Below are 72,089 nucleotides of genomic sequence, written 5' to 3' on the forward strand. Positions count from 1 at the left end.
GCCAACAGAATAAAAGGAAGGATCGAGCTAGGCTACCCCCAAGCTAGCGGCGAGACCCTACTCCAAGGGGGTCATGATTATCGCTACGAGAGGCTTGGACCGGCTCCGTAGGCGAAAGGTCTGTCAATAGGGATAGTCTCAGGCAGTAGGAATTGTAGGTGCCAGAGGGGGCTCTGGCTGTAAATCCTGCATTGTTCCAAGAATCTGACGAGCCCCTTCGTGACCCAGGATAGGATCCTAGAACCCTAAATACTAGTTATGAGGGTGAAATCTTGGTGGACAGAATGTCCTTATGGAATTCTGTGTATCTTCCGCTGGGACGGAATGATGGAAATTGTAATAAGACTTCCAATATAATAAAGAAGTTTGCTTTACTATTCGAATTGTATGCGTGTTAGTGAGATAAATTATGTGAAGGAACGTGTGACTAAACTGACTAATTAAGGAAGCTGATTGTATATGTTCCAATAAATGTGTTGTAGGTAATTAAAAAACTAAAGATGACCCATCATCAGAGGAAAGCGGGTGGGCGTAACCCCCGACGGGTCCGTCCAATGGTAGGGTGGTCCCGGTTAGCTGGGAGCTTTTCTACATCGGATATAGAAATAGGAAGATGATAAATTGACCGAGTAGTCATTAGGTAGAACCGACTTGCATTGTTTTAGGGGGCCGAAATGGGATTTTGCCTTATGGGCAGGAGGGTTGACGTACCGCACTCCCCTCCGTCTCCCATTCTCTTTGAACCAAGTGTAATGGCAAGTCCGCTTCAGATCGAGTAATCCTCTAAAAAGTGAAACTCGAAATTACTGACGCTAGCTGGCTGCTAGGAGACCCATCCGATTTTAGGAACCCAAGTCTTCAGGTCGATCTTAGTGGGTTCGGCTAGAACTCTCCCGTTGCGAAGTAGACTCGGTAGGGCCTAAGTGACAATCCCGTGATGTTCCAAGGGAGCACCGGGCGGCATCATTTATGGAAAAACCTACTAATGGACTACTAAAAGGTGTGCCGTGGATTGGGACTAGCGGACACCTCACAGTTGGTATCAGAGTGCACGTTAGTATAGATTACGACATAAGCTTAAGAAAAATATTATTTTTTCTAAGCATAGCCTAGGACATGTTTTCTTTTCTTTATTAACGTATGTTTTTTGAATTATGGCAAAGTAATGAATCTTGGAAGCGATTCTTGATCTTTCAAGTAATGTTTATGTCAGCTATGCATTCATCCAGTTTTTCCTGAAGAATTCAGATGATGCGAGTACTAGATCAGTTGTACAACCCGTCGCCTCTATATCGTGAAAGACGGTGGATGATTAGTGGAGGATATTGCTATATTGATGCAAGCCGTCTAGGTTATCTTCAAAATAATCTGAAAAGGGTAAAATGGATGGAAGATCTTAAAGTTGTTAAGATCTATCTATTTCATGAGGCCACTGTAAACTCAAACCTGTATACTAGAGGCAACAAGATCAAACTAAACCAATATATCTATGGGGAAGTTACGAAGATCCTTCCGGCTGACAGAATAAAAGTCATAGGTCGCTCTAGCCGTCGCAACTACAAAAAAGAGGGATTTCCTGAACTCCCTCAAAAATATAGATTCCTAGATATTTACTCTTCGAATCCAAGTTACTTCATAAAGGATGTATCAGAGTGTCATACTTAGATTGTAGTAGGGAATCCTTTCCTGAGAGAAAATAAGATGAGCCTGCGAGCCATCTGAATAATGTATTTCCTTCCATCTGATTACCTTGTACATCCATTGTAATAAAAGATTGATTGATACTTTATCAATCAAAGAAATAATGCAATCCTATTTTATTATTTTTGTCTTGAAACCTCTGAAATTGCAATTTAATTTTATGGGAAGAAAGTTGATTTGAGAGTTGTTTCAGTAAACTAAGCGAGAGATATTTTGAGTGCTGAACTCTATTATTCACGCTACATAGAGTTGTAAAATTTAACTTACGAATTGCTAAAAATTTCCCAGAATCTCGCACCCACAACAATTCCCAACGAAGCTCAAGAGAAAAGGAATCTTTTGAAGCAAGTCAAACCTCCGGAGTTTAATGGGAAAGGCGAAAATGTGGAAGCTGATGCAGAAATTTGGATCGAATCGATGGAAGATTATTTTACTGCTGCTGGAACTATCCCAGCCAACCAAGCCATGATAGCTAAGCTAAAATTAATTGGCGAAGCTCGACTTTGGTGGAAGCAGTGGTGCCGAGATCAAGGTGTCCCTGAAAATACCATTACTTGGGACTTGCTGAAAGAAGCTGTAAGAGGAAGGTATTTACCTCCAGCTTATCGCACCCAAAAGATGAACGAGTTCTTCAATTTGAAGCAAATGGGACTGACCTTGGAAGCATACTACTCCAAGTTTGTTTCTCTTCTTAAATATGCACCCCCCATGGATACTGTTCAACAAGTGTCCAAGTTTTGCAATGGGCTAACTTATCCTCTGAACACTCGTTTAGAATCAATGCGCCCCATAGACCTCCAGGATGCTTTGATTCGAGCTGCTCCTACTGTGCGGGAAGTACAATCAAAGCCTAATAACAATAAGTTCTGGAGCTACAATAACCAGAACAAAGGAGGATTCAAAGGTCAAGCAAAAAGAACCCAAGGACAATTTTTCCAAGGACAAAAGAAGAAGGCAAAATCCAATGCAATTGGAAATTTTATTCCTACCCAAGGAAACAGGGATGGTCTTAGGTGCTTCCACTGTAATGAGACAGGACATTTCAGGAGAGATTGTCCAAAGCTTGGTAGAAACCATCACCAAGGCCAATTTCGAGGTCAAGGCAGAGCTGCCCAAGGTCGTGGTTATGTAGCTATGGCAAGAGGAAGAACGCCAAATATTACCCTAAAAGAGACTAATAAGGAGGAAGACCCTACTATGGAAGAAGATATTGAAAGAGCAACTGTTCATGCTGTATTCCAAAGGAAAGGACCAAATCGTCAATATTCGGTAATACAGACACCGGCTAGTCACCAAGGTAAATCATTTAAAGTTTTGATTGACTGTGGAAGTACACACTCATTTATTTCACCCAAGTGTGCTAAGAAGATAGGTATAGATACTGTAAATGCATCAAAGCTGCTTGTGGAATTAGCAAATGGAAAGGAAGTACTTTCTACACAGCAAACTGCCAAGGTAGAGTTTAACCAAGGGGAAAACCTTTCAAGTATGAGGTTCAGGGTAATGAACCTAGGAGCCTATGAATGTTTACTAGGAATGGATTGGCTGATTCCCAATGATGCTCATATCCATTGTGGAAAAGGTCAAGTCACATTTCAGGATTTGAATGGTGAAATAGCAACTACACAAGGTGAAACAGGGAAACCTAAAGTTCAATTGGCAAAAGCTTCTCGAATTGTGAAAGGCTTGAAGAAAGGATTACCTGTTTACTTGATCAAGCTTAACAAGACAAATCAAGATGGTCATGCAGAAGAAGAACCATCCTGGTTAAAAGAGTACGCTGACATATTTCCTGAAGAGCTAATTGAGTTACCTCCGGAAAGAGAAGTTGATCATGAGATCAAACTTGTTCCAGGAGCCGCTCCAGTGGCAAAAAGACCTTACAAAATGTCGATTCCTGAAGCCATCGAACTAAAAGAGCAACTCAAGCAACTACTAGAACAAGGGTATATCCGGCCAAGTAATTCACCATGGGGAGCCCCAGTATTATTCCAAAAGAAGAAAGATGGAACTCTCCGTCTTTGTATCGACTACCGAGGGCTAAACCAGGTGACAGTAAAGAATAAGTACCCAATCCCAAGGATTGATGAGCTTCTTGATCGTCTACAAGGAGCAAAGATCTTTTCTAAGATTGATCTTCGGTTAGGATATTACCAGATTAGAGTCAAGAATGAAGATATTCCAAAGACCGCCTTCAACACAAGATACGGCCATTTCGAATTCATTGTGATGTCATTTGGATTGACAAATGCTCCAGCTACCTTCAACAGGTTAATGCAGGACATTTTTAGACCCCATCTTGATGACTTTGTCCTTGTATTCTTTGATGACATCCTAACTTATTCTAAGGAGGAAGAGGATCATGAACCACATCTTCGCATTGTCCTAGAGACAATGAGAACACACAAGTTGTATGCCAAGAAGAAGAAGTGTGCATTCTTCAAAAGAAAGATTGAATACTTGGGATTCATAGTGTCTATTGAGGGTATATCAGTAGATCCTGCCAAGGTCAAGGATGTTCAAGATTGGCCACCCCCAACCACTATCAAGGAAGTGAGAAGTTTTCTAGGTCTAACAGGATGGTATAGGGTATTCATCAGAAACTATGCTCAAATTGCAGCACCTCTTACAAATTTACTTAAGAAGCAAGTTGCCATTAATTGGAAGCCAATCGAACAGTCTAGCTTTGAGCAACTAAAGCATAGTCTGGTAATTGCTCCTATCTTAAGGCTACCTGACTTAAACAAGGAATTTGAAGTTGTCACAGATGCCAGCTCTCTTGCATTGGGATGTGTACTAATGCAGGAAGGACATCCTATAGCTTACTCTTCAAGAAAATTGAAAATCCATGAGCAGAAATATGCTACTCATGACCTAGAGTTATTAGCTGTGATTCATGCTCTCAAATTATGGAGACATTACTTGCTTGGAAATAAGTTTTCTTTAGTCACAGATCATAAAAGTCTTAAGTGGATTTTTACTCAGCCTGATCTTAATATGAGGCAACGACGTTGGATCGAGGTTCTACAAGAATATGACTTTGAAATTAAGTTTAGACCCGGTAAAGAAAATGTAGTAGCAGATGCCCTTAGCCGTAAAGCCTTCCTTAATGCTCTTATCACTGAAGAACCATCTAGGTTAGAAACTCTGGCTACAATGGTATCGATGCCGACTTATCCTATCATCGAGTTGACCAAGGATGAAGCAAATAAGGACCCAGACTATCAACAATTGTTTTGGGAAGTTCAGAATAAGGAACAAGATCCCAAATTCAAGACCAAGTATCAGGAATTCTCTATAGATGAAGATGAAGGACTTGTTTATTTCAGAATGAGACTATGCATTCCTTCAAGTCAGACTCTCAAGAGAAGGATACTTTGGGAAGCACATGATTCTCCTTTTTCAGGACACCCAGGATATGCAAAAACTCTTAATGCTGTCAGGAAAAGTTATTACTGGCAAAAACTCAAGGGTGATGTACTTAAGTATGTCACTGAATGTCTAAATTGCCAAAGGGTAAAATCTGAACGTGTCAAGTTACCAGGAAAACTCCAGCCACTTGACATTCCCCAGATGAAATGGGAATTTATTAGCATGGACTTTGTAGTTGGGTTACCTTCTGTACAAGGAGGATATAACTCAATAATGGTAATAGTAGACATGCTAACAAAGGTTGCTCATCTTCTCCCAACAAAAACCAATTACAAGGCTTCATATATTGCTAGAATTTTTGTAAAAGAGATTTTTAGGTTACATGGGTTACCTAAAAGGATCATCAATGATCGTGATTCTCTTTTCACATCACACTTCTGGAAGAGTTTATTTGAAGCCATTGGAACCCAACTTTGTTTCAGTACTGCTTATCATCCACAAACTGATGGGCAGACAGAACGAGTTAATCAAGTAATTGAGGATATTCTGCGCGCATATTGTAGCAAGGAACCTAAAAGGTGGATTCAGTATCTATCCTTAGTGGAATTTGCCTATAATGCCTCCTATTATCGAAGTATTCAGATGACTCCATTTCAGGCACTATATGGTCAAGATTGTCGTATGCCACTTAATTTTTCCGATCCTACTCTAAGGATAGAAGCCTCGAGAAAAATGTTAGAAGAAATGGATGATCAAATCAAGATCATCAGACAGGATATTCAAGCTGCCAAGGATCGACAAAAGGCGTATGCTGATCTAAAAAGGCAAGAATGAATCTTCAAAGAGGGAGACATGGTCTTCATCAGTGTCCATCCAAAGAAGAGTTATTTGTCTTTAGGTGAGTTTAAGAAGCTAAGTCCAAGATATTGTGGACCCTATAAGATTCTCAAGTGCCTAGGACCAAGCGCTTACAAGATACAACTCCCTGAGAATATAAAAATCCACAATGTATTTCATGTTAGCTTATTGAAAGCATACGTAGCTAACCCTAACCATATCCTTGATGATGAACAAGTTGTAATACCTAGCCAAGGAGTCCTTGAGCTACAACCTGACAGAGTAATTGATGTAAGGGAGAGAAAATTGAGGAGTAGAACCCTTAGAGAATACCTTGTCCAATGGAAGGATTACCCTGAAGAAGATGCTTCATGGATAGATGAGGATGCTCTTCATCAACAATACCCACAGTTTCTCTCGAGATGAGGACATCTCGATTTCTCTAAGGGGAGAAGGATGTAATATTTCCACACAATAAAAGTTAGTTGGTTAGTTCAAAAGTTAGTTAGTTAATTAATAAGTTAGTAAGATTACTAACTAAAGATTAACTAAGGTAAAAACTAACTAACATTAATTATTAATAAATTTTATTTAATTTAAAATATTTTATTTAGAAAAATCAAGAGTCGTAAATTTGATATTTTTTTAGAATTGGCAAGGACCGTGGCCATCCTTCACGTAAATTACAATGTGAACGAAACTTATGAGTTATATTAATCACTAAGATAATGTGTATAGTTTGGATGGTCTAAAAATATTAGACTTTTGGACAAGACTAGAATATTTTAGATATTTTAGAGATTATCTTAATTTTTTTAAAAAAAATAGATATGGAGATTTCTAGAACTAGATGTCATTTAAAAGAAAAAAACAAGTGATGTGTTAGTTTGGAGATTTTATAAAAAGAAAAATAAAGAAAAGTGACTGGCAAAATCGCGCGCGCCGCGATCGCAGTTTATAGGCAGTAGACAGCACTTCAAACAGAGAAAAGAAGAAGGAGTGAATTGAGAGCTTTCTAACCAAGTGTCTTGGGGTTCTACCCCCCTTTCGGAGCCAATGGAACCATCAGATTTATGATCTAAGCATCAGATCACTGATCTTTCCAAGATCCCCCTCCACAAAGAGCTCGACTTCTCAACCACAAACCCTCTTCCCCAATTCACTATAAAAATGAGGCATGGGAGAGGCATAAGTGACATAAGGAGACCCCGAGAGGCTGCGAGAGAGAAGAAGAGAGAAGGAAGAATACTCCTTCAAGAGGCTGCGAGAAGCTAGAGAGAGAGAGAGAGAGAGAGAGAGAGAGAGAGAGAGAGAGAGAGAGAGAGAAAGAGGAAGAGAGTTAGCTCAAATCCCTTGTCTCGATCTTTAACTAAGCCATATTCTCTACCCTCTCTCATCTAAAATCTATCCCACCTTCCCTATCTCTCAAACTCCTCGTGGACGATGGCTCCAAAGCGACGAAGTGGAAAAACCATGGAAATCAACGCAACCGGTCAAGCAATGGGTATTGCCAATGATACGGGAGTGCCCGAGGTTGCGGGAATTGCCACCACAATTGGAACATCGGGTGTGGCTAATGCGAGCGCGAGTAAAGATGAAGTTCCGAATGTCGTCATGCCGCCAAACCAGGTTATTCATTACTAGATTATCAATTTTACAATATAAGATAAATTACATAGGATATTAGCTTTCATATTCTTCGTTTACACATTAAACTGATAACTCATCCAGAAAGACATATTAGTTCAAGCATAAAACGATTAATCACTATGATTTCTAGCTAGAATAGTTGGGATACTAAGGCATTGAATCATGATAGAATTAATTGCCAAAGGTTATTGTACATATGTCTTTATGCGTATTCAATATAGTTATGATCAAATGCGACAAGGTTAAGAACTGATTAGTGAAGGTTATAGAAACTGGTTATCTATTTAGGAATCCTAAAGATCATCTCGTTGAGTTTATTGACACAATATATTTCCTTAAGGGATTTTGCTTATGTTAGATAAGTGAATCCAAATGAAAAACTCATGCCCTGCTTAACATGTTTTAAGAGGTGTACTCAACACTTCTTTATGGGGAGAAGAATCCTCATTAGAATGAAAGGTTACCTTAGGATAAGGTCTACCTTGGCTATGTGAAACTGTGATTTACATGTTGGGATGATTGTCATTGCACTATTTGATACATATTTGAAAGGACTGTTTGTGTTTGCTAGAATCTAGAACTTTGATTGAAATTATTGCCAACAGAATAAAAGGAAGGATCGCGTTAGGCTACCCCCAAGCTAGCGGCGAGACCCTACTCCAAGGGGGTCATGATTATCGCTACGAGAGGCTTGGACCGGCTCCGTAGGCGAAAGGTCTGTCAGTAGGGATAGTCTCGGGCAGTAGGAATTGTAGGTGCCAGAGGGGGCTCTGGCTGTAAATCCTGCATTGTTCCAAGAATCTGACGAGCCCCTTCATGACCCAGGATAGGATCCTGGAACCCTAAATACTAGTTATGAGGGTGAAATCTTGGTGGATAGAATGTCCTTATGGAATTCTGTGTATCTTCCGCTGGGACGGAATGATGGAAATTGTAATAAGACTTCCAATATAATAAAGAAGTTTGCTTTACTATTCGAATTGTATGCGTGTTAGTGAGATAAATTATGTGAAGGAACGTGTGACTAAAAGGACTAATTAAGGAAGCTGACTGTATATGTTCCAATAAATGTGTTGTAGGTAATTAAAAAACTAAAGATGACCCATCATCAGAGGAAAGCGGGTGGGCGTAACCCCCGACGGGTCTATCCAATGGTAGGGTGGTCCCGGTTAGCTGGGAGCTTTTCTACATCGGATATAGAAATAGGAAGACGATAAATTGACCAAGTAGTCATTAGGTAGAACCGACTTGCATTGTTTTAGGGGGCTGGAATGGGATTTTGCCTTATGGGCAGGAGGGTTGACATACCGCACTCCCCTCCATCTCCCATTCTCTTTGAACCAAGTGCAATGGCAAGTCCGCTTCAGATTGAGTAATCCTCTAAAAAGTGAAACTCAAAATTACTGACGCTAGCTGGCTGCTAGGAGACCCATCCAATTTTAGGAACCCAAGTCTTCAGGTCGATCCTAGTGGGTTCGGCCAGAACTCTCCCGTTGCGAAGTAGACTCGGTAGGGCCTAAGTGACAATCCCGTGATGTTCCAAGGGAGCACCGGGCGGCATCATTTATGGAAAAACCTACTGATGGACTACTAAAAGGTGTGCCATGGATTGGGACTAGCGGACACCTCACAAATAGGTATAACTATCATGCATATAATAGGTCTCGAAGATAATGGAAGAGAACTGTCAAATACATAGCTGATTGAGTAAGTGTAACAAAAGCTCAATACATAGCCAAATAGGATGAATACATCACTGACAACACACTAACAGAGATAGATGTCGATTCAAAGCATGAGTCAAATCAGCCCACTAGGCATCAATTACAAGAGCATAGATATAACTCAATGGAGTCCCATGGTCTCACTAAAGTACGTTCAAGCTCAACTAAGAACATCCAAAGGTCTATGTAACATCCAAATGCCATGAAAACTCCCATTAGAACAAAGAGTAAAAGCCAGATGAGCAAAAGAAGCTCAATACATCATGTGTATAACATCCAGACATCCAAGATACATGTGGCATACATCAGGGAGTATAAGACCCAATATCTTCTTCAAGCTCTTACTATAGCATCCAAAGCAATAGCAAATAGCATAAATCACAGCTAATGTTAGTGTAAGCAAGCCAAATCATAAGTCAAGAGCTCTCAATAAGCATAATGAAGCATGTAGTATCCATGTTAGACATCAATGTATGCAATAAAGTGCTCGAATAGTATCTGCAAACAAGAGGCATACGGGTGCACTAATAAAATGGTATATTGCCTTTTTAGTACATCACTCAAATGACAATGAAAACTAAGGTATTTCGAGCTCAAATCAATCCCAAAAGCATTCCAAGACATCAACATAACAACCCCCAATGATCCAACATCAATATGCTGGCATACAAGTATCAGTAGATTTGTAGACAATGGAGTGTATGATGTCCCTATATGCAGTACATCATGCTGTCCTATTTAGACAGTAAATAGCTAAAGCATAGAGGCTCAAAATTAGTGCTCCAAGTTGATTGCCAATGATGGAGAGGGAGGACCACCAATCCCAATGATTAATGATTTGTCCCAACAAGAAATGAGTTGCCATGTGTGCTGTCCAAGTAGCTTGAAGATCATGTACACAGATTACAAGTTGTCATATTTCTGCTGTTAATGCTAAGTGCAATGAGGCTCTAAAGACACTATAAGGTTCTCAAACAAGTTTAAGGAAACCTTGACTTAGGTGCAATAAGACCAGAAGAAGAGGAGCATCAATGGTTACCTCTTCAAGTTGAAGCCATGGTTGCCAATGTGTGAAGTGTTGAAGCTTTCAAATCTAGATCGAGACAATGTTAGGTGAAGCTCCTCAATCTCGGGTTCTTTTTTTTGAATGGTTTTTCTCAGCATGCCATGTAGGCTTGGGCGTCATTTTGTGCTTCAAAGATCACCTTTAGTGTACTTTCCTAAAAATATGTAAAAGATGCATGCCTTAGGAGAAGGGGTGCCTAACTTTGCCAATCTCAAATTTGGAACTTTTAAATGTGCTTGATCAATCAAAGTTGTGATAAGCATAATCTATTTGGTGCCCATTTGAGAAAATTGAAAATAGGAGAGATTTGAATGTTAAAACAAAGATTTGAAGGCATTAAACAAGTTCCCATTAGGTATAAAAAGGAAGTGAAGGAGCATGTAAGGACTACAAATATTTCTTTCTATGGGTTTTAACTGATCACAATATCCTTTTGGAGCACTTATGTGAATTTTACACTCACACCATTAGCTTATGGTGAAACTATGATGCAAAGCTTGGTATGAATAGAATACAAAACAATATTCATTTGTTAAATGCACATCTTCAAGAGAAAGCGGAAAATCTCTAGTGGATCTTTGTTCATCAAACCCACCAAAGTGAAACCCAAAAGATAGGAATTGGAAAGTTGATTACATTTTATGGTGGAGTCACAAACAAAGCAAGAATTTGTGGGGCTTCTTGTTGTCAATAACGTGGAACCCTTAAAATGGTTGTGGTGCAACCATAAGGTGTTGTTGCCATTGTGCAACCAAGCCACACATTGCATGCTAGCTTATGCCCCAAATTGCGGCTTTTAGATTGGGTAGTGGGATTAGGATGTGCAACTTTAGAGCAATGAATCATTTCTTAGATGTGGATTGCCTTTTTTTCGTTAATGAGGAGGTTTGAATCGTGAAGCTCAATCTACCACCAAGCCAACGGCTTGCTCTCTTTCTACCCATCTATTTGCCAAAACCATATGGAATAGGGCGGGTAGCAGGTGGTTGCATGATCTATAACCACCCTTGAGAGTGGATTGCACTAGCATGTGCAAGGGTAGCGGGATATATGTGAAGGTTGATTTGCATTTCAATTGCACTAGGATATACCTAGGAAAAGGATAAGAAAAGCATTTGAAGTCTCTTGTGTCAATGTGTGAAAGGCTTGTGCTTGATTGGATGATCACATCCTTGCTTGTTAGACTAGTTAGATAATGGATCTTCACAAATCAAAGTCCTTACACTTGCTAAAGCGATATTTTGAAAGGGGTACTTGTAAGGGTTCAAGGGCTTTATGGTAACCCTACTCACCCCCACCCCTTGCTGCATGATGACCTATTTGCAAGGCCTTGCTAACCCAACTACAGCTAGGCCCTAAGAGTAGCACAATCGAAGGGGTCTTGTAACGGCTATTCCCACGAATGGTGGGTCTGGCCTAGCTGGTCGGCCAGGCCAATGATTTGTTGACTACCTTTGTATCTCCCTTTTGTTTTGCGGAGGCAAAAAAGTACGAATTTTGGAGGCGGAAAAAAAAACATATTTCCAGCTGGCTCCATGAATTTGGAATCCTCTCTTGTTGCGGGTGGGAACGATACTTTGTCGGGGCCACGCTGCAGTTTGTGTACATGGGGAGCGCAAGCAAACAGAAGGGCCAGAAGCGTCTGCACTCTCTCGCCTCCCCTTCCAAGCCCCTCCTCGCACTGCCACACGATCACACGGGACGGCCCCTCCCTCAGGCGGGAGCAGATGCAGGCCTCAGCTGTAGTGATGCCGATGCTCGCCTTCGCGATGACGGCGGCGGCTCCGACAATGATGCGGACTCGTGCACCTTGGCTCTGGATGGTGCTGCCGAAGATGAAATCCTCAAGAGTGCAGATGCGCTCACTGAGGAGGAAGTCGTACGACGCAGGGCACGCCGAATAAAACAGCTCATGAGGCTGTACAGAATGCAGTATTGGGGTCTCTTGGAAGAGCTGAGGTCTAAGTACCGGGTCTTTTACCTTAAGCATGGGAGGGGCGGATGGAGAGACGACGTGGAGGCAGAGAAGGATAGGGCTTATGCCATGGAGTGCACAGACACGGCTGGAAACCATAATAGCGTACGGATCAAGCCTCAAGAAGGTGCGATGAAGGAGCCTCATCCTCCAGACCGGTCTGCTAGTGACATCATCAGGTGTGCTATTCAAGGTTGCAAGTCTAAACCCCTGGCTCTGAGCTCGTTTTGCTTCAATCACATCCTGTCAGATCCTCGGCAGCAGCTCTACAAGGCTTGCACCCATGTAACTCGGAGGTACAAATTGCAACCTCCTAAAACTTGTTACAAGAGTCTACAGTATGCTGAGGATGAAAATGGCTTATATCATTGTGCTTGTGGTCCAACAATGGACTTTTTTCCGTGAAAATAAAGGATCCTTGTGGCCTTGATTGTCAGCATTTTAGTGTGACATTGCAGGGCATGTGCCTGAAAGTTTGCAATCGCTCAATTGATGCCTTGTGTTAAATGATCACTTTCCACAATAGGTATTAGAACCATGGACTATTGGCATTTCTGGAACAAAATGCATAAAAACCTGAGTATTTCACCATAGAAGCATGAGGTTGAATTATGAATCAAAGCTGCTTTTGAAAACACAAATAACGCGAGCTTTGGCTAGTCACGCCATGGTCCTTGACTTGGCAAATGATTGCATGCATTTTTGCATTGACCATCAAAAAACCAACTATCCACATGTGATATTTAATTGCATGACATAATTGTTGGCTAGATATATTTAGGAACTATAAAATACACTTGGTAACATATTGCACATTCTTCTTAACTCTTTGCTGTTCGAATCGATAAGCTCAAGTATCTTTGTCTTTCTAGTCAGGAAACTTATCAAGGTTAGGCTGAATGACACAATTACATCACTGTGCACTACTTCCTCAAGATAAGGGATCATGATTGTGTTGTCACTATTAGCAGTCATGTGTGGTCATCTCTTGCCAGTGAGCCTCAATTTGAGTTAGACAAGGACCTTAGGAGCTCTGACATTGTATTTGTATGCCATTTTATGCGTTTTAGACACTTTAGATGGAGGGCACATTAGTGCATTTCTTTTTGGGCACTTTTGGTCATTTTAGGGGTTTTGACCCTATTTAGGGTTTTACCATTTTTTGCCTATATATAGGTGGCTTGCCCTCCCACTCTCATTATCCATGATTGATCCTTTGTGATCAACTAGTCCTCCTTATTTTCTTATCCCCTTGCTATCGTTTGGCACCCACATTGACTCATAGAGTTGCATGTTGGGGCTGATTGTTGTAGCCTTGTACCTTTAGCCATTGCGGTCACATTGTTCCTTCTCTCTTGTGCCTTCTCTCTTTGTCTCCTTCTCTTTGTGTTCACTTTCCTCTTTCTGTTGTACACTCTCACATGGTATCAGAGCCACGTGTGGGAGTCAGAGTCTATAAAAAGGAGTATCTTGTCCGAGTCTTTAGCCATCTTGGAATTGCTACAGATCTATGTTTTAGTCTTGAGTGGCTTGTTTCCTTCTCTACACCTTGCATTTCAGCCTAAGGCCTTCTCCCCTTGTTGTGGTTGGTGTTACCATTGCTTGGCGGCTGCTGTTTTTTGCAGGACGACTTGCTTACTGCTTGCATTTGGGTGTAGGCAGGTGTTGGTGTGAGCAGGCCTTTATTCCACCAGGGCAACAGTTTCTATAGGTTGGACAACCTTAATCAAGATTGGGTGGCCATTATTTAGGACTAGCAGCCACTATTCAGTGTTGGACAGCCTATTTTTTGGTCTCTTCCATTTGTGGTTAGTAGGATGGCTTTGTGTTTCAGAGCAAACAATCCATACAGATCTGCGTTTTTATTGCAAGGCTATCTCCAGTGCTGGGTGGCCTCTTCCAGACCTAGGCGATAGCATTTATTGTACCTAGGATACCTTAGTGAGGCTGGCAACACCTTTCTGTGTTGGGTGGCTTGTTTTTACAGGTGGACAGATCTTCTTTTGCTGCATTTTCTATTGGACATTCACTTTCTTTGCCAAGCGAGCCCTTTTTGGGTTGGGCGATAGGTTTTCAAATTAGCCCCTCTTTGCTTGGCATCAAGTTGTCTCTCTCACCTTGGCTTCTCCTTGTCTACATTGCTTTTTGCTCCACATATTGATGGACTGTGCATAGGTGGAGAATGTCTTCTTTGTTTTCTTGCTGGTACTTATTGAAGGACATGTATGGCCAATGTGTATGCTATGGGGGATCATGTGGTTCAAGATCATCGAGATCGACCACTGTCCTATCACTCTTTCCCATTATCTTCTTCTGGGACAAGTTGGATGGGATGTACTACCCTTTATGCTCAAGTTGCATGGAGTGTCTCCTTGACAACTTTGATCTTTGGGATTTTGTTACTGTCCCAATACCCTGACCTATTGTGGATCCCTATGATGGAGTGACCTTGGATTCAACAACTTTATGGGATTGGTTGAATGCTAGATTGCTCTTTTTTACTTTTGTGTTGTATAGATTTTGTGCTCCATTGTTCGTGCATGTTAGGCATATTTGCACTATTGTAGAGGTTTGGAGAAGATTGGCATCTCTCTTCTGGATCCAAACATTTGGATATTGATTTTCTCTTGAGTTGAAGTTACAATAGTTTTCTATTGCAGATTCTCCTACGATGTGGGATGACATCCATAGGATGGAGGAGATTCTGGATGAGCTTGCATCCCTTGGCATGGATATTTCCTCGGAGGACCTAGCTGTGATACTTCTCTCACATCTTTCGTCACTAACATATGATGTGTTCTACTTCAATCTTCTCATTTCTCATAGCTGGGAGACACTCACTTGGGAGGAACTAGTCCTATTGGTGCTTGAGAAGGATGCGCGTCACAGTGAGAGATCCTTGCGGAGATTGTGTACATGGCCATGCTTATGCAGCTTCATCTCTAGGATCAGGACAACAAACCAAGTAGAAGAAAGGAAGAGGAAGAAGTTAGAGTCATCTTTTGACTCTGATATAGATTTTTTGGGAAAGCATCGAGGATATCCCATGTGTTCTCATTATGAGAAGACCTCGCACCGCAAGGAGAAGTGTTGGATGATATACTCTCACCTCCATCTTGGAGCAAAGGGTGGATCTTCATTGGAGCCTTCGTCTACCTCTTCTTCGTCACCTGCTATTGCCATCGAGTTGAGCCTTCTTTGATTGTCTTGTCTTTTGAGCAGCCTTTGCTCATTAACAATGGTGCATCAAGTCATATGACTCCATTCGGTGATTTGTTGCAGGATCTTTGTTTGCTGTTAGAGGCTCTTATCACTATTGGTGACATCTCTTCGGTGTCTATTAGTGGTGTTGGCACTCCGCCTCTATTGTCTAACCATCCATTGAGCTTTGTTTTTGAGGTCCCACATGTTCCGGACTTGGGCTTCCCTCTTCTCTTAGTTTTTGGCCTTCCTAGACTCGGGATTCGTGTTGTCTTTATCGAGCCGACCGTCTTTGTTGAGGATTCTTCTACAAGAGACACTTTTGTGTGATAGGTTGGTGGGAGAGGGGGCTATCTATGCTTCATTCTCCTTGTGTTGTGTGGGACCCTCCAAGGCAATTTTCTTTTGCCTCATCCATTTTTGATTGTGCACCATTTATCCCACAGGTTCCATCCCATCCCCCACCATCTCCTTTGGTGGTTCCCTTGTATCTTCCATCTCTTTTTAAGGGGGATGATATTGGTGATGCGGCTATGGATTTCCTGGCTCTTTTTGTTTTCGATGGGGTTTCCCAGGATCGTGAAGAGTTACTTCAAGGTTTCCAATCTACTTTGGGCCTTTCATTCATGTGTCGATCTCTTCTCTTTGTCATTGAGCCACCATCCCGTGCTACTTGGCCCTTGGTCCTTCTTGTTTCTATGCAGCTTATGGCGCCTTCAATAGTTCCTCGCTATTGTCTCATAGTTGTTAGAGGCTTGCCTTACCCATTCTCGATTGGAGTTTTCAGGAGTAATCTATTTGAGGCCTCTCCATTTTCCTTGTCCTTTGGTGGCCTTCCATTTGGTTGGATTTTTCTATGGAGAGGGGGTCTTGCTCCTTGGTTGGCTTGCCTCATCGACGGACTTCATTGGCATTGGCACTCTTCTTGCCACCCTTGGATCCACATCTCCTTTGGCCTTCTGCCACATCTAGGATTTGAGAGGGGGTGTTAGTAGTCGCGTGTCTTGTGTGGTCCTCTCTTGCTTGTGAGCCTTGGTTTGAGTGAGATGAGGACATTAGGAGCTCTAACATTGTATTTGTTCGTTATCTTATGTATTTTAAATACTTTAGATGGAGGGGACATTAGTGCACTTCTTTTTGGGCACTTTTAGTTATTTTTAGGGTTTTGCCATTTTTTGCATGTATGCAGGCGGTTTGCCTCCGACTCCCATTATCCATTATTGAACCTTCCTGATCAGCCAACCCTCCTCATTCTCTCATCCCCATGCTACCATTTGGTGTTGACACTGTCACATAGAGCTGCGTGTTGGGGTTGACTGCTGCAACCTTGTACTTTCAACCATTGCAGTCGTACTTTCAACCATTGCAGTCACATTGTTCCTTCTCTCTCTTACGTTCTCTCATAATCTCCTCTTCGTGTTCACTGTCGTCTTTGGTTGCGCACTCTCACAGTCACGACCCATCGTCTTATGCAAGTTATGTAGATGTGGCTGTAGTAGTATGCTCTTATGCCGTCTCTTGGCCATTGATCCGTGTCAATGAGTTAAGCACACTAAGGAGGATTGAGACTTTTAGTTTGTTTACTTTTGCTTTTGTTATTCTAGTCAGTTCTCGCTTGTAGTTTGCACTTAGGGTTTTTCTACACGTATACCCTAGTGCTACTGCTTTCAGCCTAAGCACCATATAGTGGATCTGTAGCACCATCTCTCCCTCAAGTCATTGCAAATTGCATGTGCTTGGGGTGGTTGGCACATATCGTGTTGTGGTATCCATGCAGTCCCATGGCTTCATTTATGTATATCTTCATTTCCTCATTCCTTCTTTTACTTGGACAAGCTTTGACATGTTATTTTGATCACTACTATTGCTGTTCTAGTTCTACCCTGGAGCTCGTTCAAAACTCTCTTTTCCCAGAGGCCTCATTTACCTATAAAGGTGGCCTAATTGGAGTTCCACTTGTGGTTGCACATTTATCTGACATAGTAACCTTTTTTGCTTTGCTTTCCCTTTTCATTGCATGACTTTACCAATGCCTGTGCCATAGCCTTCACCATTAAGCAATGTGATGTAGGTGTGCATGGCAGGAGGAGAGTGATTTATTGCATGAGGTGATTGATTCTCTTTTTGAAAGTCATACTCAAGTGGCGTTTCTCAGATATGAACTTCCGAGGGTCCAACTTTCTAGGTTTTGAGAAGTTTGCTATGCTTGTAGGGACAACCTTTTGTGGCTTCATGTTGTTAGCTTGTATTGTCAGTTCATGTGCGAGTTTGTGCATGTCCTAGGGGGCTGGGCAGAATTCTTTTCCTTCATGATGTGGTTGCTGCATTTTTGGTGCCTGTTTACGGCCGCTTGGTCACTTTATTTCTAGCCAACTTGATTCCATTTCTTGAGCATCTCTTTTCTTCCGAGTTCTCTCTCACGCTTCCATTGCTGCACCCACTTTTGACATGGTATTAGATGTCTGTGTTAGGTCTTGTGGTGCCGATTTTTTCTGCTGCAGGTCTGTGTTTTACCTCTACTGCTGCTGATTATACCTTTTTTGACCTGCTGCTGCATCTGGTGGAGATTTTCAGCCTGTAAACAGCCCCAGATTCCTGTGTTTTTACAGCAGCTCTCTGCATTTTGCTGCTCTGCTTCTTGTGCAGGCAGGATGACTGCATTTAATGCCTTCCTCACCTGCATTTTTGTCATCAACATGTGCATTTTCTGTTCTCTGCTCTTGTGCAGGGCTGGGCGGCGGTGTTTTTCAGGCTCATTTCTGCTTCTATTGGCCGCGACTGGTCTGTTCTCTCCTGATTGCTGATTGCTCTTTTTTCACTGTCTGTGCCATTGTCTTGTTTCTGATCAGCTTCTTTGTGATTCACTGCTTATCTTTAGAGAGGGTTCTTGTGTATTTGGTTGTCGTGTTTGTGTTGCCTATGTTTTGAACAGTTGTCCCACAGGAGCTTTGCACAGGATCACTCCTTATGAGGCATGGATTGGCTCCAAGCCTTCTCTCACTCATATGAGGACTTTTTAGCTCATTGGTGCCTACTCGTGTGCCTTCCTAGAAAAGGCACAAGTTGCACAATAAGGTTGTTTGTTGCATATTTATTGGATATAGGCTGAAAGCCAAGGGTATCGGCTTTATTGACCCTCCATAGGCAAGATTATTCTTAGCCAAGATATTGTCTTCGCTAAAAATGTTTCTCATCCTTTGCCGGGTTGTCAAAAACCTATTATTGATACTTTAGACATCTTTGATAGCCTACTATGACTTTTCCATAATGGTTCCATGGTTGGTCCTTCTACCCAGCCTTCATTTCCATCACCTTATAGATACATTATAGTGTTAGCAGATATGTTAGCTCATGTGTGAGTTTGAGCTGTAGAGGCTTGGGCACACATTATTTAGGCATTTTTTATTGTGTCATTTTGTGGTCATATTTGGCATTTATTGCTGGCCGACCAGCATTAAATGCTGTCCGACTTGACATATTTTATGGCATTATTTGTGCCTATTTATTCTGGGCTCCTCCTCAGTTGGTCAGTTCACCACCTAGAGGTTCTGTGGGGAGAGGAGCCGGTGCTGGTGCCCACGCAGCCAGTGACTCATTGTTGTATGTGATAGTCTCGTGTCTGATATATGGATTCTATTTCCCAAGCATACATCTGAGTTCTCATTTGTATTGTGTTCTTTCTTTCCCTTTCTCTTTTGTCTTGTGTTTCAGCAGTTTATTATAGCTTATGTTTACGTTTCCATTGCTGCACCACTTCTAACGTGGTATCAGATTTCAAGATTTGTGTTCCTGTTGTGTTTTCTTACTGATTTCAGGATTGTTTTCACCCTTGTTGATCAGGTGACTGCTGTTCCATATAGGCGACTTGTTTTACTTGCGTTTTTTGCAGATTTGCCATCGCCTGCAGTCTACAGCCCCTTTGCTGCTTGCGTTTTTAGTTTCTAGGCTGTTGCGACAATTTTCCAGCCTATTTGTGGCAGTACTCAGCCTGCATTTTGGTGTTTGTGACTCCTTCCTGGCTGGGTGACTGTAGTTTAAGGCCGTTTTTGCTGTTTTTGGCAGTTTTTGACTGATTTTTTGATTTTTTGCAATAACTTTTGTCTTCTTTTGGTCAGATTTTGGGTTATACTGTATGTGAACTCTTGGTTTTTGCAGTTTGTGCTCGTGTTTTGGCTGTGTATCCTTGCCAAATACCTTCTCTTCTCCACTTCTCTTCTAAATCCTCTACAGATGGCGGCTCCATGCACATCCACTGATGACAAGCTCCATGGACCTGATTATTACATGTGGAGTGTGGTGATGAAGATGTGGTTTATCCAGAAGCGGTTATGGTACGTGGTTGGCGGAGCTCTTGCATGCCCTCAACAACCTTCTTCTGTTCCAGTTGATTTTGATAAAGACAACCATGAGGAAGCAGTGCTTACATGGGATTCGGATGATGCCCGTGCTTATTCGGCTTTACTTCAGTATATTTCCAAAGAAGTCCTACCGGCGGTAATCTCCTGCGGGACAACTTCAGACGCATGGTCGAAGTTGCAGTTGATGTCTAAGGCTCCTTTCACCATGAGGGCCGTTACTCTCTATGGCCAGCTTCAACAATTGAAGTTTGAATCCAAAGATACGATCCAATTATTCCTACTTCGAGTTACCCAAATCCAGGACTAGCTTTGCACTATGCAGTCTGCTTTATCAAAGGCACATCTTGTTGTAAGGTACTATACAAGCTTCCTTGGGAGTTTGATGGAGTGGCAAATGCTTTACGGGATCGAACATCTATGACTCCTGTCAGTTTTCTTCATATGTCCTCGATGTTGCTTGAGCATGAGGCGACTTTGCGATTACAGGGGCGATTTCCGTCACATTATGGAGGTTTAGGTGAGGCTTTTACAGCTTCAAAGAGAGGTTCAAAGACAAGGAAGTCGAAGGCCCAGTGTTACCACTGTGTTACGAAAGGATTGCAAAGAGTTAGCAGCTTTCAGGAAGAAAAAGGAGTAGAAAACGAAGCGGGATCTGAACTCCTTTGACAAGTCATCATTTGCCTCAGATTCTGACTCAGATCCTCCGGCCAAGGTGAAGTCCAAGGTGCAGAAGGGATCCTTTTCTTCAGATTGTGGGAAGGGCTTGGTGGCCTCTTCCTCAGCTGCTTTCTAGTGGTGGTGATGAGGTCATCCTTCATGACTCCAGTGCCACAGAGGGAGTTTGAGAGGGTGGTGAGATGGGGCAACCGCGCCTCATCTATATTTCTATACATATGCACAGGATCTAGAGAGGGACGTCCTTGACGCATCGATTGAAGTCTGGTAGGTACAAATCATGGAGCTAGGATTGACATCCAGGTTTATGATGGGTTGGGTGCTTGACAGAGAGCGGGTGACTTTCTTCTGGAGCTCACGTGAGGGGACATTTGGCAGTCTGGCCAAAGAAGGGGAATCCATGGTTATTTATGCGCTGCGGCATTGGTGACAGGATGGCCACGTGTGCTACATCAGTGGCATTGTTGACAAACATTGAGAGCTACTATGATCTTCTCTATCTTCAGGAGCTGGTATGATCGACATTGACATCAAGTTTTCTCCGAGAGGCACCTTGGTGGTGGCTTGATCACCCATTGCTCATATGGATTCTATTTCTCGAGCATACATTTGAGTTCTCATTTGTATTGTGTTCTTTCTTTCCCTTTCTCTTTTGTCTTGTGTTTCAACAGTTTATTACAGCTTATGTTTACGCTTCCATTGTTGCACCACTTCTGACATATAGTAGCCTATTTAACCTAATTTACAGTCATCACAACAGTAACATGATACCTTGTTCTATGAGCACCCAACTATTCATGATCACTTGGAGTACCCAAGGGCTGAAATTCAGCTGCCTAAAAGAGTCCATTGCTAGTTGCTCGACACTCTTCGGGACAGCAAGCAACCTCTTCCTTTGGCTGACTGCACACGAGCCTCAGCTTACAAAGAACAAGGTAATGCAATGAAGAACGTTTATGCAAATGCCTTTTCAGACAATTGTTGGGTGGAAGCAATGAAGGTAGAGATTGATTCCATCCATCAGAATGTCACTTGGGAGCTATGTGACTTGTCTCTTGACAAGCGTGCAATAGGTATCAAATGGGTTTATAAAATTAAAAGAAAGTTGGTTGGTTATATTGATAGGTAGAAAGCTTGCCTAGTTGCTAAGGGCTATGTGTAGTAGCAAGGAATCAACTTTGAAGAGACCCTTTTTCCTACCTCTCGTATCACTACCATCAAAAATCTTATTGCCCTTGCTGTCCACTTTCATTGGAAGGTGCATTAGCTTATCAAGACGACATTTGAAACCAGCCTTTCTTCAATGGATGGGTGGTAATTCCTTGATTAAGCATTTATTGCAAAACTGGCCTTCATTCACTTTGAGAAGAGTGGAAATCCCCCAAATTTGATGTTTGGTTGGTCCTCCGTTTGATTTCAGTTGAAAATCACCTTCAGCCTTGAATAATTCAGGTCTTGCAGTCTTCAATGTTTGGCATGCTTCTCGAGGTAGTTGCTAAATCCTATTTTTTGCTGTAAATTAGGGTTTACAATAGAGTTTCACCCAAAATCTCCACCTCCAATGGTTGGATTGCTGTAAAACTTGGAGGAAAGGTGGGAGATGGCTAGAGAAATAGAGAGAATGCTATGGAGAGAAAATTCAGAGATTTACCATGAGAATTTAGTGAAATTGAGCTTCTGTCCCAGTTTTCCAGCCCCAAATGGATTCACCAACAGCAAAGAGTATCATATGCTATAATCTTTAGGAAAAAGTGCATCAGTTGCAATCACCAGTTACCTTGGTTAGGAATATGCAACCGTCTTCAACAAAATGGTCTCCAATGACTGAGAAATGGCCCCAAAAGCAGGCATCAACAGCCCAACTTCTCTTTTCAACAGCTCCAAAATGCAAAAATGAGATTACCTTTTTCCTTTAGCCCTAATTCAGTTTTCCTAAACTTGCATGGGTAAGTTTTGCCAAGTGGCAGTCTTCTAAACTGATTTTTCAGCATGATCCATTGCTAAGTGGCAGTCTTCTAAACTGATTTTTCAGCATTATCCACATTATTATATTAATTTAGTCTAAAATTATTGAAAATTAATATAATAATTATTTCAATGCCAATAAAAATAGTGTTACCAGCCAATAAATTAAATTGGCTAGGCCATTTCATCTCGAGTGTCCTTGTGTTATTTTTGACCATGAGATCAGTGGTAACTACCATTAAATGCCACATCTCTAGTGTTACCAAAAACTAACACTTATGGCCAAATAAATGACTTATGCCAATAACTGGCACCAAATACTAAGAATTTGTGCGACATGACAAACTTCAACTTTTACCTTTGACATCCTGTTGATTCCCTTGGGTCCCGGACTCATTTATTTGTACTAACCTCAGTTGCACCTCACATGTGCAACATTTACTTGAAACATGTGATTAAAATTAGTCCACATGTTAACCAAGGCTTGCAAAAATACATGTTCTCATGGAAGCTCTCAACCTTAAAATCCTTGCAATCCTTCCTTATTGCACTACTAGATGCATCAAAAGCAAAGCATTGCACTAGAATTTCCAAAGGCATCATACTCAACACAACATTGCGCACTGTTGTTCAATCATTCTATATGCCCAACACATGCTGAAAATTACCGGCCAACATAACATAACATAACATAACATTCTTATTGCACTACTAGATGCATTAAAAGCAAAGTATTGCAGTGGAATTTCCAAAGGCATCATACTCAACACAACATTGCACATTGTTGTTCAATCATTCTATATGCCCAACACATGCTGAAAATTGCCGGCCAACATAACATAACGTAACACTCGTAAATAACCTAAAAAACATTCCCAAATTATCATACAATGGATCTATTAATCATGAGCTCAATTAATCTGACAAAACTAAACTATAGTATAGCATAAACCAAAATCATAAACCATGGTTGAAACATTAATGGCATCACATAACAGATGTTGTTGATCATAAAATCAACTGAATACCACAAAAAATTAATGACTATACATTGAAAACCAGCATTCGATAATTGGGCCGTGATGATCATTAATTGATGCAAATGTACAATTTTAGAGCAGCAAATAATAAACCATATGTCATGAAGACATTTACTTTTGAAGCCTCACTTAAAACGCGGATTAATTTTTAATGACAGATTTTTTTCATTTCTTTGCGAAGAATGTATGGATTTTCTGTCTCCTTAGCATTCTCTCTCATCTTCTAGCCTTTCTATAGCCTTGCCCCGAAAATTACAATATTGAGATTACTAGAGGTTAAGAAATTTTAGATTGCTTTGCTGTAAACCTTAATTTGCAGAGTAAGAATTAGATTTACCAGTAGCCTTGGAAAGCGTGCCAGAAATTGGAAGCTCCAAGACTTGGATTCATCAGGACTAAAGCTGTTTTTAGCCTATTTAAGTGGAGGGACAAGCAAATCATTGAATTTGGGGCATTTTTCATCTCCATCAAAGTGGGTGAAGGCCAATTGATTGCCTTATTCAAGGGCAAATCAGATTGAAGACTTACTGGTCATTTTGGACAGCAAGGGGAGTTGGAATACCGAAAGGGATTGGGAGAATCCCATTGTACATCAACTTCTTCTTCAATTAAGTTAAATAAATATCGAAAGGGGCACGAGCTTTGGGGCTAAAAAGGTGTCCAATCTCCAAGATTATATGATAAAGTGTGCATTTCAATTTTGTGAATTTGTTAATCGCTGTAAATAATGCTTAATCAGGTCATTTACCACCCTATTTGAGGAGGGAGGATGGTTATATGGTTCCATTGCCGGGATACCACTCAATCCCTTGATTTGGTGGGCTCGAGGCACTTGATTGCAAGCCAAAGATTTGTGCTAGTGTTGGTTTTTAATCTCAGCTGAGAAATTACAGCAATATGTCTTCATACAGTGAGATGGTCTCCATCAATGATGATGCCTCTTAGTATGAACATTCACATGGGAATGAAGGAAATGCAATGCTTGACCTTGGACAAGGCTCAGACCATGGATAACAAGCTGAAAATGTTGCTGTTGGCCAGGATACGCGACCTTCAGGGCATAAGGAGGGTGATGATCATCAAAGTGAAGAGGAATTTGATGACCAGTTCAAGAATTAGATGAGGACAACAACAAATCTCTTCACTAAATTGGCAAAGGTTTCTCAATTTACCCGATTTTTGAATGCTCCAAAGAAGGGCAGCAAAAGCAAGAAGAAGAAGACATTTTCTACACCTTCGGGATAGCAAGATGCACCGAAGATAATGTCAAGCCCTTCATTTAAAGCTCCCAAATATGCTAATGAAATAAAATAGTTGGTACCTACGGGGCAAGGAATGCAAATGCAAGGCCATCATGAAAGTGCCAATCCAATGGTTTTGGGACAGCCGGGCATGCATGCTATGATGGGGCAGCCAAGATATTTTGGTGGAAGCACGATTTTTCATACTATGGTTGGACAAGGACCACATATGGGAATGTATAGCACAAATCCCTATGGTATGCAGCAACCAATGCATGGTGTGCAAGGCCCAATGTATTTGGGTATGACTGGAAATATGCAAAATCCTATGTATGGCAAAATTGGCTTGATGCCTAGGGCACAAAGTAGCATGTTTGGTACTGCATTTGCATCCCCGAATGCTTATGGGACTCAAGGAATGAATGTTGGTCATGCAAATGCTCCGTTTGGTGCTAGTTTTGATGTAAATTCAGCAAATGCATCCTTTTTGTAGCTGCCTGTGTATGACAACTTGACACCCAAAGAGGTAGCAAAAGACTATGATGAGGGTGGAAAAGTAGTGAAGTTTGAGTCCTTCAACGGTATGCAAGATAGGCTGAAAGCTTTGACTTTCATTCAGCAGTTTGATGCAGCCTATTCAGGGAGGGACTTCATGGAGTCCTCGAAGATTTGAAAGGTAGCCACTTTTTTGAAAGGGAATGCATTACAGTGGTGGTCCACTCTTTTGATGCAAGGTAGATCACTGTCAACGTGGTTATAATGCAAGTAAATGTTTGTATCATATTGGTTACCTTTGAGATTAACATCATGACAGCTTGGAATGAGTTGGATGCCATGAAAGAGCAATATGTTACTGATTCGGACTTTGCTAATGTTTATGATCAACTTTGCAATGGCCAAAGGTATGAACACTTTGTGCCAAGAGATGGATATTTGATGATGTATGGATAATTGTGTGTCACAAAACAGTTAAGGCCTAGAGTTATTACTAAAAGTCATGCTCCTCCGTATGTAGGACATAGAGGTATTGATGCCACGATCAAGGCAGTGGAGCATTTCTTTTATTGGCCAGTTTTGAGCCATGATGTAGAATAGTTTGTTAAGACATGTATTGTATGCTAGAAGGTAAAGCATGATAGGTAAAAGATGCCGGGTTTGTTGCAACCCTTGCCTATTCCAGATAGGCCTTGGTAGAGCATTGCAATGGACTTTATTTTTAAGCTTCCTAAGACACCTATAGGGAATGATGGGATATGGACTATCATTTGCAGGTTTAGCAAATAAGGCCATTTCATTCTGGTGAGGAAGAAAATAAAGGCTGATCATATGGGACGATTTTTTTTTGCAGCACATCTTTAAGTATCATGATATATCATAGTTGATCATTAGTAATTGAGATCCTCGGATGACCAGTTTATTTTGGAAGGGGTTGTTTGAGAATATGGGTACCATGTTGAAATTCTCATCATCCTTCCATCCGTAGATAGATGATTAGTTTGAAGAAGCAAATTCGATAGTGTTAGATTTTTTGAGATGGTATGTTTCAGACCACAAGACACAGTAGGAGCAGTATTTGCCCGTGGTTGAGTTTGCCTACAATAACACAATGCATAGTTCTACGGGCAAAGCTCCATTTGAGGTGGTTGAGGGTGGCAAGAAGGTACTATCTATTCTGCAAACTAAGGATAAGATCTTTGAGGCTGATCGTAATGTGAAAAACTCGGATGTAGCTTATGCAAAGATAAAATATGCACTTCAGAGATTGCAAGAAAAGCAAAAGAGAACAGTTGATCGCCAGAGACGTGCCTTGCAGTTTGCAGAGGGTGATTATGTATTGTTGTGTTTTGAAAAGGCAAGGCTGAAAAAGATAAAAGGAAGAGAAAGATTGTATCCGAAGTTGAGTATGAGATACTATGGGCCCTTCCAAGTTTTAGAGAAGATCAACGATGTGGCATATCGGCTGAAATTACTTCCACATTGGCAGATACACAATGCCTTTCATGTCAGTTTGTTGAGGCTTTTTCATGGTGATGTGTCAGAGGATATGTCTGTTGAAATTTAGCGTGAGGTTGAGGAGCTAGATGAGATTTTGATACCCGAGTAGATTTTGGCACATGAAGAAAAAAAGTCAAAGGTAAAGTTTCTAAGAGATAATTGGTAAAATTTCAGAATTATTCACCAATGGATAACAAATGGATGGAAGAGGATGACTTGGCAGACCATCCTTAGTTGTTACAACTTAACCTAGATGCCTTTCAGTTAGAGCTAAATTTAGTTCGGGCTCCGTCAAGTTCAGCAAAGCAAGGGTCCGTAGTATTGCCTGATGCTGAAGGGGGAGGTAGTAGTTCCACTCCTTTAGTTATGGACAACTCTCGTATGTAGTGGATCTCGGATGTATTCAGCATGTATCCAAGGTATTGCGCTGACAGTATGTTTGCCATGAGGTCACTACTTAGTGTACTAGTCACTGTGAGATATATGCAGATGAGTATGAGTTTCACATAGGGATTGGAACTTTACTTTTGTATCAGCTTATGATTAATTTAGCATGAATTTTGTTTCACTTTTGAGGCAAATTCTAATAAATTTCAGCTTAGTTTTTGATCAGCTTGAGAACCATTTATGGTCACTTTTGGGATAAGTTTTGCCTCAGTTTATGCATTGATTGTTGATTAGTTTTTGCAATGAGTTTGTAATCAGTTTGGGGTCACATTTGCAGTAGTTTGTGATCAGTTCTCAGATCATCAAGTGATCAGTTTATGATTAGATTATGCTCAGTTTTCTATGGTTTACATTTGGTTTCATGGACAACAGCATATGTTATGATGCCATTGATGTTTTAGCCATGGTTTATGCTTAGTTATGCTATGCTATGGTTTGGTTTTGCCAGATAAGTTGAGCTCATGAGAAATAGACATGTCACATGATAATTTGACAATGTTTTTGAGATTCTTTGTGAGTCTTATGTTATGTTATGACTGGTTGGTAATTTTCAGCACGTGTTGGACATATGAAACAATACACAATGTTGTGTTAACTGTGATGCTTTGTGGAAATTCCAATCCACTATTTTACTTTTGGTGCATTTGACAGTGCAATCGAGGACAATCGCAAGGATTTTAAGGGGGAGGATTGCCATGAGGACAGGTTATTTTGAAACCTCACTTAACTTGTGGATTAATTTTTAATCACATGGTTAAGTAAATGTTGTATATGTGAGATGTAATTGGGGTTAGAGTAAATTTACGAACTCGGGACCCGAGAAAATCACGGGATGCCAAAGGCTAAAGTTGCCATAAGTTATGTCGCATAGATACTTGGTGCTAGTTGTTGGCCTAAGTCATTCATTTGGCCATAAGTGTTAGTTGGTGACACTAGGGAAGTGGCGTTTAATGGTACCTAATGTCAATCTGATGGTCAAAGATGGTGCAAGGACACTCACGAATGGATGTTGCCTAGCCAATTTAATTATTGGCCAGACAGATTATTTTTTAGGGCACCGAAATAATTATCGGATTAATTTTTAATATTTAAAGACTGAAAATTAATATTTAATTATGGATTATGCTGAAAAAACCATTTGCGAAGGCTGCTACTTGTAAAAAAATGCCCATGGAAGATTAAAAAACGTCTTTACAGGTTGAAGAGAGGCATTTTTAGTGTATTCAGCCTGCAAGAGAGAGGGAGGAGATACTGCTGGTTTGATTTGCAGCCATTGAGGACCTTTTAAGGCAGCCAAGGGTAGGAGAAGATCGATCAACAGCAGGTGATGGCATCTATAGGTTGTTGAGACAGGGCAGCAGCAGTAAATGACTGATTTTCTTCAGCTCTTTGCATCTACAAGCTATTGAGACAAGACAACAGCAATAAACGACGGATTTTCTTCAGTTCTTCGCGAAGAAAGTATGAATTTTCCCTCTCCTCAGCTTTCTCTCTCATCTCCTAGCCTTTCTATAGCCTTGCTCCGAAGATTACAGCATTGAGATCACCAGAGGCTAAGAAATTTCAGATTTCTTTGCTGTAAACCCTAATCTGCAGATCAAGAATTAGGGTTTAGCAGCAGCCTTGAGAAGTGTGCCAAAAATTGAAAGCTCCAAGATTTGGATTCAATAGGATTGAAGTTGTTTTTAGTCTATTCAAGAGGAGATTTGAGCAAATCATTGAATTTGGGGCATTTTCCATCTCCATCAAAGCGAGTGAAGGCCAATTGATTGCCTAAATCAAGGGACAAATCAGATTGAAGACTTCTTGCTCATTTTGGATAGCAAGGGGAGTTAAAATTGTTAGCGATTAGAACACCTAGTTGGGCAGCCAGTCAAACTGTATAGTCGGACTGCCACGTGGCAGTCCGACCTGTTTCTGACAGTCGGCTGCATTAAAAGTCGGCTGCATTTAATGCAGCCGACCTGCATATTTTGGCGCCCAGTTTTTTGGCTATTTATTGCCAATTTTCCAGCAGTTTTCCTCCATTTCTGTACGTAGATTTCAGGCTGGAGATTCGTGCAGATTCCGTCTTTGTTTGCAGATTTCAGACAGGAGATCGTACAGACTGCAGCGGACTTCGAGATGAACAGCAGGTTGCATCGTCGAGGTGGAGACACGCAGTCCAGCGCACTGTGCCTGTGTATATATCTGCATATCTTTGTATACAGCACACTTTATACAACAGATCTTCATCTTTCACTGTCTCTTTCTCTCTCCTCTCTCTGCGTTCTCTCTCGTTCAGTCTTACGCTTCCGCATCGCTGCACTCTGACATGGTATTAGAGCAGTGTAGAAGGGCTGACTGAGTGAAGAACCAACCTGAAGAGGAGTTTCCATCGCGACACAAGGCTGCGTTTGTAGCGTTTGAGGGCGAGCGGGAGGGTTGTGCCTTGGAACAAGGCTGAAGCGAGTGTGGGCGCGTGGGAAAGGAGTCCAGTTGGTGGATTTGCTACTGTTTGCTGCTGTCTGAAGAGGAGGAAGGCTGAGTTTTCAGTCTTTAAGTGCAGGTTTTGCTTTTTCATCGCCTTTGGCGGGTGAAGAAGGTACGGGACGCGGAAGAAAGAGCCCTAGCAGGCTGTGTTTTCACAGTCAGAGGGGGCTGCTTTTGCGTTTGTGAAGGCATTACAGGTGAAGATGTCTACCGAGATTGACTTGGAGTTCCAGACGAATATTGACCGGAAGGTGCCTATTTTACCGGCTCTTCTCGCAGATCAAAAGCTCGATGGCGACAATTACTGCATCTTGCGCGTGATGATGTTGACCATCCTTGAGTCCTACGATTTGGCGGAGCTTGTATAGGAGGAGATCGACCGGCCCTCGGTGAGAGATGAGTCCAAACTCTCTTCCGATGCTCGTGCGGAGTTGGCGAAGGCACAGTCTCACTGGGACAAACTGAATGTCCGGATTCATTCTTTTCTTTTTCTGTCTTGTACTACAGCCGTGATAGCCCACATCGAGTACTTGACGGTGGCTCGGGAGATATGGCTGGAGCTTGATCGGATGTATAACTGGATGACCCTTATGAAGCGGGTTTCTTTGGAGGTGCAAATGCGGACCTTGTCCGTGAACAAGTCTTCTTCGTTGCGGGAGCACATCAACAAGCTTAGACAGCTTCAGATGTAGGTTCAGAATGCGGGGAAGCCGATTTCCTCCGAAGACATGGCGATCACACTCTTGTTCCAGTTGCTGCCACGATTCAGTGCTTTCTACTCCGTCCTTATTGCTTCGGGGCGAGAGTCTACTCTTCGGTGGGAACAGCTGGTTCCTATGGTCTTGGACCAAGAGGAACAATTGAAGGGAGAGCATGCTTCCAAGTCGGAAGCCTTGACATGTCAAGCCTCTCAGAAGAAGGGGAAGGACCAAAAGAAGAAGAAGGAGGACAACAAGTCAAAGAAGGACAAGGACCAAGACTCCACATGCCATATTTGTGGAAAGACTGGCCATTGGAAGAAGGATTGCCCTGACAAAGACAAGAAGGACACCAACAAGAAGGACACGAAGGATTTTGGAGCGGTGGCTGCATCCTCATCAGCTGCGATTCTTCATCTAGCTGTCATTGAGGACTCTACACCGAATGCTTCTGATGCTGCGATGACTGCTTCCCAGGCTCGAGAGTAGATCGTTGACAGTGATGCCTCCCGGCACATGACTCCTTCATCAGTTGGTGTTGCCCAGTTGCGACCCTCGCGTGGGCAGATTCTCATTGGAGATAGCTCTTCGGTGTCTATTGCAGGACGGGGTGAGATGCAGCTTATTCCAGATGGACGTGGTGGTACCCATACCTCAGAGGTCTTGCATGTGGCAGGCTTAGGGTATCATCTACTTTCGGTTCATAAGATTTGTTCCCTTGGACTTTTGGTGGAGTTTGACAGTGATTCGGTGGGAGTCCTTGATCGTGGGTCAAGGAAGGTTCTCTCATCAGGATATGAGGAGAATGGCATCTACAAATTGACGTCTTCTACTGCCCTCCCTACTCTTCTTCTTACCTCTCAGACACAGTCAGAGCTATGGCATGCTCGGTTTGGTCACCTCAACTATGATTATCTTCGGAGGGTGTCACGTGGACAGCTTGTTCGAGGGTTGCCGGACATAGTGGTGAGCCAGCAGCCATGCGTCTCTTGCATTCGTGGGAAATAACATAGGGATGCGATTCCCAACAAAGCTTCGCGGCGGTCTATTTCACCGATGGAGCTTGTATCTACGGATCTTTGTGGCCCTATGAGGAACGAGTCCTTGAGCGGAAGCTCGTACTTCATGTTGATCGTAGATGACTACAGCAGGATGACATGGGCCTATTTCTTGGCGTTGAAGTCAGAAGCTTTCTCCCACTTCAAGGATTGTCTTCTCTTTGAGAAGAACTGATCGGGCCGGAGATTGAAGACCTTGCGATTCGACAAGGGTGGTGAATTTGTTTCTAATGAGTTTGCTCGTTTTTGTGCAGATAAAGGTATTCACCAGGAGTTTGCTAACATCAACACTCCTGAAGAAAATGACATTCTTGAACGAAAGAACCGAAGTGTGATTGAGATGGCGCGCACCATGATGAAGCACTGATAGACACCTGAGTTTCTGTGGGCTGAGGCTGTGGCTACTGCAGTCCACATCCTTAACCGATCCCCCACTTCGGCCATTGATGGGATGACACCTTTTGAGGCCTACTTTGGGACTAAGCCCGATGTTTCTTATTTTAGGATTTTTGGGTTTTGATGCCTATGTTCACATTCCCAAGGCTCATCGTGATAAATTTAAAGCAGCTTCCCGAAGACAAGTGTTTGTTGGCTACAGCTCTCAGTCCCAAGGCTATCGTCTGTATGATCCCGTCGAGCGGGATGTGTACACCAGTCGAGATGTGCGGTTCGTGGAGGTTCCGGCCATAGCAACGGGTGAGGAGCATCCCGTTCTTGGAGATCCAGGGGAGAGTCGGGCTCCCGAGACAGTTCCTTTGGAGCCCGCGCCTCTTGATTCCGATTCTGTTTCTGCTACAGAGTCTACTGTTCCACCGGTCACCCCTAAGGAGTTACCACCGGTGGATATCTCAGAGACTTCAGTTGATGGAGAGAGACGAGGAGAGGTCCGGCCTCCTCCTTGTTGGGCCCGTGACACACTCCGAGATTCAGGGATCGAGGGGGTCCCTGAGGAGTGAGGACCGCAAAATGGTCCGCGGCGGTCACGGCGGCACCAGGCACATACGACGGAGCTTGTTTGCTCTAACTATTGTTTGATGACCCGTGTTATGCAGGATCGAGAGTCCACCTTCGTGAAGGAGGCTTTACAGTCCACACCATGAAAGAAAGCTATGGAAGCCGAGTTGGAGGCTATTGAGAGGAATGGCACTTGGTATCTCGTGCCTCGCCCCCCGAATAAGAAGGTGATTGGCGCCAAATGGGTCTTCAAGACCAAGTACCTTAGTGATGGTTCTTTGGACAAGCACAAGGCTCGCCTTGTTGCTAAAGGTTTTGCACAGCGCCCAGGGATTGATTGTCATGACACTTTTGCCCCCACTGCTCGTATGGCGACTATTCGAGCTGTTCTTGCCTTGGCTGGCCATAGGAGATGGCCTGTCTACCAGTTGGATGTGAAGTCGGTCTTCCTCAATGGTGATTTGAAGGAGGAGATCTATGTAGAGCAGCCTCCTAGCTTTGGATCTTCAGATGGGAAAGTCTACAGGTTGAAGAAGGCCTTGTATGGCCTCAAGCAGGCTCCGCGTGCATGGAACGAGAAGATTGATTCGTTTCTTCAATCACAGTTGGGATATCGACGTTCCAAGGCCGATCCGCAGCTTTATATACACACTTTCGAGGCTGGTTGTGTGCTTTTTGTGTTGTATGTTGATGATTTGATTGTCACAGGTGATCATGCACAGAAGGTCAAAGAGATGAAGACAGCTTTACATCAGATGTTCGAGATGACGGATTTGGGTCTACTCCATTTCTTCTTGGGCCATGAGATTTATCAGTCTCAGAGGGGGATTTTGATCTCTCAGCAGAGATGTACAGGAGCTCTTGGTTTCTTTTGCGATGGAGGATTGTCGGACCATTTCTACTCCTATGGATCCGAATTGGAAGGCCACTTCCCATTCAGCTTCTCCCATGGCGGATGCTTCCTGCTATTGTCAGTTGATTGGATCATTGATTTGGCTCCTCAACAATTGTGTTGATCTTTGTTTTGCTGTTGGGCTCTTGGCAGGGTTCATGAGTGAACCTCAGATGGTGCATTGGCAGGCTGCCCAGAGGATACTTCGGTATTTGAGGGGGACATCTGATTTAGGGATTCATTATCCAGCAGGTACATGTGGTTCAGATCTTGTACTTGTAGGTTAGAGCGACTCGGATTGGGCCGGTCATGTGGACCACAGGCGGTCTACAACAGGTTACTGTTTTACCTTGGGTGCAGGTGTTATCTCATGGAGTAGCAAGAAGCAGCCCACGGTAGCCCTTTCGTCTACTGAGGCGGAGTATCGGGCCGCGTCTTCCACCACATGTGAGGCTGTGTGGCTTCAGAGATTGTTGGAGGAGCTTGGCTACCCCCAGACTCGTCTTACTTTGCTGCAATGTGACAATGAGAGTTGCATTGCCTTGGCAAGGAATCCTGTTTTCCATGCCCGGACAAAGCACATCGAAATCCAGTACCACTTCATCGGAGAGAAGCTTCTGGATGAGACCATCGCTGTGGAATACTGCAAGACGGAGGACAATCTTGCAGATTTGTTTACGAAGGCACTTCCCCAGGCTCTACTTCGGAGACATGCCAGATCCCTCAGGCTTCTGCCCCACCCAGGCTCTGAGAGGGGGTGTTAGCGATGAGAGCACCTAGTTGGGCAGCCAGTCGGATTGCAGTCAGTCGGACTCCAGTCAGTTGGACTGCCATGTGGCAGCCCGACCTGTTTCTGATAGTCGGCTGCATTTAATGCAGCCGACCTGCATATTTTGGCGCCCAGTTTTTTCTGGCTATTTATAGCCAATTTTCCAGCAGTCTTCCCCCACTTCTGTACGCAGGTTTCAGGCTGGAGATTTGTGTAGATTCCGTCTCTGTTCGCAAATTTCAGATAGGAGATCGTGCAGACTGCAGCGGACTTCGAGGTGAACAACAGGTTGCATCGTCGAGGTGGAGACACGCAGTCCAGCGCACTGCGCCTGTGTATATATCTGCATATCTTTGTATACAGCACACTTTATACAGCAGATCTTCATCTTCCATTGTCTCTTTCTCTCTCCTCTCTCTGCATTCTCTCTCTTTCAGTCTTACGCTTCCGCACCGCTGCACTTTGACAAAAATACCAAAAGGGATTGGGAGAATCCCATTGTACATTAACTTATTCTTCAATTAAGTCAAATAAATATGGAAAGGGGCGTGAGTTTTGGGACCAACAGGGTGTTCAATGTTCAAGATTATATGGTAAAGTGTGCATTTCAGTTTTGTGAATTTGTTAACTGCTGTAAATAGTGCTTAATCAAGTTATTTACCACCCTATCCGAGGAGGAAGACTGGTTACACCATACCATATGCACACCAAACATAGTGCGTAGGACACTGAATAGTGATCTCGTGGCTAACATACCATTAGCTACATCACCTTGAAGGTATGCTGGATGTATCCGAGATCCACTACATCTAAAGCTTTCCATTAGTGAGGAGCGGAGGTGCTAGCTCTCTCATGAGCATCAGGTAATACTCTGGACCCTTGCTCTGTTGAACTTGACTATGAGCCCGATCTAAATTCGGCTTTAAGTGGAAATCATCAATGCAAAGTTGCAATAACTAAGGATGGTCTGCGAAGTCACCTTCCTCTATCCATTTGGCATCTATTGGTGAATAGTTCTGAAACTTCACCAAGTACCATCTGGAAACCTTACCCTTGATCTTTCACTCGGTGTTAAAATCTACTCTGGTACCAGTATCTCATTGAGCTCTTTAACCTCAAACTGAATTTCAGCAGATACATCCTTTGGTATATCACCATGAAAAGGCCTAAGCAAGCTTACATGAAAGGCATTGTGTATCCACCAATGTGGAGGCAATTTCAGTATATAACATGCATCATTGATCCTTTCCAACACTTGAAATGGCCCATGGTATCGGATACTTAACTGTTGGATATAATCTCTCTTTATCCATTATTTTTTCACCCGTGCCTTTTTAAAATGCAACAATACATAATTGCCCATTGCAAAGTGGAAAGCACATCTATGACGATCAACTACTCTCTTTTGCTTATCTCGTGATCTTTGAAGTGCATACTTAACCTTCTCATAAGCTGTATCCATGTTCTCTACATAGTGATCGGTCTCAAAGATCTTATCTTTTGTGTGAAAAATAGGGGGTACTTTCTTACCACCCTGTACCACCTCAAAAGAAGCCTTACCAGTGGAACTATGCATCATGTTGTTGTATGCAAACTCTACCAATGACAAATATTGTTACCACTGTGCTTTGTGATATAATACATAGTAGTTTAAAAGATCTAAAACTGTGGAGTTAGCCTCCTTGGACTGACCATTGATTTGTAGATGAAAGGATGAATTTTAGTGTTGTATCCGCAATCCTAAACAATCCTTTCCAAAACAAACTTGTTATCCGTGGGTCACGATCACTAACGATTGACTTTGGTACACCATGGTACTTAAACACAGGTTGCATAAAAAGACGTGCCATATGATCAGCCTTTATCTTTTTCTTCATTGGAATGAAGTGGGTATGCTTACTAAATCTGCATATGATAGTCCATATCCCTTCATTTCGTGTAGATATATGTGGAAGCTCAAAGATAAAATCCATAGCAATGCTTTGCCAAGGCCTATCAGGAATAGGCAAGGGTTGTTATAAACCCGACATCTTTTGCCTACATACTTGACTTTTTGGCAACAAACAATTCAACATCATGTCTCAAAGCTAGCCAATAAAAGAAGTGCTTAACTGCCTTAACTATGGCATCAATAACTCTATGACTCGCATAAGGAGCATGACTCTCAATCATCACCTTAGCCCTCGATATCATCCATGCATCATTAGAAAGCCCTCTCAAAGTACAACGTGATCATGCCTTTGGCCATTGCAAAGGTGATCATATACATTTCCAAAGTCTGAATTAGTAGCATATTGATCCTTCATGGCATCCAACTCAGTGTGATAACCCATATTGATAGTGGATAACTGAGGCTTGTGAGATAGTGCATCAGCCATTACATTCTTTTTGCCATCTATGTGCACAATTTGAAAGTGAAATATAGACTAGAAGTTTGTCCACCACATATACTTGTTAGATAACTTTGTTTGAGTTAAGGAATAGTGCAAAGTTTGATGGTTTGTTTGTACCATAAAATCAGCCCCTCAAAGATAATGTTTCCATGTGGAAAGTGCATGAATTACATCCAAGAGCCCTTTCTCATAGACCTACCAAAAGATGTTCAGAAGATTGTCTTGGATACATCCTCAGCCCTAATTCAAATCTGATGGTAACTACTTTTTAAATCTATGAGGCTGAAAATGGCTGCCCCTAGCAATCCATCCAAGATATCATCGATCCTATGGATCAGAAATTTGTTTCTTTATCGTGATTTTGTTCAAAGCACGAAAGTCAATGCACATGCGCCATGATTCGTCCTTTTTGCACTAGAAGCACTCCAGAACAAAATGGAGATGAACTGGGCTGAATTAGCCCTTTCTCTAATAACTCATTAACTTGATTCATTATCTTCTCTTGTTGGGTTGCACTTTGTAAGGTGGCTTATTAGGAGGGCTACTCCTAGGGATCAAATCTATGCCATGATCCGTAGGCTTTCAAGTGGCAAGTGTTCTGGAAGCGACTAAGAAAAGCAATTAGCAAACATTTGCAAAAATGACATGCAATCTTTATCCAAACGTATCACATTTCCCAACATTTTCATTATCACTCTTATCCTTAGTAAAAACCAAGTAAGTTGAAAGATGATTTTTCATTACTTTGGAAATAGCAAAAGTAGATACAATAGGGATAGATTTCCCTTTCAACTTTATATCCAAAGTACAAACTTTGCCTCTATGAAAGAGGGTCATAATCTTATCATGAGTATCAATCACTGCATGCATATGAAGGCACCAAGGCACACCAAGCAAGACATCACATCCTTCCAAAGGAACAATAAAGAACTCTTCACTGTCCACATAACTGTGAATGTGCAAACAAAGGTTTCCAATGATAGGAGTGACCGGTTCTACGTGTCTCTTACATGCCAACCTCACGTATGGGCCCCATCTTGTCCTCTCTGATGCCTAAACAAGTTGCTATATCAAGAGAGATGAAATTTGATTGTGCCCTTGGATCAAGAGAAATCAATGTATGTTGATCTCTAATTTTGCCCCATGTCTTACAAAGTTCAGTACTATCATCATTGGGTTGATCTACCACTATATTAGACACTAAACCAGTAGTGGTTTTGCCTTTCTTTCCCTTGTTCTCTTTTTGGATTACTGTCTATTAGGATAGCTCCTTGCTATGTGTCCTTTGTGCTCACAAATAAAGCATAATTTGTAGCCATCAATTCCTTGTGTCGTGCATCATTTTTCCCACTTTTTGTCTGCCATGTATTCTTCTTTCCAGCCCTATCTTCAGATTTATCCTGATTTTCGGCCTTTATTTCAGGTTTACCCTTTTTCTCAGCCTTAGCCATTTTGACATGTTGTCACTAGGTGGTGATGCTTTTTGCAGTTGCTTTCCTTATTTACTTATATAAATATTTTATTTTTCTTTTTTTTAGTTGCTGTTGCTTTTTATCCCCAGAGTTCTCTTGGACTAAGCCGGGATCTTTGCATGGCTAGAAGAGGGAGCCATTGGGACAAATTGGACTAAGGGTTTGTTTGAGCCTTAGGACCGGTTCCATATTGAATGGGCACTGAAGAATAGAATGTCAGTGGTTTGGGACTGTGTGTTTAGCCACTGGAGATGGTGCAAGACAATGAGCTTGGCCAAGACAGAAGATGCACATGTGAGAATGCTCACGGAATAAAAGTCACTGTAATTGAGCTACATTACACTTTTTGATGTGGCTGCAATGATAAAAGTTGCTCAGAACAACTCGAGAAATGCAGGGGTCACCATCCCTAAATTTAGGGAGTTACTATTTTTGGACCCCAGAATCTGTTCGCGTCATTATCTTCGTTTTTACATGAGGATTAATTCTCTGGTTTGTGCCGAGGTCAGATTTTGCACCAATCATGGAGAATTTTAGACCGGAAGGTTTAAACGGAAAAATTGTTACATATATGCCATGTGGCACAAATTCACCACACACACAGAGAGAGAGAGAGAGAGAGAGAGAGAGAGAGAGAGAGAGAGAGAGAGAGAGAGAGAGAGAGAGAGAGAGAGAGAGAGAGAAAGAGAGCATTAAAAAAAAACGTAATAGGCATAAGGGGAGATCTGAGATTGAAGTTTTGAGGAGTTGAGAGTAGATTGTTGCAGTTTCATCAGCTATGGAGAGTACTTCTTCGTCTTTGACTCATGTATGGAGGTAGAGCTTGCTACCTCTGGTCAACTCTCTCTCTATTCTCAGAGGAAATGCTCTGCATGTTGGGCTGACTCCTTCGAAGGTACAGTTCTGTGTTTTCTTTGCACTTTTGTTGAGGTAAGAGCCTCACTGTCTAGGTTCAGGAGCGGCTGTTGGCTTCTCCAATGTAGAAACTAAAGAAAGTAATGACCATGCCACATAGGAACATGGTTTTTCAGTTGTGATTTAGTGTTGTTCTGGACATGCTGGACAGTAAGAACAATAAATTCAGAGATCTGCAAACTGCAATTCTGCACATGAATCATTGAGTTTTGGTCATAGAAAATGCTTTCCTAAAAGGGATGTTGTTCTAGACATGCTAGACAGTAAGAACGGTGAATTCAGAGTTCTGCAGATTGCAACTCTGTACATGAGTCATTGAATTTTGGTCACAGAAAATGCTTTCCTAGAAGGGATGTTGTTCTAGACATATTGGGCAATAAGAACAATGAATTCAGAGTTCTGGCAGATTGCAATTTTGCACATGAATCATTGAGTTATGGTTACTGAAAATGCTTTTCTAAAAGGTATGTTGATTTGGTCATGTTGTATTGTCCTTATGCAGCTAGGATTTACTCAAAAAAGATGAAAACCAATTGTTCACAGGTTATATATTTTGGAACATTTGATTTTTGTAACTTTCCATCTTTTAATTGATAAAGAAATACTGAGAGGGGCGCCGGTCTTCGCGGCCAATCTGGTGTTGAGCGAGGGAGTGAGGTCTTTCTGTTTGTGTGTGTTTGAAAAGACTAGGTGTTAATTGAAGGAACTACCGCTTTATGTGAGTCATAAACCGGTTTCACATGTGATTTGGTATCTATGACTTGGAGCCTTGCATCTTTTCCATGTAGCAATGCATCAGTTGTAATAGCAGTTTCTATGAGTTGAGACATGCCAGAAACGGTGGATTTTATGCAAAAATCGTGTATACCCTTTGGCAAACCACAAACATACTTCTCCACTTGCTCATGGAGGGGTACTGACCAATAAGAAGTAACGGGACACAAAGTATCCCAAAACTTCTTATTATACTGATCCAAGTTCTTGCAATCCTTGGAATCCAACTGATTCCATGTTGTCATAATGTCTACTTCAAAGGTACTTGTCAACCAATTTGAAGCAAACATTAGCTTGAACTTGACCCAAGTGGTAGGTGCTTTTCCTTTGAATGAGAAGTGTAGATCACCACTGCAATGCATTTCCCTTTAAGAATATGGTTGACTTATGTATCTTAGATGTCTTTGTGAAGTTGCCTCCAGAACAGGCTATATCAAACTATTGAATAAAAGTAAGTGCTTTTAGCCTATCTTGTGCACCATTGAAAGGCTCAAACTTCACACACTTTTTGCCACCTTCATCGTAGTCCTTTGGCGGTCCTATGGGTGTCAAATTATCATAGATAGGCTGCTGCAAAAAGGGTGCATTTGCTGTATTTACATGAAAATTTGCACTATTAGATGCACTTGCATGACTAGCACCAAGGTCCAAATCCTTTGCTCCAATAGTCCTTGGGGATGCAGATTCATGTCCATATGGCCCACTTTGTGCCCCAGGCATCATGCCTATGCTGCTATACATGGGATTATGCAGTCCTCTTGCATTACTCGGATACATTGGGTGTTGTGAGTCATGCATTGGCTGTTGCATATCATAGGGTTTTGTGCCATACATTCCCATAGGTAGTTCTTGTCCAACCATAGCATGAAAAATGGTACCTCCACCAAAGTATCCTTGCTGCCCCATGCTTACATTTGCATGAATACCTTGCTGTCCATACTCCCATGGATTGGCACTACCAAGTTGGCCATGCATTTGTGCTTGTTGTTCCACAGGTACCAACTGTTTGTGCTTATCAAGCTTTTTGGGCTCTTCCAAAGAAGGCTTAGGCATCTCCTTTGGTTGTTTGTGCTGTCCCGAAGCTTTAGAAGAGGTCTTCTTCTCTTTGCTTTTGCTGTCCTTCCTTGGAGCATTTCAGAATTGAGTAAATTGGGGATCCTTTGCTAATTCAATATAGAGTTTTGCTGCTGTTCGCATTCGATCCTTGAAGCTATCATCGAATTCTTTAGCCTTTTGTTGTCATCGGCCTCTTGATGCATAGGAGTGCCAACATTTGGGTCATTTTCTACGTTTTCAGCTTGCTGTCCATGCTGAGAACCATGTCCAACATCAAGCATTGCATTTTCCCCTTCACCATGTGAATGAGCACGGAGTGATACATCCTCTCCACTTGATCTTGTATCACCGTGTGAAGACATGCTTGATATAATTCACTGTTGAGAGCAATTTCAGCAAGATTGCAATGATCTCAAGTTGCAATCAAGTGCCACTGTCCCAAAGGATTTGATGATATCCTAGCAATGGAACCATGAAACCAACCTTTCTTCACTAGATGGGTGGTAATTCCTTGATTACAACTTTATTGCAAGACTCATAATACAAATTTACCTCATAATCTTTGGACAATGGACACCCGGTTGGCTAGAAAACTACCGCCCTTTCGGTGTTTCTTTAGCTTTATTGAATCAGGAGTTCTTTACAATGGGATTCTCCCAATCCCCTTCACAATCTAAACTCCCCTTACTGGCCAAAGTGACAAATTTGGGTAATCAATTGGCCTTCACCCACTTCAAGAAGAGTTGAAATGCTCCAAATTTGATGGCTGGCTGGTCCTCCACTTGATTTCAGTTGAAAATGACCTTTTGAGGCAGCTGCTAAAACCTACGATTTACTGTAAATGAGGATTTACAACAAAGATTCACCCAAAATCTCCACCTCCAATATTTGGATTGTTGTAAAACATGGAGTAGAGCTAGGAAATGACTGGAGAAAGAGAGACAATTTTGTAGGGAGAAAATTTAGAGATTTGTCGCGAGAATTTAGTGAAATTGAGCTCCTGTCTTAGTTTTCTAGCCCCAAATGGATTCACCAATAGCAAAGGGAGCATCAGAGGCTGTAATCTTAAAGAGAAAGTGCATTAGCTGCAGTTACCAGCTTTCCCTGATATAAAATGTTCAACTGTCTTCACCAAAATGGACTTCAATGGTTGAGAAATGGCCCCAAAAGCAGGCAATAATAGTCCAACCTCTCTTTCCAAAAGCTCCAAAATGCAAAAACGAGATTTTCTTTTCCCTTTAGCCCCAATTCAGCTTTTCCAAACTTTCATGGGCAAGTTTTGCGAAGTGGCAGCCTTCTAAATTGAATTCCAGCATTATCCACATTATTATACTAATTTTCAGTCTAAAATGACTGAAAATTAATATAATAATTATTTCGATATCCAAAAAAATAGTGTGACTAGCTAGTAATTAAATTGGCTGTGCCACTTCATCTCCTAAGTGTTGTGTCATTTTTGACCATCGGAACAACATTATGTACCATTAAACGCCATATCTCTAGTGTTATCAATTGACACTTGTGGCCAAATAAATGACTTATGCCAATTATTGTCACTAGATACCACCTAGTGTCTGTGCGACATAACAAATTGCAACTTTTGCCTTTGATATCCGCTAATTCCCAATTTATTTGTACTAACCTAAATTACATCTCACATGTGCAACATTTACTTAAACATGTGATAAATAATTAATTCACATGTTAAAGTGAGGCTTGCAAAAATACATGTCCTCATGACAACATTTCTCAATGGATATGTCACTGAAGAGGTATATGTTTCATAGCCTCCAAGATTTGAAGTCCAAGGCTCCCCTTACAAAGTTTGTTGTCTCAAGAATGCTAAGAGATTTAGTCATCCCTTGGATGGGGACAAATAATATACAGTTGTATAGTTAGTACTTTTGGGGATATTTACGTATTTCCTAGACTAGGTCGGAACAACTTCTTGTGGTCGTGAATTGGTTTTCGGCTTTTTTGAGCAAGTGGGTAGGCCATACAAGTTACATAGGATGCCATGTGGCAGATAGATTATTTGAGCAACATTTATAATGATTATTTTATTGCTGCGACTGATTTATGCAGTGGTTTTGTTAGTCTTAATTGGTCAATGTGATTGTTTTTGTCTATTTTTATTGCCTATTTCTAGGTTGGTCAGTCCTGGTCATTCACTTGCTTTTCAAGTGGAGAGAGAGATCGTTGAGTGGAGATACACTTGACGGCTCGTTGTACATATATACCTTCTTTATTTCATCGCATATTTATTGCAAATCTCTACGTTCTACTATTTCTTTTGCTCTCCCTCTTCTTTTGTCAACGAAAGTTTATTTTTAAAGTGTTCAAGGGTAAGCGAGAGGGAGGGCCATGCATTATTACAAGGTTGAGACAAACGAGAAATGTGTGAAGAAAGCAAAGTTTCTATTTTTTGTAGGTTTTTGTTGTTCATGAAGAAGGAAAGGATGGGTTTTCAGCCTCTTGGTATAGCTTTTGCTCTTGTATCCCCTCTAGGGATTGAAACAGGTTGGAGACAAGTAAAGGAAGTCCTAGTAGGTTGTGTTTTTGGAGTCAAGAGAGGACTACCATTGTTTTTGTGTATGTGATTTAGGTGACAATGTCTTTTGAGCTCAATGTGGAGTTTCAGGCTATTATGGACCATAATGTCCTTGTGTTACTAGCTCATCCTCAAGATCAGAACCTTGATGGGGAGAATTACTGCATCTGGCAAGTAATGATGTTTGCCATCTTGGAGTCTTATGATTTAGGGGAGCTCGTGACTGAGGCCATAGACCGTCCTATAGCCCGTGATGCATCCAAGCTTTGTACTGATGAGAATGCTGAGTTAGTGAAATTATAGACACATTGGGACAAACTGAATGCTTGCATTTGATATTTCTTATTTCTCTCTTGCACTCTAGCCGTGATTGCTCACATTGAGCATTTGATTGTTGCTCGGGAGATATGGCTAGAATTAGATCAGTTGTAGAATTAGATGACAATGATGAAGTGGGTATCTCTAGAGGTATAGATGTAGATGTTGAACCCATACGAGTCGGCTTCCATGCAAGAGCATCTTAATAAGCTTTGGCAATTACAGATGTAGGTCTAGAATGCAAGGAAGGCGATTATCTTAGAGGACATGGCGATAACTCTTATTTTGTAGTTACCACTCTGCTTTAGTGCATTTTACTCCCCCTTGATTTTTTCAATGTAGTCAAATACCCTTAAGTGGGAGGAGTTAGTTTCAATGGTTTTGGATCAAGAGAAATAACTCAAAGTTCAGAATACTCCGAAGTGGGAGACATTGACAAGATAGTCTTTTGAATAGAAGGAAAAGAATAACAAGAAGATCAAGCAAGACAAAGGCAAGGAGTCTACTTGTCACATTTGTGGCAAGACATGTTATTGAAAGAAGGATTGTCGCAACAATAACAAGAAAGACATCAAGAAGGAGAAATCTATGAAGGACTCGAGAGCGGTGGCTTCTCCTTCAACATTTGCCTTTCTTTATTTGGAGGTAATCAAGGATTTGATATCGACGGCTATTGATGTAGTGATGATGGCCCAACAACCTCATGAGTGGATTGTGGATAGTGGTGCTTCTTGCCACATGACTCCTTCTACAAATGGTATTGCTCATATGCGTATGTAGCATGGACATTGGTGATAGCTCTTTGGTTCCTATCAAAGGCAAAGGTGATATACAACTGATTTTGGGTGGGCAAGGTGGTACCCATACATTAGAAGTTTTCTATCCCTCGGGTTTAGGTTATCATCTTTTTTCAGTGAGCAAGATTTGTGCTCTTGGCCTTATGGTTGAATTTGATAAGGACTCATTCAGAGTTCTTGATGGAGATTTTTGATAGGTTCGTTATGCTAGTCATGAGGAGAATAGAGTCTACAAGATGCAGACTTCTATCCTTTACTTTTCTTCTTTTTTCTTCATAAACTCGGACCAAGCTATGGCATGCTCAGTTTGGCCACCTCAACTATGAGTATCTTAGGAAGGTAACTCGTAGTCAGCTTATGCATGGATTACTAGAGATTGGGGTGAGCCATCCACCATGTGTCTTACATTTGTGGCAAGTAGCATAGAGATGCAATCTCTAGCAAGGCTTTGCATAGGGCTAAGTAGCCCTTGGAGCTTGTTTCGATGGACTTGTGTGGACCGATGAGGATGGACTCCCTCTAGGGAAGTTTAGTCAGCCTTTACTTTTTTTTTTTCTTTCCTCATAGACTCAGGCCAAGCTATGATATGCTTGGTTTGGCCACCTCAACTGCGAGTATCTTAAGAAGGCAGCTCGTGGTTAGCTTGTATGTGGATTGCTAGAGATTGGGGTGAGCCACCTGCCACCAGGTGGTGATACTTTTTGCAGTTGCTTTCCTTATTTACTTATATAAATATTTTATTTTTCTTTTCTTTAGTTGCTGTTGCTTTTTACTCCCAGAGTTCTCTTGGAATAAGCCCGGATCTTTGCATGGCCAGAAGAGGCATCCATTGGGATAAATTAGACTAATGGTTTGTTTGAGCCTTAGGAGTGGTTCCATATTGAATGGGCATTGAAGAATAGAATGCCAGTGGTTTGGGACTGTGTGCTTAGCCACTGGAGATGGTGCAAGACAATGAGCCTGGCCAAGATAGAAGATGCACATGTGAGAATGCTCACGGAATAAAAGTTACTGTAACTAAGCCACATTACACTTTTTGATGTGGTTGCAATGATAAAAGTTGCTCAGAACAACTTGAGGAATGCAGGGGTCACCATCTCTAAATTTAGGGAGTTACTATTTTTGGGCCCCAGAATCTGTTCGCGTCATTATCTTCGTTTTTGTGCAGAGGCCAGATTTTGCACCGATCATGGAGAATTTTAGACCGGAAGGTTTAAACAAGAAAATTGTTACATGCATGCCATGTGGCACAAATTTCCCAAAGAGAGAGAGAGAGAGAGAGAGAGAGAGAGAGAGAGAGAGAGAGAGAGAGAGAGAGCATTAAAAAAAACGTAATAGGCATAAGGGGCAGATCTGAGAATGAAGTTTTGAGGAGCTGAGGGCAGATTGTTGCAGTTTCATCAGCCATGGAGACTACTTCTTCGTCTTTGACTCATGTACAAAGGTAGAGCTTGCTCTCTCTGATCAATTCTCTCTCTATTCTCAGAGGAAATGCTTTGCATGATGGGTTGATTCCATCGAAGGTACAGTTTCGTATTTTCTTTACACTTCTGCTGAGGCAAGAGCCTCACTATCCAGGTTCAGGAGCAGCTGTTGGCTTCTCCAATGCAGGAACTAAAGGAAGTAATGATCAGGTCACTCAGGAACATGGTTTTTCAGCTTTGATTTAGTGCTGTTTGTGGGACTGTTTTAATGCTGGATAGTAAGAACAGTGAATTCAGAGATTTGTAGACTGCAATTCTGCACATGAGTCATTGAGTTTTGGTCATAGAAAATGCTTTCCTATAAGGGATGTTGTTCTGGACATGCTGGACAATAAGAACAGTGAATTCAGAGATCTGCAGATTGCAATTCTGCACATGAATCATTGAGTTTTGGTCACAGAAAATGCTTTTCTAAAAGGAATGTTGTTCTGGATACATTGGACAGTAAGAATAGTGATTTCAGAGATCTGCAGACTGCAATTCTGCACATAAATCATTGAGTTATGGTTATGGAAAATGCTTTTCTAAAAGGGATATTGTTCTGGTCATGCTGTACTGTCCTTATGTATCTGGGATTTACTCAAAAAAGATGAAAACCAACGGTTCTCAAGTTATGTATTTTGGAACATTTCATTTTTGTAACTTTCCATCTTTTAATTGATAAAGAAATATTGAGAGGGGCACCGGTCTTTGGGGCCAATCTGGTGTTGAGCGAGGGAGTGAGGTTTGTGTTTTTGTGTGTGTGTGTGTGAAAAGACCAGGTGTTAATTGAAGGAACTACCGCTTTATGTGAGTCATAGACCGGTTTCATGGTTCTATCCCCGGGGTTTGAATTCTTTTATGTAAGAATTTAAGCTTAGACAAATTTGGGTGAAAAGGCCATGCACACAGGTTTTACAGAGATTATAGGACTAGAGAGATGGTAGACATTGACAAAGGCAAAGGAATATTCCCCCATGAAGAAGAGAGTTTTTCTTTTGCTCATAGACACCGAAGAGAGAGTATTGGTGCACAGGTGTCAGTACCTTTTAGATCTGAGATTGAACCACAGGATGAGGAGCAAGAACAGGAGGACCTGTTTATGGCACAACTCCCCAGTATGGTTGGCTCTTTCGAACATCTGGTAAAGAATCCTCAGATGCAAAAATTTTTGAAGTCACATAATGAGGTTTCTCAGGTTGAGTCATCACATCATACTATGGAGCACTCAAAAAGGCAAACCTCTAAAGTGCATGAGTATGTGGAAAAGACACCAAACATGGAGACAAGTCTAGTGCAACAAGAAGCACAAGCACAGGATCAGGGAGTGAATGGTCAAGGCAGTTATGCACAAGTGGCACAGTAGACTATTCCTCCTCAGTTCGCTACTTATCGTGGTTACTTTGGTGGTGGGGCAGTTTTTCAAGCAATGGTTGGATTACCCACGAGTTATTAGGGATACTTGCCTAGAGGGCCACTAGGAATAATGCCTATTGAGGCAGTGAACCCACTTTATGCTAATATTGGTCTACAGCCCGGTATTAGACTTGGCTGAGTCCTTATTTGATGCCGGGAGTACAAAATGCAGCGGCTGGTTTTTTTTCAGTCTAGTGGGCATAGGGCAGCTAAGACAGGTGAAATGAATGCTAATAATGCGCCTAAGGGACTCCCCTTTTTATAGCCACCTGTCTATGACAACGTGACACCAAAAAGTGCAAAGCCTAAAGACTATAAAGAGGGTGGTCAAGCATTAAAGTTTGAAACCTTCAGTGGTATGCAAGATAAGTTGAAAGCTTTGACATTTATACAGCAGTTTGATGTAGCTTACATTGGAGGGAATTTTATTGAGACTTCTAAGGTGTGGAAGGCTACAACTTTTTTGAAAGGTAATGCTTTGTAGTGGTGGAACATATTATTAATGCAAGGATATGCACCTGCCACTTGGGTCCATTTTAAACAGTTGTTTGCAGCCTCATGGTTAACTAATATGTTTGAAGTAGTTGTCATGACTACATGGCATAAATTGGACGCGTCAAATTGTGCGGATTTAGAAGAGTACAATAAGAAATTTTGGGAAGCACTTTTGCCTGTGAGTTCTTACAGGACAGTGCCCTTGTCAGAACAAATTGAAAAGTACTGTTGTGGTTTGCTCGAAGCCATCAGGGATTATTGTACCAAGACTAGGGTTACAAATATGGTACAGTTAATTGAAAATGTTGGTGTGGCAAATGCATTGTTGAAAGGAAAAGCTGACAGCTTTAAAGGCACTGAAAAGAAGGATTCTCAGTTTAAGCAGGATCCTGGCAAGAAGAAGAAGCAATTTCCAGAAAAGACCAGCTTTACAAAGAAGCCTTTTTGGAAGAAAAGATTTCAGCAATAACCTTAGACTTTTTTTAAATAGGGTAAAGGATAGAAGAGGCCACTTTTTGGCAAATCATTTGAAGAAAGAAAAGCTTTAATGATGGCTGAGAAATGCTTTATATGTGAACAAAAAGGCCATATTGCTTCTAATTGCCCACAACAATCTTCTAAAGATGCGGAGGATAAAGATGAGGAGGATAAAGATGCGCCAAGTAAAAAGAAGCCCAGTATTGGCTTAGTGCCTGATATGGTGGGAGATTAATCAGTTGATGATGCTACAGAATTGTGCAGTGCTTGGGAAAAGATCAGAGATTCCATAGTGCTTATTTTCTTTGATCTTGGAGCTTATGCAAATTTGATCTCACCGGCATTGGCAGCTAAGCTGGGTATACATCCCGAGAAAATGGGACCAGTTGGACATGCTGATTTGGCATGCCCAAGACATAGTGAACCTGTCACTCCCATTCTTGGCAAACTCTGTATGCACATTCAGAGCTATGTGGACACAGAGGAGTTTCATATTATGCCTTTAGAGGGCTGTGATGTTCTGTTGGGTATTCCATGGTGCCACAGGAAGCATGCTATCTTGGATACTTACAATAGAAAGATTACTCTTGTACATAAGGGTAAAACTCATGTGTTAGATGTGAAGCTTAAAGGAGAGTCTGTCCTAGTTGTTTTTACTTTTGCAATTACTTCTGTGATGACAAATCATATTTCTGTATACTCGGTTTTTGCAAAGCAAGTTAATGAAGTTGATAGTAATGTGTCTGTACTAGATGAAAGTAGAAGGGCTTTCTTGGATAAATGTAGTGACTGTTTCTCAGATTCGTTACCAAGAGAGTTAACCCCTAAGAGGCTTAAAGATCATACCATAGATCTTATTCCAAGGACTAGTCCATTCAATAGGCCACCATACAGGGTCAATGCAGTGCATCAGAAAGAGATTATGACACAGGTTAATGAGCTTTTAGAGAAGGGACTAATTCAGCCCAGTAGTTCTCCGTTTTTGTTCACCTGTGTTGTTAGTTAAAAAAAACGACGGCTCTTGGCGAATGTGTATTGACTACAGAGTCTTGAATAAGAACACGATCAAGAATGGGTTTCAATTCCGAGGATAGATAACAGTCTTGATCAATTACAGGGAGAAGGAATGTATAGCAGGATAGATTTGAAAAGTGGGTACCATCAGATCAGAATCAGGCCAGAGGATATCCATAAGACTGCTTTTAGAACGACATTTGGTCTCTATGAATTTTTAGTTATGCCGATTGGATTGACCAATGCTCTTGCTACGTTTAACAGGATGATGGATAGAATTTTCCGCTCTTATCGAAGATCCGTTGGCACATTCTTTGATGATATGATTATCTTTTCAAAGAATGAAAAAGAGCATAGAAAACACTCAGTTACAGTCTTTAATGAGCTTAAGTGTAACAGATTGCTCATTAATGGCAAGAAGAGTGAATTTTTTTTGGTAGAGATTCACTTCCTTGGGCACATAGTTTCTAAAGATGGATCCTGCAAAGATAGAGACAATTGTCTCTTGGCTAGACTTAAAAACTGTTCATGATGTCCGCAGTTTCCTTGGCTTATGCTCTTACTGCAAAAGATTTGTAAGACACTTTGCAGAGATTGCTTCTCCTTTATATGCGCTTGAAAAGAAGGATGCCAAATGGCAATGGATTGACAAAGAGAAATCAGCATTTAGATGTTTGAAGGGGAAAATGACTATAGATCCAGTACTTATTTTGCTAGATCTGTCTAAGCCATTCATAGTGCAATGTGATACATGTGGAAATAGCATTGGTGTTGTATTAATGCAAAATGGCAGAGTTGTGGCATACAAGAGTAGAGTACTCTCTATCATTGAAAGGACTTACCAAATTTATGAGAAAGAGTTATTGGTTGTGATCCATGCACTTTCTAGTTGGAAGCACTATTTGCTTGGTATTGATTTTGTGGTGCAAACGGATCATCAAACACTTAGTTACTTTCTCACACAGGCTAAATTGTTAGAGAAACACATGTGTTGGGCAAATTTCCTATCTATGTTTCATTTTCAGATGGTGCATGTGGAAGGCAAGAAGAATGTAGTTGCAGATGCTTTATCTCACAAACCACATGTGTTAGCTGTTTCAATTTCTTATCACCATGAATTGGATGATATGAAAAAGCAGTATGTTGATGACGAAGTTTTCTTTGAAATCTATGAACAATTGAACAATGGCCAACATCATGATCATTATGCCTTCAAAGAAGGCTTTATCATGATGCATGGAAGACTATGCGTTACAAAACAACTAAGGCCAAAAGTTGTATTAGAAAGTCATGCTCCACTGTATGCAGGGCATCGTGGTATTGATGCTACAGTCAAAGCAGTAGAGACTTTCTTCTATTGGCCAACCTTGAGATCTAATGTTGATGCATATGTCAGATCTTGCCTTGTATGCCAAAAGGTCAAATTTGATAGATAGAAGGCACCAGGGTTATTGTAACCACTGCCTATTCCAGAAAGGCCATGGAAAAGCATTGCCATGGGTTTCATTTTTGATCTTCCAAGAACTTCTTTAGGGAATGATGGAATCTGGACTATCATTTGCAGATTCAACAAACATGCACGTTTCATTCCTGTAAGGAAAAAGTTTAAGTCAGAACACACGGTAAAGATATCTATGTATAATATCTTCAAGTACCATGGAATGCCACGGTCAATTGTCAATGAAAGAGACCCAAGAATGACTAGCTTGTTTTGGAAAGCATTGTTTGAAAACATGGGCACTATGCTGAAATTTTCTTCTTCTTTCCATCCACAAATTGATGGACAGTTTGAAGAAGCAAATTCGAGTGTTTTAGATCTACTGAAGTGTTATGTTTCAGATCATAAGACTTCTTGGGAACACTACTTGCTATTGGTTGAGTATGCATACAATAATATAGTGCACTCATCTACTGGCAAAGCACCTTTTGAGATTGTGGAAGGTGGAAAGAAAGTGCCTTCCTTTTCAAGTCTTAGAGAAGATCAATGACGTGGCATATAGGCTGAAATTGCCAGAGAATTGGAAAATTCATAATGCATTCCATGTGAGCCTATTGAGGCATTTTATTGGTGAAGTGCCAGAAGATATGGTTCAAGAGGAATAGCCTGAAGTAGAGGAATTAGATGAGATTCTAGTTCTTGAGCAGATCGTGGCACATAAGGATAGGAAAGTGAAAGGTAGAGTTATAAGAAGATTTTTGGTGAAGTTCAAGAACTATTCACCAATGGATGCCAAATGGATGGAAGAGGCTGAATTGGTAGATTCACCTCTGTTATTGCAACTTTATCGAGAAGCTTTCTAGCTGGAACCTATATTGACTTAGAATGCTTTTTGAAGCAATGTACATTCTCTATTGTACAGTTGAATACTGCATCTCATTGAATAATGCACAATGTATGGTTTACACTTAGCATTAACATGTGTATCATTGAATGAAATCTGAGTGTTTTGAAGTTGTTTTTGTTATACTTTAGTTGAATGATTATACATGTTGTGACACTAATAGTTCGGGGATACGTGCTATCGCCTTGTGCTGCATACGGAAACATGTATATTAGAAAGGCTCCTAGTAACCATAGTTGGATACATGATGTGATCCTCCACCTATGTGAGACTTGAACTTGCAATGGCACAAATGGTAGTGGGGAAACTCCTACCATTGTCCCTTGTCATCTATTAGCAAAGTGATATATGCGATGGCACTAATAACATGGAAAATCTTGTTATCGTCCCGTGTCATCCGTTAGCATGTGTGGCATGCAATCGAGGTCACTTGCTTCTTTCAAGAGGGGGGGTATGTCAGCAGGTGGTGATACTCTTTGCAATTGCTTTTTTTATTTACTTATATAAATATTTTATTTTTCTTTTCTTTAGTTGTTGTTTTTTACCCCCAGAGTTCTCTTGGAATAAGCCAGGATGTTTGCATGGCTAGAAGAGGCATCCATTGGGACAAATTGGTCTAATGGTTTGTTTGAGCCTTAGGATGGGTTCCATATTGAATGGGCACTGAAGAATAGAATGCTAGTTGTTTGGGACTGTGTGCTTAGCCTCTCGAGATGGTGAAGGACAATGAGCCTAGCCAAGACAGAACATGCACATGTGAGAATACTCACGGAATAAAAGTCATTGTAAGTGAGCCACATTACACTTTTTGATGTGGTTGCAATGATAAAAGTTGCTCAGAACAGCTTGAGGAATGCAGGGGTCACCATCTCGAAAATTTAGGGAGTTACTATTTTTGAACCCCAGAATCTGTTCGTGTCACTATCTTCGTTTTTGCACGAGGATTAATTCTTTGGTTTGTGCGGAGGTCAAATTTTGCACCGATCATGGAGAATTTTAGACTGGAAGGTTTAAACAGGAAAATTGTTACATGCACGCCATGTAGCACAAATTCCCAAAAGAGAGAGAGAGCATAAAAAAAAACGTAATAGGCATAAGGGGTAGATTTGAGAATGAAGTTTTGAGGAGTTGAGGGCAGATTGTTGTTGTTTCATCAGCCATGGAGACTACTTTTTCGTCTCCAACTCATGTACGGAGGTAGAGCTTGCTCCCTTTGATCAACTCCCTCTCTATTCTCAGAGAAAATGCTTTTATGATGGGCTGATTCCATCGAAGGTACAGTTCTATGTTTTCTTTGCACTTTTGCTGAGGCAAGAACCTCACTGTCTTGGTTCAAGAGTAGCTGTTGGCTTCTCCAATGTAAGAACTATAGGAGGTAAGGACCATGCTACACATGAACAAGGTTTTTCAACTCTGATTTAGTTCTGTTTGTGGGACTGTTTTAATGCTGGATAGTACAGAGATTTGCTGACTGCAATTCTGCACATGAATCATTGAGTTTTGGTCATAGAAAATACTTTCCTAAAAGGGATGTTATTCTGGACAGTAAGAAAGCTATGGAGAAGGAGTTGGTTGCTATTGTGTGGAATGACACTTGGGATCTTGTGCTACGGCCCGTTCATTGGAAGGTGATTGGAGTCAAGTAGATGTTTAAGATTAACTACTATAGTGATGACACTTTTGAAATGCACAAGGTAGGGCTTGTTGCTAAAGGATTTGAGTAGTGGCCAGGAGTTCATCATCTAATGGCAAAGTTTGTAGGTTGAAGAAGGCCCTTTACAGCCTCAAACAGGCTTCATGTGCTTGGAATGAGAAGGCAGACTTGTTTCTCCAAGGGATGCTAGGGTATTGACGTCCATTGCTGATTCCCAATTGTATGTCTACACCTCAGCCAAAGAGTGCAGGTTGTTTGTGATTTATGTAGATGATCTCATTTTGATAGGTGACCATGTCCAAAAGGTCAAGTAGACAAAGGAGGCAATACATGAGATATTCGAGATTACGGCTATGGGCCTTCTTCGCTTCTTTGTAGGCTATAAGATTTGGTAATACTCCAAGAGGGGTTTTCATCTCCCAACAATGGTATGTGTAGGAGCTTTTGACTGCTTTTAAGATGGAGGGGTGTAAGCTATTTCTATTCCCATGGATTTGAACTAGAAGGCTATGGCCCACATAGATTCACTATCAGTGGTAGATGCTACCTACCATGCAAGGTTCATTAGTGAACCCAAGCTAGTTCAGCAAAAGGCTATGATGAGGATTTTGTGGTTTCTAAGGGAAACTATTGACAAGGTATTTATTACCCAGTGGATGGATTCAAACTTGGCTAGAGATGTTGACCACAAGCAGTCAACAGGATATTGCTTCACTTTCGGTGAAGGTGCTCTCTCTTGGAGCAATAAGAAGTAGCCCACAATTGTGCTATCATCTATAGAGGTGGAGTATAGAGCTGCATCTTCTACCGCATGTGATTGTGTGGCCTTAGAGGTGGTTAGGAGAGCTTGGCTGTGTGTAGATAGGTCCTACTACATTTCATTGCGACAATGAGAGTTGCATTGCCTTGGCACGGAATCTTGTATTCCATGCTAGGTCGAAGCATATTGAGATACAATACTATGTCAATTGGAAAAGATCTTGGATGAAACTATTGATGTGGTGTATTGCAAGACAAAAGATAACTTGGTAGACTTGTTTATGAAGGCTCTTCTTGAAGCTGTTCTTTGATAGCACTCTAGATCCTTGAGCCTTATGCCGTGTCTAAAAGCTGAGAGGGGGTATTAGAGATCTAGTCATCCTTGGGATGGACAGAGGTAGTGTATTGTTGTACAGTTAGTACTCCAGTACATTTACACATTTTCTATATCAGGTCAGATAGTTCCATGCGGTTGTCAATTGGTTTCTAGTATTTTCAGGTAGTCGGGCAAGCCATATACGTTGCACAAGATGCTAGGTGGCAGGTAGATTATCTGCATAGCATTTATTATGATTATCTAATATCTGCGATTGATTTATGTAGGAGTCGGCTAGTTCTAACTGGCTGACCTGAGCATTTTTATGTATTTTTAATTGGCTATTTAAAGGATGGTCAGTCTTGGTCATTCTCACTCGTTTTTTAGGTGGAGAGTGTGATCTTTGGCGGAGATATACCCGGCAGCCTGTTATGCATATCTGCCTTGTTCATTTCAGTGTTCATTCATTGCAGATTTCTGCATTCTCTCTTTCGCTCTCCCTCTTTTCTCAGTGTTCATTTTCTCTGGTCATACTCTTTTGCATCCACTACACTTTGACAAAGAAGGCTTTGTATGGATTAAAGCAGGCCCTGTAGGCTTGGTGTTATGTCTTTGGACATTAGGATGGGCGCTAGTAGTATTGGTCACAGTGGTTATGAAGTGACTTAATACAAATGCACCAAGGATACTTGAGGGTTGGGGTAGTTGAGTCCTACTTATAGGGCTCAAGGCCCTATTATGCACATTCATTGTGTGATTTCCATTGTCATGGTTACCTTCATACGTGGTATGATGCTGATTGTGCTGTATGATACGATACATATTTATATGATTTCGTACGATCAAACTGGCCATTTTTGGCTGCCGTGTCTAGCTCGTTTTTGCATGTTCCTGTGTGTTCTCGCCTACGTATTTTTGGGTCCATGACTTATGTTGTCCTATATGGTTCTTTAGGGGGGTGGAAAGCCTTGGATACTTTAACCCACCCCCTTTTTCAGCTATGCACTCCTCCCCCCTGTAGGCTTGGTGTTATGTCTTTGGACATTAGGATGGGCGCTAGTAGTATTGGTCACAGTGGTTATGAAGTGACTTAATACAAATGCACCAAGGATACTTGAGGGTTGGGGTAGTTGAGTCCTACTTATAGGGCTCAAGGCCCTATTATGCACATTCATTGTGTGATTTCCATTGTCATGGTTACCTTCATACGTGGTATGATGCTGATTGTGCTGTATGATACGATACATATTTATATGATTTCGTACGATCAAACTGGCCATTTTTGGCTGCCGTGTCTAGCTCGTTTTTGCATGTTTCTGTGTGTTCTCGCCTACGTATTTTTGGGTCCATGACTTATGTTGTCCTATATGGTTCTTTAGGGGGGTGGAAAGCCTTGGATACTTTAACCCACCCCCTTTTTCAGCTATGCACTCCTTCCCCAAACCCCCCTTGGATTCCATCTAGCCGTTAGCTTTGTTTGACTGTTGGGTCTCTCTTTGACTGTTGGTATTTCTAAATTTGTTTCTTTCATTATTCATAATTATCTATCTTTCTATTTTCTCTTTTAATTTGTGGTTGTAGGTGGGCCTCTTGAATGTGGTGTAAGTTGTTACCGACAATGCATTGAATTGTCGGCGCATGGGCCATTTGCTTGATGCTGAGTTTCCCACAACTGTGTGGACTCCATGTGCAAGTTATTGTTTGGACTTTGCTCATGGAGAACATTGGGAAGTTCAAGTGGGTAAAGAGGGTGGTCTGCAAAGCCACATTTCAACTTCTTCAGGTAAAGGCAAAGGTGCTTGCAATGTATTGCAAGCATAGAACACTCAAGTTGAAGAACTCGCTTTGCTTACATGTGGTTATTAGTTGAGTGCCTTTATGAGGTGCGGTCCGTGCCTTGTGCCAAACGATGGTGTCCACTCTATGGAATGAGAGGTGAGCTGAGAAGGCCAAAGTCATGCAACACTTGTGCCTCAATGAGCTGTTTTGGTAGAAAGTCTATGCCATTGTCATTGTTATGACTCCCTTTTATATGGTGTTACATATGAGTGATTGCGAGGAGTCCACCATGGGCCTTTTTGTTTACTTCTTTAGAGTGGCATTGGTGCAGGCATAGGCTCTCACGGTGATCACAGAGACATGGCATGCACATGTTCTAGAGATAGCAGAGAGAAGATGGGTACGGATGTATAAGCCTATCCATGGTTTGTAGCATTGGTACATTTGGCCTACACCTCATTGGTGTTCATGGATAATAGAGCACTTTGTTTGGACTAGCTTGGTTATTTGACTCGTGTGGTCCTTGTGGATGACCACAATGAAGTGTTGGAGGAGCTAGAATGCCATGTGGATTAAAGAGGGCATGCGACTTTTGCTTCACCCACTTGTTGGAGGAGTCTCTCACTCGTGAAGCCTCTATTTTGATGGCAAAACTTTGGATATGCGATGGAGACCCTTCAACCTTTAGCCATGAGAGTCCTTGCTCAAGATTGCTCTTTGGGTGCATGTGAGAGGAATTGGAGTGTCTATTCTCATTCACATGAAGATTTGTAATTGGCTTAGCACATGACAATTAGAGTGGCTAGTCTATTGCTGCACTAACTTACGCATGATGAGGGCTATAAGGAGCATGGGTAGTCCAAAGCAGGTAAATACTTAACCATAAAATTTAAAACTTTAAAGTTTATAATTCACAATTTAGACTTAAGCATTTATAATCTTATGTGCATTGTGTAGGTGAATGTTGATATATTCAAGTTGATGGGCGACACTCTTGCGAGAGTACATTAGGAGGTGGATGAGGAGGAGGAGACGATCTTTGTGGAGCTCTATATAGAGCTTATAGCAGCAAATACTCTTGACACTCGCAACTAGCATTCTCATGGGCGAGAGTTCGAGTAGATGGTAGTAGGGGCATGGTGATTTGGCACCCTCCGATATGGAGGAGGGGTGGTTTGAGTAGCTTGTAGACATATGTAAGGCGGGGCTCTAGTAGCTTATATCTCGTACCTCATGATGACACCTCCCCTTGCCTACACAGTCGGTGCCTAGGGAGCTATTATTTGATGATGATGGTAACCTCATCAGTGAGGATGAGTATAAGAGTGTCTCATCATCCGATACCGAGGAGTCGTCTTCAAACTCTCTTGGTGAGCACTTAGATGGTTTTGATGATGATGATGGTAGTGATGCCTTATCATAGACTCATAGGTCTCTCTCTTTTTTGTATCTACTATCATTGTATCCATAACTATGATCCATCGCTCATGTATATACTAGACTCTAGTTGTATCGCATGCTGCTCGTAGTGTATGCGACTGCGAGGGCCACCCTCATGTATTCATCTTATTTTGTAATGAAATGGCTATTTTCACTTTAAACATGCGTTCTATCATTTAATGATTTATGGTTTTAAAAAAATCAAGTTAACTTTTTTTTCTTGTACTAATTAGTAATGTCCTACCGTATCTTATAAAATCATAAGGTACTATTTAGTACTGTATTTTATCATATCATACCGTATTGTACCTTTCGTACTTGACAACTATGGCCATTGTTAGACTCTTGGCTCATAGGCCAGCACATTTGTAAATCAAGATGGTGTGGGTCGGTGGTATGGGACACCAACCCTTGGGATGTGGTCATGACTCGGAGTGTTGTTGCTAGCTCCTAGGCTCAAGGGGAGCCCGTTTGGCTCTGTGGTTGGGAGGTGAGTTTGATGTCTAGTCCCTTTCATTGTGAGTATGGCTTGTATCATATCTCATGTGTAGGTTGGATCCTAGGGGGGACATTTCACTTGGTATGCCCACATATATTCTCATCTATTGCATCTTGGCTTCTAGAATAGCCCTACAGAGGCTTCTCTTTACATTTGACATCGGGGATGTGATTTATCATTCTTGTACTTTATGTTGATGACATACTTGTCATTGGGACCAATGTTGGTCAAATTGCAGCATTGAAGGTTGATTTGTAATAGACCCTTGCCATGACAGATCTTGGTCTACTTTAGTTTTATTAGTGCATCCAATTTGCCGTCATTGAGGGGAGCATCACCGTGACACAATCCAAGTATATTGGACAGCTTCTTTAGCGTTTTGAGTTTGAGGACTGCAAGCTTGTGTCTACTCCCTTGGAGCTTGGTTTCAGATTCACGTTTGATGATGGTAGCGGATTCTTTGATACTATATATTAGTAGGCTGTTGGATGCTTAATTTATCTATGTCACATGAGGCCCGATCTTCAGTTTGTTGTCTCCTAGTTGAGTAGGTTCATGGACAACCCTTTGGTACTTTATTGGTAGGCAATGAAGCGTCTCTTTTGATATCTTAAAGAAACCAAGGATCTTAGCCTTTTTTATAAGGCTGATTCTTGACTCTCTTTGCATGGATGTTTAAATAGTGATTGGGCTGGATGTTCATATATTGGTGTCTCCCATAGTGGCAATCGCTTCTTCTTGTGTATATCTCTTGTTTCTTGATTCAGCAAGAAACAAACTATAGTTGCTACTTCAATTGTAAGGTTGAGTACAGAGCAATGTTCACTACCAGAGTGGAGTGTGTTTGGCTCCACAAGCTACTTATAGTTCTTTAGGTGCACCAGATGGCTTTGACACTTATCTACACTGATAGCTAGAGTGCTTTGGCCATTGTGTGGAACCTAGTGTTCCATGTCCGCCCAAAGCATATTGACGTTCATTATCATTATGTTCATGAGTGGATGTCAGCTGGAGCTATAGAGTTGTCTTATGTACCCATTGAAGATAACTTGGCAGACCAAAGTTCGAGGCTTTTTGGCAAGCCTTGAATTTGATTCCATTTGTCCCATGATCTGTCATACCCTGTACTGTCATAGATTTCTGGGTGATTAGATCACTGAACGGGAGGGAAGAGCTCTTACTACATAAGTGGGAGATTGGTATTCTTAAGGATTCCTCACACGGTGTGGCATTACAGGTTGTCTGACTGGTGGTTTCAGCAGCCTTGTATTTGACAACTTCTGATATATGATGGGGCATTACAGACTGCATGACTGGGTGTTCCAATAGCCTTCTACTTGATATCTCCTCTCAAGCAAAGAGCAAGGATGATAGTATTCCTCTACATGTTTCAAGCTTATGTATTTTGTAGATAGGTCTTGTATGTATTTTTATACTGATGATAACCATCACTGAGGTGTTTCTTAATAGAATTCGAAAAAAGAGTGAAGTGCCTGGTTTGATTTGGCCTTTATTCTTCTTTCAGTCACCTTTCTGTCTGCCTTCCTTTTATTGGGGGGGGGCCCGAGAGAGAGAGAGAGAGAGAGAGAGAGAGAGAGAGAGAGACTAAAGCTAGCAGATAAACTGCAGTGGCCAGAGTGGATCAGTCACCTGTGGGAAGCCAGTGCTAAGATCAGTGACTCCTTTGTTTTGCTCTGTTCATCTACAAAAACAGGCGCCACGCAGAAAAGCAAACTCTGCTGTCTCTGCAGTTGCTTCCAAGCCTGCTCCGAAACTACATCTTGTCATTGCAGAATATGTGCGCCACATACAAAGCAAACGGAGAGCATCAAATGATACTGTTGCCAAACATGTAAGCATTGTTCCTGGTAAAGATCCGGTTACCATGCAGCAAGAACAAGGACTGTTATCAACACAGTTGTAGGTGATAGTGCCAGTTTTTACAAAGTTATAAATCCCTCATACCAGTTCAGGTTATTATTCATTGTTTGGCTATTTCAATCTCACACTCAATGTAAAGTCTGTGTATTACAAAATACCTAACAGATCATGCATCCTTAAAAGTGAACTCTTGTCTTCTAATTTGCCTGCTATTCTCTCATGGGCTTGGAAATTGCACTGTACATTTTACTCACCCTTTCTTATCATTAATGTCAACATGTTAGATTGTGAGATGGGATTGTATGGTCATACGATCTTTCACTCGATTAGGTCTTAAGCACCGAGTCTAGTGATGTGATACATGCCTTGTTAGACCATGTCAAACGTTATTGAAGGGTTGCCCATCTTTTAAATGATGAAATCACATCTTTTAAGTGTTCAAATCATGAGTTTGTGCTTATGTGGCAGACCTATAGCTACACACCCTCTTTTTCAAATGCTAAGAGTTGTAAACCTTGTGCTTGTCAAGGTTGCCTGTAACTTACTTAAAAACTCCATAACTGCTAAGGAACCAAGTTTCATGCAGCATTTTTGAAGTTCCTTAGTGAACCAAAAGGTCTACGATACTTTGATGTATGCCAAAGACACAACTCAAATTGAATGTTGTTGTAGAAACATTGTTCTTGGAAATACATGGCTCAACATGTATTGTAAATGAAGCAAAAAAGTGGACTTGGAATTCACCACTTCTGGATGGGTCACCCGGGTTTTGGCTGTGTTTGACAAGTTTATGGTCCAACTTGTAATCCCCTGGATTTGGGAATGCCTTGTTATGCAAAATGAAGGATATGTTGAGTGTGGACATCAGATGTGTCTGACAAGCTTGCATTATAACATGCAGTCTCCTGGAATGCACAAATTAGCAATTGGCAATGCTATGGTTGATGTGTACACATTAGGATTTTGCTTGTTAAAGTGCAAGGAGCTTCCAATAGCACATGTAGCTTCATAGAATGCACTAATCATGGGATATATTCTGAACATTGGAGCATGGGCATAGAAGACACCAGGTAAGTGGGAACTTGTGTCAGCATCGGCATGATAAAAAGTCTTGTGGAAGCACACCAGTGTTTGACAAGCTTGCATTCCAACATAGGATGTCCTGGAATGCCCTAATCACTGGCCTGTAAAGTGTTTGGACAAAATTGCTGTCAATGCATTCAAAGAGCATGTTTTACTTGTTTGAGCCGAATTGAGTAACTAATTGAAGCATTGGGATGCTCAGGAGGCATTGGAGGCTATGCAGCAACACGAAGGTCTTTCTGCAGATGCTGTCCTTTTTGCTGCTTGTAATCTTTTGGCAGCTTAGGATGCTTACCTAGATATTCTATGACCTGCTTTGCAGCTTCATATGGATTTACATGGTTGGCCACATTGCATTTTCTTGCCCTTTGCATAATGTTAGTGGATATTTACAACTTACTCTCCAGGCAAAACCTACTAACCTTCACTTTAAATCATGTCATTCCAAGGATCCACTTCATGTGTTCAGTTGGACTTAGATGGTAACTTCTGTCAACAGCATTGTTACTGTTCTTTTTGTGTTTAGGACTTTCTATTTGCTTGTAAAGTATGCTTACTCATTTTTTTGTGTGTCCATCGTGTCATTTTATTTGGTGGTATACGTTCTATGTTTTGAATAAGAATACTTACATCCAAATGTAAGTTGGTAATAAAACGTCTATCCGAGAATGTAGCAAGTAATCGAGATGCTATCTTAAAAGTTAAATGTCTTATGTACTTTAGGCATCTAAATGCATTGCAAAACGAATTTTGCACTCATGTTACCTTTGGTAGGCTGCATTTGTTTTTCCTTTGTTAGCCAATTGCATTTGTGTTTTACAAACCATGTCTTTTTGCTCTCAGAGCACCAATCCATGAAATCTTGCATTGGCCCGTGTGGCATGTGGATGGCAATGCTAGGATCCAAACCGTACCACTACCTTCAATTTTCAAAGTATATGAAGCTAATTCTAGACAAATCTCAATCCTTTTTGAAATTGAGACCTAGTTGTTTTGCAATAGGTGGCTCTTATGAAAGGCATTGAGAGTGGATGGGGGATTCACTCTTCTACAAAGGAAATATGCTAGTTGTGCTTCAAGGATTTTAGGAAATCCCTATTTACATTTTGTATAACAGTAATGCGATCCCCTTACGTGGTTAATTTTTATTCATTATTCGTTTTTTTACATGTAAGGTTTTGTATGGTTGCCAAATATATGTTCTTGCTTTATATAATAGATGGATTCATAATATCAAACCAAATCTTCAAGGAAGGAGATAAGTGTCTTTCTCATATTCAAGCTTGAGTGCAACTCACTTTCAGTAGGGAAATCCAAGAAGCTTAGTCCTCGGTATTGTGGTTCTTTATGTGAAATGTTCAAGTCTAGGTAAGGAAGCTCATAAGTTGAATATGACCAATCATGTCAACATTGATGATATATTTCATATCAACTTGTTAACATCTTGTTTGTGCCCACTCTCGGACTCATTCTAGATGATGAGCAAATTTCAATACCTATGTAAGGAGCAACTTGATAGATTCCTAGGCATTAGGATAAAGACCCTTAATGAATATGTTGTTGGGGCTAAAGGCACCTTCGCCTAAAAGCCCGTGTATTACTACATTGACAGTATCCGCCACTGCACATTGCAGGTGGTGGGCGCTTGTCACTGTCACTTTATTTTTTATTCTTTTAGTAATAGTTTGAATAAAGGAAGGCTCGGTTACACATTGTGACTGTTGGAGTTTCCATTTAGTCTCTCTTTATTTTTTGCTCTTGCTCTCCTGTCATAGCTCTTCCAAGCAAGCTTTGATCCTTCTCATCTTTCAATTGGTATCAGAGCATGGATTCATGACTACTCAAGCTTGGTTTGTGGTGTCTTCAGCTTCCTATTGATTATCTACACTCATTGGGTCTCCTTCCCGGCAGGCATAGGCGACTCTCTTGAGCTTCTGTCACTCCTTGGCTTCTCGAGCACCTACCCGATTCCTTTGGGCACCCTCAGGACATTGCATAAGAGGTTTTTTCTTCATTTAAGGTTTCATTGATGTTCACAGATACAGTAGGGTTTGCAAGATCATGGGCAGCCATAGCTCCCATCATTGAAGCTTGTTCTCATCACACCTTGCATGAAGCCTTTCTAGGCTAGCTTGGGCTTGTACTAGGCATTCATTGGCTCAAGATTGAGCCCTTTTTCATTTGGTTTATCCTCAGCAGGAGCAGTAAAAGCCATCAGCAAATTAGCGTGATTTGTGTCTGTTTCTTCTTACCCTTGGACAACTCTCATGCTCTTGTTGATGAATAGGCTTAGTCTCTTGGGCATTGTGGCACTGCTTGCATTGATTCCTAACATGCTTTGAGCCTCGTAAAGGCTTTGGGGCACTGATATTCAGCTTCAGTTTTGATTGTGTATACAACATACCTGTTGTTTATGTCTGTCACGGATCCCTCTACATGAAGATTGGAGCTCATCTACACTTCACTTGATGCTCGTATACTAGACCACTACATGAAGATTGGAGCTCATCTACACTTCACTTGATGCTCGTATACTAGACCATTGATGCTTATTGGTTGGTGGATGTAATGCTAGTGTTTTGTCATGCCTTTGGATTGATTTTTGGGTTGAAAATCTTAGTTTTGAACATTAAATCATTGCTGTACAACAATGGGCTGAAGTCTATTACTTCATATTTGCCTATGCCTCTTGGAATCGGGATATGCTTTGGAGATGTACTTTGATGTTTTGATCATCGGGGATCGACTTTGAGCTTCATATTGCTTCGAATCATTAGTTGAGCTTAAGCTCGCTTCACATAGCATTTAGATCTTTATCTCTACTGTACTTATGGCATGTACTTTGCTTATGTCTGACCGGTCTTGACATGCTTGGCCTATGCTACTACTACATGCCCGTTACATTGTTTAGAGTTGGATGCTACTAAGCCTTGCTTTGGCTTGACATTTGATTGCTCGGAGTTTACTTTGGCTATTTCTTGGCTTACTAGAGTTACAGTTTGGATGTACCTAATATTTATGGATGCTATGTACGGATGCTATGCGACCTATATGCTCATGAGGTCTTCTCGATGCTTGATCTTGGATCTTCTGGCATTGGTGCTATCATATGCCCTTGTTGAGCTTCTTTGCTTGATATTTACGGCTTTTGTGCCAGTGGGAGCATCTTGATACACTTGATAGACATTGAGTAAGTGATTTATGCTACTTGAGCATTCGGATACTTGAGACTGGGATCTTTACTTAGATGTTGCATGGTTGATATGCGGTGGTCCTCATAGATGTCCTTAGGATGATTTGGGGTTTGCACTCCTTGAGCATATACCTCTTTGTGTCAGGACTTGCCAGCCTTGCGTATACTTTGCCCTATTACATAGGGGGTGTGTCGGCTTACTGACGGATTCATTTGACATGCTTGGGTGTTTGCTCAATGTCCATATGACTGCCACATATTGATTTATGTCTGCTTGATATTGGTTATGCCTTGACGGTCAGTGGTTGACTTGGTGCATTTATTTTGCTCATAGTTTGCTCTCATTGTACCTGGTTGTAATTTATTACAGCAATCAGTTATGCATGGATTGACGTGGTATTTTCATGCTGAATCATCCTGATTTTATATACTTTTGATGGTACTTGGTGGGTAGCATCATTAGCTATCAGTTCATGGTTATTTTACCTTGGTTTTGGTGGTATTTTTGGCTGTTTACAGTAGAAAATAAGCAGTTTTGAATTGTCTGCATCGTTTTGGACTGCAGTATGGCATCTTCTATAACTGATAGTGCTATCTTCAACATCACCAAGCTTGATGGTACGAATTATGCTTATTGGAAGAGCCAAGTTTGGCAGGTATTGGTGCAGAAATCTCAAATAAAGCCACTAAGGATGCGTGGTGAGTAGCCTAAAACTATGACCGATGACAAATGGGATGAGCTTGATGAGCTATGAAAGTCCACCCTCATCTTGTCTCTCATTGAACATGTGCATTACAATGTGGTTGAGAAAGCATAGAGTGCTTGGTAGCTTTGGGATAAAATTAAGATCCTCTATGACAAGAAAAGTCCAACAAATCAGATGTATTGGCTGAAGGAGCTTATGGACTTGAGCATGAAGGAGAATATAACAATGTCTGCTCATTTGAGCCAATTCCATGCTATTCTCAAGAACTTGCCTTCGCAGGGCATTACCTTTAATGATGTGGTTACTCCATTGTTTTTGCTTGGGACTTTGAGTGAGTCATGGGATGTATTCCGTACTGTCTTATGTGCTCTTGCTACTATTTTGAACTTGCCTGATGTAGAGAGTGCTCTTCTGCAGGAAAAGATCAATCGTAAGAACTCAGATGCCTCTCGTGTGTCACATGCTTTGATTGTTAGAGACGGAGATGGTAATGGAAAGAATGACAGTGGGAATGGTCTTGGTAGAGACTCACATAAGTCTAGGTCTAAGTCGCGTGGTAAGTCACACAGCGAGTCTCGTGGGAGAAATGCTAATATGACATGTCATTGTTGCGGCAAGAAGGGTCATATACGCCCACAGTGTCATGAGTTGCGCAATGAGAAGCGCAAAGAGAAGGGGAAAGACAAAGTATAGGAAAAATCATTTGATTGCAGCATTATGCGTGCAAATCTAGTGTGAAAATCGAGGAGATACTTGCAGCTAGTTTTTGTGATGCTACGCCGTTGACTGAGGTTCACTCTATGTATGTGTAGTGCTAGCTTTTGGATTCTGGTGCTTCATTTCATGTTACACCATTCCATGAGTGGTTCTATTCCTATCGCACTGTCTCTAGTTCAGTTCCCTTGGGGTGATGACAGGTCACTTGCTATTGTTGGCATTGGGGATATACGACTGCAGTTCTCTACTGTCAATACTTTTCTCTTATAGGATGTACGCCATGTACCTGCGCTTACACGTAGTTTTATGTCTGCAGGGCAGCTTGATGATGCTGGGTTTTATGTTTCTTTTGGGGATTTTGCGTGGAAGATCACTCGTGTTAGACATGTACTTGCTATAGGTTCCAAGGCTTGCAGCCTCTATCCTCTTGTGATTAATGGGTCCTCGGTTGACCATGTTTTGTCAGTCGGTTTCATTCCACATGTATCTCTTTGGCATGCCCATTTGGGCCATATGCCCTTGAAGGGAATGGAAATGCTTTCTGATTTGCAGTACTTACCGCCCTTTAACTATGCATGTTTTGATTCATGTGAGCATTGTCTTTATGGCAGACATACTAGGAATACACATAAGAAGTCTGGTAGGACACGCATGAGAGCCCATGGCATTGGTATATTCAGATGTCTATGGGCCCTTGCCCTATCAGTCTATGGGTGGTGAAAAGTATTTTGTGACGTTTATTGATGATTTTTCGCGTAAATTCTGGGCTTATCCAATAAAGCTTAAGTTAGATGTCTTGGTTGTGTTTTAGAGATGGTTTCATTGATTGAGAATCAGACTGGGCATAGGTTGAAATGCCTTAAGACAGACAATGGGGGAGAATATGTGTTACGTGCCTTTGAGCAGCTATGTGACGAGAGGGGTATTAAGAGTCAGTTGACTACCCCCTATACCCCACCCTAGAATGGTTTGGCTGAGCGGATGAATAGAACCATCTAGGAGTGTGCATGCAGTATGCTTAGCCATACAGGCTTATCATAGAGCTTTTGGACTGAGGCAGTGAGTATAGCTTGCATGTCATAAATAAATCACTTTCTAGTGGTTTAAATTTTCAGGTTGCAGAGGAGGTATGGAGTGGGAAACCTTCGTCTTATGTGCATCTACGTGTCTTTGGATGTGAGGCATTCTGCCATGTGCCCAAGGACAAGGGGATTAAGTTGGATCCTAAGAGTGTCAAATACATTTTCCTTGGCTATGGAGATGCAAGCAAGATGGGTTACCGCCTCTCGAATCCGCAGGCACGTAAAGTCATCCGCAACCATGATGTAGTCTTCCATGAAGATAAGATGCATAGGCAGCTTGAGAATGTGGTAGAGATACACATGATTATATTCCAGGAGGAGCCACGTGCTCTTGCATAGCTAGTTGGAGAGCCTACAATAGCAGTTGGTACACATGGCCAAGGTGTTGGATAGGATGCTAGACATGCAACAGAGCCTACAGTGAGACGGTCTACTAGAGCTAGATCTCCACTTGATAGATTTGAGCCCTCGATGCATTATGTCTTGGTTATAGATGCAAGAGAGCCTCTTACCTATGATGAAGCTATGCATAGGGGTGACAGTCACTCCTGGGAGAGGGCTATGCAGTTTGAGATGGACTCCCTGAATAAGAATATGACTTGGGATTTGATTGCATTGCCTAACGGTAAGAAGGCTTTGCCATGCAAATGGGTGTACAAGTTGAAAAGTACCCTCGGGCACCCCAAGCTGGCTTATAAGAAGGCACGACTTGTTGCTAAAGGGTTTTAACAAGGAGCATGGAGTTGACTTTGATGAAGTCTTTTCTCATGTGGTCAAGATGACCACCCTACGCTTGGTTTTGGCCTTAGTCGTGCAGCTTGACTTGGACATGTATTAGATGGATGTCAAGACTACATTCTTGCATGGGGATTTGCATGATGAGATATACATGGAGTAGCCTAAGAGCTTTCCAGAATCTGACATGGAACATCTAGTGTGCAAGTTGAAGAAAAGTCTTTATGGCTTGAAGTAGGCACCTAGGGAGTGGTATCATAAGTTTGATGCCTTTATACAGTCACATGGCTACAATAGGAGTATTATGGATTTGTGTCTTTACACGAAGAAAGTCCGTGATGGCTCATTGCTTATTTTGATACTTTATGTGGATGATATGCTTATAGCAGGGAAAGCTCATGATGAGCTGGATGCTCTTAAATCTCAGTTGAAGAAGAGCTTTGAGATGAAGGATTTGGGACAGGCCTCTCACATTCTTGGTATGCGCATTAAGCGTGACAGGCATCAGGGACTACTCTACCTCACACATTCATAGTCCTTGAGCGTTTTTGCATGTAGGACATCAAGCTTATTGGTTGTCCATTCCCTTCTTATGTGAAGGTTTCACAGGCCGATTGTCTGTAGACAGATGAGTAGAGGGCCGAGATGGCCAAGATCCCCTATGCTTTAGTCGTGGGCAGTTTGATGTATGCCATGATAGCCACTCGTCTAGATATTGCCTTTGCAGTTGGTGTTGTGGCATGCTATATGGCTACACCTAGCAAGAAACATTGGGATGTCGTGAAGGGTATCATGAGATACTTGAAAGGCACAACAGATATGTATATTTGCTATGGCAGCCAGGATACAGGAGTTGTGGGGTACACAGAATCTGATTATGTAGGACATGCAGATAGCAGGAAGTCCACTTCTAGCTATGTATTCACCTATGCTGGAGGTGCTGTCTCTTGGATGTCCAAGGTTCAAAAGTGTACGACTCTCTTACCGCTGAGGCTGAGTATGTTGCAGCCACTGAGGCTTGCAAGGAGGCCATATGGTTGGGCCATTTGGTTCATGACCTTGGGATTGATGCTATATCTATAATGGATTCGGATTCTATGAGTGCTATTGAGCTACCAAGGATCTAGTCTTCCGTTGGAAGACGAAACACATTGAGGTGAGGTATCACTTCGTACGTGGGGTCGTAGAGGACAAGTCTGTTGACCTTGTCAAGATCTCCACTGATGAAAATCTTGCAGATCTGCTCACAAAAAGCCTCACTACTGAGAGCTTTGCCTTCCTCAGAAGATTGATGGGGGCGTTGGATGAGATGATATTTTTTCTCATCCTGTTGTACATGTGTACATTGTACTGTCTTTTGTTTTTCTTTTCACTCCTCATTGGGGCAGATTCACCTTTAAGTATGAGGTTGTTGGGGGTAAAGGCGTCTCCGCCTAGCCACTGTGTATTATTACATTGACAGTACTCGCCAATGCATATTGCAGGTGGCGGACGCCCGTCACCGTCACTTTATTCTTTATTCTTTTAGTGACAGTTTGAATAAAGGAATGCCCGGTCACACATTGTGACTGTTGGAGTTCCCATTTGGTCCCCCTCTCTTTCTTGCTCTTGCTCTCCCACCATAGCTCTTCCAAGCAAGCTTCGATTCTTCTTAGCTTTCATATGCTTTTTGAATTACTTCATGAATGGAAAGGCTTTCTTGAGGAAGATATCACATAGGTAGATGAATCTACTCTTGTAAAAGAAATATGCTAGTTCTTATCAAGATGAGGGCATCTCCATTTCTCTAATGGGGAAATGATATATTATACCTCGTGTGTATGAAACTTCCTCCCCTTTACATTTTACATTTTTATAAAATGAAGATATACTTTTTATTTCTTTCTCCATCTTTGTAGAGAGAGAGAGAGAGAGAGAGAGAGAGAGAGAGAGCACACGGGATCTCAAAATGTGGAGAGAGGCCCTACCAGGCCATCATTCCTTGGCCATAGGTTATACACTATAGGCCATAGGCCACTCGGCCATGACTTTACAGCTCACCCTCACTTTGGCCAGTCAGCCTTGGGCTCTAGTCAGCTCGAAATGTAACCATAGCGCTAGGTAGTGCTCAGTACTCTAGTGGGCTACTTTGTAATTGTTGCCAAATCCCTTAGATGTTGGGCCTCTTGGCACGAGTTAGTTTAGAGGTAAGATAGTAAATCTCTCCTATGATCCTAAATGGAGGATGCAATCATGCATGTTCTTAACATGGATGTGGTTAGAAGGTCATACTTTAGATGAAGGCAATATTTAAGAGTTGGAAGCTTGATGAATAGCTTGTGTTAACATCAAATAGCAAAGAAAGGTGCAACTCAAGTGGAAGTGTGATGCTCCATAATTACTCTAGAAAGGAGTATATTATTTGGATTGTAATGTATTATTTTAGGTAGTATTATTTGTAGCGTATTATTATTTTTTAGAGTGCATTATATTATTATTGTAATATTAATTGAGAGCCGGGCCTCTTCTCGTGCAAAGCATAAAATATACCAAATTCGACAGAAAGGCTTGCAATAATTGTGAAGTTATGGGCATGAACCTTTTATTCACTTTTATAGGTAGATTGGTCTAATTAACAGAAGGTGTATGCATTTATCAAGAGGACAAATAAAGAGCTTAAAATGTGGTAAGGGTGCCCAACTTATGGAGGGAACCATAAAACACGACCATATGTATCAAAGCCAAAAAGTGAATAGAGAAGCTCATTCTTGTGTGTGCAAATTTCAGAGCAACCCTTCTCCTTGCTTCCATCTTGTCCATGTCCATTTGAGTGTCTTGTTGAGAGTGAGGGAGTGAGAGTGGAAGTGGGGACTTGGAGAGTGAAGTCTCTCTCTTATCTTGCCCCTTTTTCTCTTGTACTCCTTTTTACATAGCTTGGAGGTTGAGAGGTAGAGTGTGAGATTGAGGTTGGTGCACTTCTTTCTTGTCTATGTTTCCTCTCTTTGATGGAGCTCTTGGAGTGGATGGAGGATCCATGCTTGGATCGTGAGGCCATTGAACCCTTGGTTAGTTTTCTTGCTTGCATGGATTGGTGAGGAGAGAGTGAATGGCTATGAGATGAGAATGTGATTGGACTAGAGATGGTTGTGATGACCAGTGTTTGAAACTCTTGAAATAATAAGAGTCTCATTGTGCATGTAGGCCAATATCTTGTAAAAAAGACTTTTTAATGAAGTTGTTCCTATTGTTGCTAGGAGACTTGCTTTGAAAGGAACCTAGTGTAAAGGATGTAGAGGAAGTTGTTTAAATGTGTCTTAGCAAAAGAATTTGTCTTTATGTGTCTTAGATTGTAGTAGCATAACTTATTTAAATAATCAAAATGTGTCAAGTGTGCGGGTTGAATGTGGAATAATACAACCCCGACGATCATTTTCTAAAGATGGATTTCCAACTAATTTGTTAGGTTGAGGAACTTGGAAAATTGGTAGGTTTAGAGTAAAATCAACTCCATTAATTAGCAAGTGGTTTAGCTTGAGCTTAGGATTAGATGACCATGTTATTGAGTGCATTTTCCTTGCAAGGTAGAGTTGGAGCTTGCCTAGTTCATTAAGTTTGTGTATCCTCAAGGATCCAAACGGTTGTCGACTAGGCTTTTTAATCAATTTGTGTTTTTTTGATGTCTTGATAAATAATAATTATGAGCTTCTACACTTCAAGATTATGATAACGGAAATTCAAGAGAGAAGGACACTCTTGTCATTACAAAGCTTTGGAAAGGGACCATACAAATGCTTTGTTGTTAAGCAACATTGTGGCTAAAACTTACTAAATGTAAGAATTCAACCCAATTCCAAGGTTTACATTAGTAAGCTTGGAGAATGTCTTCAATGAAGTGATTGATTCTTTTTTGTCTGATCGTCTACTTATTGGTAGTGCTAAAACATAATTGAGTATCTATTTCTATGAAAATATGTCCGAAATTTGAAAATGAACTTCAACATCTTTGACTTTTCTTTGGTAATCCATGAAGGTTGAATATCTCCTTCAATTGATAATTTTTTTTCATATGAAAGAGAAGTATTACTTTTGTTAGCATATCATAACAATCATAATGGAATTATATTTACCTTGTATCATTGCTAGATTGGTAACAAAATCCACATGGAGAGATTAAAAAATAGGTACTACAGAACATTAACCTTCATTTTGATAACTTCTTGTTGCATTCAAGATTTTTGTGTATGTCATGCTACATGTAGTCATGATCTTCCCATAAGACTTTTTCTTTAGATACCACAGTTTTGGAATGCAAAGTCTAGTTTGAAAATAGAGATACCCATCATGAGCTAGATACCTTTTTGTCATGATCATCTCCTTCTCAATGAATCCTCCTCTGTCTACCAATGCCAGTAATCTTGATCCAACATAATAGTTTTTTTTGTTAGCCCTAAAACAAGTTTTTTAGGTCTAGATATTGATTGAACATTAGCTTGCAATTGCGGTAAACTAGAACTTTCTTCCTAGATTAGAACATTACAGAAGGATTTCTAGCCAAGTGCATCAACTGCTACATTATACTTAATAACTTAGAATTCTATATCAAAGTCAAATTTGTGTAGTAGTTCACTCAAATTTATTGTTCACCCATCTGCTCTACCTCATGTTGAAATCTAATTGGATGAAAATTCACTT

The 72,089-nt window shown here is 41.3% G+C and overlaps 1 protein-coding gene across 2 annotated transcripts; it reads left to right on the forward strand.

Annotated features, from left to right (window-relative positions):
* The first annotated feature begins 11,894 nt into the window (after positions 1-11,894).
* On the forward strand, positions 11,895-60,283 carry LOC148009597 (uncharacterized). Of its 2 annotated transcripts, XM_087672530.1 has the most exons (3): positions 11,895-12,621; positions 27,899-27,952; positions 59,650-60,283. In XM_087672530.1, exons 1-3 carry the CDS (start codon positions 11,957-11,959, stop codon positions 59,942-59,944), a joined length of 1,014 nt encoding a protein of 337 aa, XP_087528656.1. In that variant the 5' UTR covers positions 11,895-11,956; the 3' UTR covers positions 59,945-60,283. The 2 variants fall into 2 exon arrangements, with proteins under 2 accessions (XP_087528656.1, XP_087528657.1); XM_087672531.1 differs by lacking the exon at positions 27,899-27,952 and having other exon boundaries at positions 11,896-12,621; positions 59,650-60,230.
* The last annotated feature ends 11,806 nt before the right edge of the window (positions 60,284-72,089 follow it).

The sequence above is a fragment of the Lygodium microphyllum genome, chromosome 30, assembly GCF_053477565.2.
Source record: "Lygodium microphyllum isolate KBCC chromosome 30, Lygodium_microphyllum_v1.1.10, whole genome shotgun sequence".
Lineage (NCBI taxonomy): Eukaryota > Viridiplantae > Streptophyta > Polypodiopsida > Schizaeales > Lygodiaceae > Lygodium > Lygodium microphyllum.

Bases quoted from the DNA above. Each gene is read 5' to 3' on its own strand.
- LOC148009597 (XM_087672530.1), top strand. From the start codon at position 11,957: ATGGGGAGCGCAAGCAAACAGAAGGGCCAGAAGCGTCTGCACTCTCTC. The intron at 12,622-27,898 runs GTACAAATTGCA...TGCATTTGACAG, and splicing joins TGCACCCATGTAACTCGGAG to TGCAATCGAGGACAATCGCA. The intron at 27,953-59,649 runs GTTATTTTGAAA...GATAAACTGCAG, and splicing joins GAGGATTGCCATGAGGACAG to TGGCCAGAGTGGATCAGTCA.